The following is a 60,948-nucleotide window of genomic DNA, read 5'->3' as shown; positions in this document are numbered from 1 at the left end:
ATACTCATATAAATAATATTACACTAGGATCTGGGGGGGGGCAAGGAAAATTTGTAATGCCATATGTTTTAATTTCTGTGCCAGGTACAACGATTTTAATGAATAATCCACTGCGATTGTATGTGCTTTGCCTGGGAAAATTACACTCTTGATATCTTATTCTCTCTGCTGCATTTCTGAACCTCTCAGACAATGACAATGCTAATGTCTACTTGAATAAAATCTCATATATTATGTTCCTTGATTACATAGCATGCCACAAAACCAGCTCTTTTAGTATTTGGTCTTTTCCAACGTTTGTCAAAGAGGGTAATGCCAATTTAATAATTTTGGGTGAATTTTTGGTAGAATTTTTGGTGGAAGGCAATCACAGTTTTGTGTGCCTTTTCTGGAAGGAAAGGAAAAGAACAAGGCAGACAGATCAGCTGGCTGCAAACAGTAATGAGTTATGTTTTTTACGTAACAAAATGCAACCTGTAAAACATACCGAAAACAGGAGGCAAGGAAAATCAGTGGTGCAGTGCCCTTATTTTCATTTCGTATATATTTTTCCTGCTGTGGAGTGGGAACTGTGCAGTGGGTATGTCTGCCCACCAGCTGCTGGTGGAGTTGTCTCTCCTACAGGACTAGAGGTAGTTCCAAACTCTGACCAAGTCACACACATCGTAGCTGAGCAGGGGTGTGGGGAAACAGTGAGCTGCAAAGTTTGTTAGTCTCAGCTAGACACTTGCAGAGAGGCTTGTAGTAATAAGGCTCTCATGCTTGCATAGGGATCATCATCAAAGCTTACATCCAGAATTGTGGGACGTGTGAGTGTCAGGACTCATTTGGGACCATTGTTAGAAGGTGTGAAGAATATCCCACTCCCTCTCCATAGTCAACATGGCTCCCATTCTTTACATTCTTATCTCATTCTTTCTTAATTCAGTGGCATTCTCTGGCACCTTTCCACCTCTCATCTCAGTAACAGTTTCTGGACACACCGCTAGGTAAAATGGTTGGAATTGTGGATTGCAAAATACCTGTATAAACAAAGAAATGGTGGCAGTTCTTCCTCAGAAGACATTAAAAGGTACAAATATGAAAACCTAATGGGCATAGAAGTTTTATTTTGAAATTTCCAGTCAGTGTCTTGTACTTTCCTACATCTGTTTCTCAGGTATGAAATGCAAATGCAAGAGACATTAGTAGCTTTATCATCTATATTAGTGTGGCCATGCTGTACAGTTTATACAACAGAGACTCCATTTGTTTGTATAACAATGAATTGTGAAGGCACAAGCAAGAGACTGTGACAATTGTTTTGACTGAGCAAGATGGGCATGTTAGATGTAGGAGGACAACTTTTTTATTCCATGAAGTTCTCACTATAAGCCCCCTCCTGATATCTGAGCATACATGTACAGATATTTGGCTTTTAGGTTTGACGGGAAAAGAAACGCAGACTGACTATGCTGTACTCTACAGTATAGCATAATTTTCATAGAATCATGGAATTGTTTGGGTTGGAAGGAACCTTTAAAGGTCATCTAGTCCAACCTCGCTGTGATGAGCAGGGACATCTTCAACTAGATCAGGTTGCTCAGAGCCCCGTCCAACCTAACCTTGAATGTTTCCAGGGATGGGGCATCTACCACAGCTCTGGGCAACCTCCTCCAGTGTCTCACCATACTCCATGGTAAAAAATGTCTTCCTTATATCTAGTCTAAATCTACCCTCTTTCAGTTTAAAGCCATTACCCCTTGTCCTACTGCAACAGGCCCTGCTAAAAAGTTTGTTCCCATCTTTCTTATAAGCCCTCTTTAAGAACTGCCAGGCCACAATAGGGTCTCCCTGGAGCTTTCTCTTCTCCTGGCTGAACAACCCCAACTCTCTCAGCCTGTCTTCATAGGAGAGGTACTGATTATCCTCATGGCCTTCCTCTGGACCTGCTCCTACAGGTCCATGTCCTTCTTGTGCTGAGGGCTCCAGAGCTGGATGCAGTACTGCAGGTGGGGTGTCACGAGAGCGGAGTAGAGCAGCAGAATCACCTCCTTCGACATGCTGGCCACTCTTCTTTTGATGCAGCCCAAGACGCGGTTGGCCTTCTGGGCTGTGAGCTCACATTGTTGGCTCATGTCCTGCTTTTCATCCACCAGCACCCACAAGTCCTTCTTGGCAGGGCTGCTGTCAGTCTCTTCATCCCTCAGCCTGTATTGATACTGGGGGTTGCTCTGACCCACACGCAGGACCCTGCACTTGGCCTCATTGAACTTCATGAGGTTCACATGGGCCCACTTCTCAAGCTCGTCCAGGTCCCTTTGGACAGCAACCTGTCCCTCAGGCATGTCAACTGTACCACTCAGCTTGGTGTTATCTGTGAACTTGCTGAGGGTGCACTCAATCCAACTGTCTATGTCACTGATGAAGATACTAAATAGTACTAGTCCTAATACAGACGGACCCCTGAAAGATAACACTTGTCACCAATCACCATCTGGACATTGAGCCATTGACCACTGCCCTCTGGATGCAATCATCCAACCAATTCCTCATCCATTGAACATTCCACCCATCAAATCCATACCTCTCCACTTTAGAGTTAAGGATGTTGTGGGGAACCATGTCAAAGGCCTTACAGAAGTCCAGATAGACAATATCCGTAACTCTTCCCTTGCCCACTGATATAGTTACTCCATCATAGAAGGCCACTAGGTTGGTCAGGCAGGACGTGCCCTTGGTGAAGCCATGCTGGCTGTCTTCAATCGCCTCCCTGTCCTCCATGTGCCTTAGCGCAGCTTCTAGGAGGATCTGTTCCATGATCTTCCCAGACACAGAAGTGAGGCTGACAGGCTGGTAGTTCCTAGGGTCCTTTTTCCTACCCTTTTTAAAAATGGGTGCAATGTTTCCCTTTTTCCAGTCCTCGGAACTTCACCTGACTGACACAACTTTTCAAATATCACTGAGAATGGCTTGGCAACTACATCAGCCAATTCTCTCAGGACTCTGGGATGCATCTTGTCAGGTCCCATAAGCTTCTGTTTGTTTGTGTTCCTCAGGTGGTCACAAACCTGATCTTCTCTTGCAGAGGGAGGGAATTTGCTCCCCTAGTCCCTGCCTTGTAGTTCATCCACGTGAGAGGTGTGGGAAGAGAGGCTGACAGTGAAGATTGAGGTACTCAACAACTTTTTTGGCTCAGCCTTCTCCTCTTCCATTGTTACCAGTTTGCCAATCATGTTTTCTTTGACCTTCCTTTTCTGGCTGACATACCTATAGAAGCCCTTCTTATTATCCTTTGTGTCCCTTGCCAAGTTCAGCTCCAGCTGTGCCTTGGCCTTCCTGACCCCATCCCTACACAACTGGGCAGCATCCCTATACTCTTCCCAGGATACCTGTCCCTGCTTCTGCTGCCTGTGCATTTCTGTCTTGCCCTTTAGTTTGACCAGCAGGTCTCGACTCAGACATGCTGGTCTCTTGCTGTCTTTTCCTGATTTCTTTCACCTGGGGATCAAGAGCTCTTGCACTTTATGGAAAGCATCCTTAAAGATCTGCCAGCTCTGTTCTGCTCCCTTGTCCCTGAGGGCAGTTTCCCAGGGGTCCTATTGTCTAACTCCTTGAAGAGCTGTAATTTTGCTTTCCTAAAATCCAGGGTCCTGACTTTACTCTTCCTCTGACCTGTATCCCTTAGGACTGTGAACTACACCAGCGTGTGATCGCTGCAGCCCAGGCTGCCTCCAAGCTTGATGTCACTGATGAGCTCATTTGCATTGGTGACCAATAGGTCCAGTATCGCATCCCCTCTGGTGCAGCTGTCTATCACCTGGCTTAAGAAGTTATCCATGATGAACTTCAGGAGTCTCCTGGATTACCTACAGCTTGCTGTGCTGCTTCTCCAGCAGATTTTGGGGCAGTTAAAGTCCCCCAGCAGGACGAGAGCCTGCAAGTGCAGTGCCTCCTGTAGCTGGAGTAAGAAGGCTTCGTCAATAAGCTCCCCTTGAGTGGCTGAACACTATCAGTGTCCCTGTTAAAAATTCGAAAGTATTATTGAAGTCAAAGTGGGATTTGTGATTTACTTTGCCTCGAACAGACAGATGAAGAAGTCTTCACAAAGTCTATTTTGACAGTGAGTGTAAAACTATCTAAAGTGAAGGCTATCAAGGTGGCTGAGACCACCTGTAATTCATTGGTTTGAACACCTTTCTCTCCAGCTGGACACCTTCAGAAATTCCTCAGCTTGAAAGAATTATTTGACCAACATGCTGTTTCCAGACCTGATTTGGTTTTTAATGTAGTTGCAAATACAATAAACCCAAGTAGAGTGAAATGAACTGGCATTTGAGATTAATGTCAACGTCTGTGTGCAAATACTTACCATCACTGGATAGCACTATTAGCTATATCTAGTTTATTTAGATAGCAGTATTTAGTACTGCAGATTCCTCTACACTGCAGATGCAGGCTATTAATCTAGAACATGACCTCTTTTAGTTATTAGTTAATATAATATTAGTGATACACATTAGTTAATACAGTAGTAGTGATACAGGCTACAATGAAGATCCCTTGAGAAAAAGTACAGTAATTAAACTCTATGTCACTAGAATTTTTCACGTCCTATAATGAAGCCAATGAGTTAATGAAAAATAAATAAATAGAGGGAAATCATGTGGAAACAGCTAAAGGATTCTCATTTTTTGGATTGACTTTTCTACAAAGTATCAAAGATGAGATTAAAGGAGTGTGGTCGGGAGCAATAAGAGCAAGCTCATTGTAGAATGACTTAGGAAAGCAAGTCTAGTGCTTTAGGGCACAAGTAGATCACCCATATTTAACATAGTTTAATGTTTAACATATATTTTTACACAGATAGGCCTGACCCAGTGTGGAAATAAGCCATGTAAACTTTCTTTCGAAGATTATTAAAGAATGTTGCCAGAGCCATGACATTTCAACATTTAGACTCTTGATCTTTTCTGGTTTGTTGAAACCTATGTTCCTATGAATATTTGCAGTTACCTCAGGCTTCTGTTCATGTACTTGCCCTGGAATCCCTTAGAGATTTTTATGCTGCAGTTTCATGTTTATTCAGAATGCAATATCAAATCGATAAAAAGTCAATAATGACATTCAATTGGATAAAAATGTATGCACTATGTTTTTTGTTTGATATCAAAGTTACTAGTGAGTGTACATGGGCATCAGAAGACAAAATACATAAATAGGCAGAAAGATCAGTTAATTGTACTACTGAACTTTGTTCCCATGATCTACAGCTTTACAGTGCTAATTAAGGTTAGCTGGTAACTTCTTATATCTGTATCAGCTGTTGTAACTGACAATCATTGCAAATTGGGTATACATCCCACAGGAATATTTTTTTATTAAAGATGCTAAAGCTCATTTTCCCTGTGATTCAGGTGAACATGACCAAGACATAAAAAGGTAAAAATCACTGGGTATTATTATTTACTCTGGGCCAAATCATCCAATTTGCTCCGCTCTGAATGATTCATTGCAATATTATCAAGAGAGACCTAGGAATGCTTATTACAAATAAAGCAGGACAGACCAATTTCAAAAGAGGTGATGATGTCAGGAGGAGCACCTATGAGAAGAAAATAGATACAGAGCTGAAATTTAAGGTAACATATTCAAACATCTTTCTTCAGATTTTAATTAAACATCCAAACTTATCTTTCAAGTAGTGCTATGCTTCAAGCACTTGGCTAAAAAGAGACAGGAGGCTCTGGGACATGCAGAATTTGAAAAGCTCACAGCCAGTCATGTAAGCTTTATAAAGGCTGCCCTATCTCACATGAAGACAGACGTGGCTGCCCATGCATATTCATGCATTCTAATTCAATAAGGGAGAGCAATTAGTTTCTAGTATGCACAGCTCAAGAACACTTCCCTTTGTCTCTTGAGTGTATAAGGTTCTTCAGTTAAACAAAGGGCACGTGTCCTTCCTTATTGTAAATGATGTAAAAAACCCTTTTAGTTAATCCTAAGGCATCCTACAGATTGATTGCTTTGTAAGTACAGCGGGTAAAAAAATAAACAGCAATATATGGTATAATACTTCCATACTGCGTCATGCCTCCATAAATATATAGCGCAGCTAGAGCAGCCTATGGCTGCCTTTCAAACTAGCAAGAAAGGGTACTGATTTTTTTTTTTTGGTGTATGCTGGCCAAAAGCCACTTGCTTTCCTGCACTGGGAAAAGTTGGAAAAAGAACGCTTTTCTAGTTAGTTCTGCACCTTTCTCATCACAACATGAGTCGCTGCTTTCCAAACAGTTAGGATGGCTCCCTCAGAATAGCTGCCCTGCAGGGTCCTTTTACCCTTGGCAGCACAGCTCTTAAAGACGCTGTGCTGCTATTTGTGGCTTCCTACCACAGCTGCACATCAAATATACAAAGCAGAAGCCAGGCATGCTTTGGCAGCAGAAATGAAATTATAATATGAGGACTGGAAGAGAAGTGACTTGGTTTTTTTTATTGTTCTGGTAAGAAATTAGTAATCAAATGTAAAGAAAGAGGTAATTGCTTGCTGTTTCAAGCAATTGTTCCAGAACGAAGTGTTTGTAACCAGGAGAACAAGGGTCGAGTTCACTAATTGGAGATTCATGATTAGCAATAGGCTCAATCTAGGAACATTTTAAAGTTGTATCCAGGATCTGTTCATCCAGTTTAGCATTGCCCACATACCTCTTTCTCTACCATCGCCACCGCAAATGACAGAGAGAAAAGGAACTGTGCCAAAACAGAGGTGGGAGTGGTGATGCTTTTGTTCTCAAGAAGTCCAGAGAAACAGTGAGAGGTTGAGATGCACTTAAGTGCAGTCTGAATTTGCCCCGCTCCCATTTCTCTAGAAAAGATTGATTCACTTTTTAATGAGCTGCATGCACACAGGTATTTGGTGCCATTTTGAATGCCCTTAAGTGTTCTGCTTGATCTCCAGATGCTGCCCCAGGAGAGCACAGGTTTCTTATAGGTCCTATGGTGTATCTGCAAGCTCTGTGTGAACGTCTCAGAGGAATGCAATGACAGCTTGTATCCAAAGGGCACTGATTTCAGACAAGCACACTTAAAATTTTCACTGAAGTGTCTGGCAGTGTCTGAAGCCACCCCTGTCCCAGTGCCTCCACAATGTCCAGTATCACACTGGCATGTTTCATTTTGCAATTTTAGCAGGCAGTTTTAGCATACCAGTTCAAACTGGTTGACTTACCTGCAGTCTATCCTCTTCCTGCAGCTGTGCTTCAAAAGGGTCACGTACGTAGTTAACACATGCTTTGATCTCTGCAGGAGATTTCATTCAGTTCAGTGTTCAGATTCAGGTTGGACAATACACAGCTCACCAGGGAGGGGCAGTTAACGAGCCACCAGTTCTGCAGCTCTTTAGCATATTTTGTCCAATTTCTCTTTGCAGTAACCTCACAGACTCTCAGTGTGAAGCTACATCTGCTAGCGAGAACACTTGTCCCTAGCATGCCTTCCTGTAGTGAAAACGAAGTGTGTGGTGAAGGAAGCAGGTATCCAACAGATTTGTGCTCTGCCCTTTGTGTACTTTGTGCGTTGGGAGTACACGCGTGAAAGAAGTTCGATGAAAGAGAGTAAGTCTTGCCACACGTCAGCTCTGGGTGTTATTGCACTGTAGGCATGTCCATGGTTCCCTTTTCTGTCCTTGCCCTGTCCTACCTTGCTTGCAAAGTATCACAGTGCCATAAATAAAGAATCCTTCCTAAAAACCTCTCCTTCCCTTCTCTGCATAAACCTCTATTCAACACTCACCTCCAGAAGTGATCACTAAAGGAAATCCTACATTTCCTTTACTATAGATTTCAGGCCACAGACCTTGATTAAACACTCGTGAGCTTCCACCAAAACCAACCATTTCCTTTTCCTTTCCCACACCAGATGATATGCTCCTGCATTACCTCACGTTTTCTGCAAATATCTGCAGAGAAAGAAAATGACGACAAAAAAGCTAAAATAACAGATTTAGCTAACATCTCAGTTCGACAAGGTAGTCATGTGGCAGGACTGTGGGATCAGTGAGAATGGAGTATTTACTGTTTCCCCTTTAAGAAGTATAAAAGATGTCACTTCTGGTTTATGTAACTGTCTTTCTGCAACAAGATTATTTGACTGGCAAATACAGTGGATTTTGTAAGAACTAGAAGACCTTCTTCAGTGATGTAACACCTTCCTAATCTAATCCAGCACGGCCCGTGGTGACTATTATATATTTTTCTTACAAATTTATCACAAGAAGCAGAATTTTGGCTCCCAATACACATGGGAAATCTCATGAGATAGTATTTTCTTTTTTTCTTTTTTTTTTCTTTTTGAGACAGCTGGTGGGTAGCAAGATAAAGAGAACAAGAGATTATTTCACAGAAAAGCACACTCAAGCTGCAACCTTGAAATTATAAATTCTATCTCCAGCTTTTCTATCGATTCACATTAATGTTTTGAAACCCCTTAGGAAGCAAAGTTTCATATCTGCAGGAGCTGGTCTCTTTTTTAGCAGCTGTATAACAGATAACTGATAACTTCCACAGGTCACTTCTGGTAGAGCTGCAAAACTCTCAGTCCAACCAGAGGCAAACCTGGCAGTTTGCGTTTTTGGCAGTTTCTCAGAAAACACTTACTAGATTAGGTAATCCTGTAAGTTAACACTGAGTCATCATAGCTGTGACACCTTCTGTGGCTTAGACCACACAGAGAGGTTTACAACTGTTGCTGCATCAAGGGTGGAAGATCTGGTCTTTAGTTCAAATAACAGGGGCTCACATTTTTATTTCCAGAATGAGATTGAGCCCCCGGAGACAAAACAGTCAAGAACTGCCTATGGTGTGAGAAACAACCAGACCAATGCTTGCTAAGCCAGGAATGAACATCTCAGGTCTAGACACATGCTCTTTTCCTTTCACCACATAAATAGCAATAAAATACTTCAGCAAAATACATACTTCGTTGTTGCCCTTTGTGGTTTGGTTTATCAAGAAAAACATCCATTCTCATTTATCGGGTATCTGATGTGAGTTTTGATACCATGATGTAAGTCTCATGACCTCCAGTTCCCACCACCACAAACTCACTGTAGTGGTTCCTTCTTGCTTGCAACTGCTTAGGGGAAGTTCTCTTTCCTGCCTTGTGTGTACTGAAGTGCTGACCACACCAGGCTTCAGATCGTGGTGGTATCCCCAGAAGGCGTTTCAGTAGTAGAAGCCACATTTCACTTTCCTTGCTACCAATGTTGGACAGTTTGCAATTTTTTAAGTTGTTAGACACATACTGGAGGCATATGGAATGGACCAAAAGCCAGGGGTGGGGATTTGGGAAGCTGTTACGTTATTTTTGATGCCTCACCACTACCTTTTGAGGTTTGAGATCGCCTGTACTGCATATTGCAGACATTTCTTATAGACATTCCTTATAGATCAGGAAATCCAAGGAAAATGCTTATTAAAAAAAATAAAAGGTTTATTTTTCTTTTCTTTGTAAACAGATAAAAAGGGATCTGTACAGCTGATACTAAAATAAATTCACTTTGGCCTTGCACAGTAGCTTTTGTTCATACCACATGTAATGGAAAAGCTAATTGACATTCTGTCATTTCAGTTTCAATAAGCTGAACTCAGTGATGCCGCCCTCTAGAATCTGTGACAGCTGATCTGTTTCCAAAATAAACCAAGGAACTAAATTTATTTGCAAACAAAGATTACCTCATTCTGGAAGCCATGTTAAGCCTTTTTTTCCCCCTCAACAACTGGTACAAGGAAAAATGTAAAAAAAATACTTAAAGATCGAAAGGGAGACTGAATTTCACAGAAAGCTATGTTTCACGGTGGAGAAGAATTAATCATAGGTAGTTTCAAATTTTTTAAAACTAAATTAGCAGCTCTGAATTAAAGCAGCCTGCTGGCAAATAAGACAGGAATTCAGTAAGTAAAACATAGTAATTATGAATGGCATGATAATATTCCAAGAAGAAAAATTGTATTAAAACAAAAATTTGAAACTTTTATATCATCATCCATGAAAGCATCTGAAAGCACATTAAAATAATGGATGCAATGCATGTTTTCATAACTCTCCTGTAAAAGGAAAAGGATGCCAATCGCCATTTCTTGGACAACACAGGAGAAAAGGCGCTACAGAGAACTCTTTGGGCACCGTGGGCTCCTGTGCCAGGAATGCCGGGTGGTCTCTGGGTGGGTGATGGCAGGGCCTGGCAGCCGGGGGCACCGGGGCAGCCCCAGCCCCATGCATCGGGCACCTCCCTGGGGACGGGGATGAGGCCAGGATGGGATGTGGTCTCATGGGTGGGCCCGTATTGGTGTGGCCATGGCCTACAACACAGTAGGAGCTGTAGCTCAAGCTGGGGCCAAAAGGCAGAGGCTCAGGTTAAGAGCAGCTCCCACGGGTAGGGGCTGTCTCTGGCTGTGGCTCCCCTGCCACCCCCAGTCATGGAAGGAGGGACAGGGACAGCCTGCAGCTGCCCTGTCCCTGAGCTAGCCCTGAACCCCGGGAGCCAGCCCTCTGGGAGGGGGGATGCAGTCAGGGCCCCAACACGGACGGGAAATGCCTGTGAAGGTTTGAGGACAAAACGCCAGTAGCTGCTAAGACTGGTGCTTTTGCTACGTACAGATGCATCAGAGTCGAGCAGTACTGGGTTGGATAGGAACCTAGGTACACATTTCCAAAAAAGCAAGAGAACAATGTGAAAACAAAGATTGTTCATTAGACAATCGGTTTCTGTCTGCATGAGATTTTAACTGGTTGACATAACTGTAAAAGCTTTGACTGCAGGACGACTGTGTGTTCATAACAAAAATCGGGCACGTTCAGTGAACCAGCAAATAACACACAGTCACTAGCACGGCTATTAACCATCTGCACAGATCTTTTAGTGTAATAAAGTTGAACATGGAAATTTAACAGATGGGGATATTACTCAGAAGCACATTTTATGTTGCATTAAACATGTAAAGCGCATTTCAAATTAAACAGAAGCATTTGCTTACAGCCAAAATGCCTTATTTTTGTTTACAGGTGATCTCCATCAGTTTTATTCTGAAAGGGACATATACATGCTATTCAGTAAATAGGAAAATAATGCACCTGTATTATTATTTAAGAAGATTTCACTTTCTACTCTCTCATTAGTATTTTGTTTTGAATGTAATACACTGGCAATTACTCTCTTTACTCCTTTATTAATATTTTAAAACTATATCATCTTGTTTTCCTCAGAGATACAGGAAGCAGCAGAATGGAACAAACCCATCACTGTGCTGTTCTGTTACTGTATTTATGGTACAGGCTGATGCATTATGGAAACTTTTTGAAAAAAGAAAGAGCAAGAGTTGGTTTCTAAATGTGCAGTAACACAGTGCTTCCGTTCTTATAATATCCCCCGAGTAGGTTGTTACCTGCATACATTATTCCTGTGCAAACTCTTCCGTACGTAAAATTTCACATATAGTGTTTATCCTTATAAATAATAATTTTAAAAAAACCCAACCTTTTCTGTCCATTCCCTGAACATTTCCCTTACGTTCACGTGCCCTCCTCTGTTTTTTCTTCCTGGCATGTTCCACCTACAGCTGATCATCCTCAGGTAAAAAACTGTGCTTGAGTTTCCATTAGTTTATTTGGAGGAAAGAATTGCGCAGTGCTGAGCTGGCGTAGTGGGAAAAAGGATGTACCTGGAGCAGAAATGAGAGGAAAATAGAGGAGAGACAACTTCCATTCCCTCAGGAGCTGTACTTCTCCTGCCTTTTCCATTGCCTGCTGAAAATGCAATTCCTTTCACTGTCCCACAGTCTTATTACCTCGGTGTTATTTTTATCAGTATCACTGTTCCTTATTATTTGTCTTGTTATAATGCCTGGATACCTTAGCCAAGATCAAGACTGTACAAATATGGCCTCAATCTGCCAGTAAAATATTGCAAATTCTAATGCAAAAGGGAGGAACAAGAACAGAGAAAGCGAATATTATTGTTTCAGTTTTATGTAGAAAACAAGACAGAGACAGACTAAGGGAGATGTGCCTGCATCTGGGGGTCTCGTGCCAGTTTGGGTGTCCCACTGTTCCCAAAAGAGATGGCAGAAGTGACAGCCACAAGTCCTCCAGAGGCTGTTGGACACCCGGCTGGGAGTATGGCTACCTGCCTGTGTGTAGGTAACCAGGTGCCTGGGTTCAGCTCGCTTGAGATCCCTTGGTTAAGGTTGTTCAAGGAGCGCGAAGCAAGGCTGTGCTTGAACATAAATCCCTGAGCTCCAGTTCACTGTCTTAATCACAAATTAATTCTTCCTGTTTTCGGCTTCTCCTTTTTCCTTCTCCCAACCACCTACACTACTGCTGCTACAAAGCAGAATATCCTTTCCTGCTTTAAATTTTTCTTCTTTCTGTATCGATCTTTGGTTTTGGCTCCTGTCCCCCTCTCCCTCGGCAGACGGCTGAACGCTACCTCAGCTGGGGGCTGTGTCATATAATGCTCTCCACCCCTTCTGCTCTTTTGTCGCCATCTCCTCCCACCCCCAGCGTGCCGAACAAGGCTAATGCACTCGGAAACGCAGGGATCGATAGCCTTTGCAATTTCATTTTAGCTAGCATGCCAGTAGCTGTTGGTAGACATGCAAACAGGTGATGTATTAAAAAACTCATGTCTATGAAATATCCACTCGCAATCAGCGCTCCAAATTACGTATGTGTGAAAAAAGCTTCCAATTTGCATTAGACATGTTCCCTTTTAAGAGTCACGTTACCCGTTTATTTTGGGCAAGATTAAGTCAAAAAGAATGACCTTCTTAACACACTCTATTATTCTCTATAGTCACATCTTTCATTCTTTTCCTGACATTAAGAAGTTGTTCCATTTCTGTGTTGACATTTTTACCTTCTCTTTATTTCCTTTCCAAAAGCTATGTTATTTATTGAATTTTTGCTGACAAACAAAAGGATGAGTAAGAAAAATGGCATAAAACCCTGCATACAGCAAATGGCAAGGGCATGCTGTATTCCTCTGATGCAGATGAGTAACTTTTTAGCATTCATTTCTCACTCCACTGCTTTAGTTCCACTGTCTTTTCCTTCTGGTTCTGCATTAGTTCTCTTTTACCCAGTATTTTGGACTCATCTGTTTGTTCTGACATTTCCTGTTTTTTCATTGTCTGCGATTGCCCCTTCTTTCCTTATAATTAGTCTACTTGATTAACTCTGTCTCTATTTCTGTTTAGTCTCTCTGGCAACCCCTTCAGGTATTACTTTGCTGTGAAAAAATTATATGTAGAAGAATTTAGTAACTCCACAGCATCTGTAGTTCATCAAAATGTCACTGTCAATGTGACATTTTTTGTTTTACATTACTAAACCTAGACAAATCCATGTTAGTTACCTACTTAACAACCACCCCGTGAACAAAACTAATTTTAGGGTTGGAGCATCTAACACCAAGCTAAATGGCCAGCACTGGCTTAGCTAATACAGAGCTCTCAGAACGAAGATTTTCATGAGAATGGGCACTAGTGGACCATGAGAAAAGGTATAATGATACATATGTCTTACTCCACTACAGGAAGACAACCTCGGAATATGCACTTTTCTTAGAGCAATGCTGTAAACTGCAGTGTTGTTCTTTGTCCTTAATGTACCTACCGCATGGCCTCCATAATAGATGCAGGCTGTAGGAGGACCAAAAGGGCTTTAACTGTGCCTTGCCCCCAATTAGCTGGAATGTAACTCTCCTGCAATATGGGGCTGCGGCGTTTCTGCAGATAGCGTGGTGCCTGAGCTGGTCTCCAGCCAGGCCGAAAGGTCAGACGAGGTGTTTGGTGTATACTCAGCAAGCCTCTCCAGAGAGCTCGATCGTGGACCGAGGAGCGGTGCTTTGGTTCTCTGTACTTCTTCCGTCTTCTAATAAAATATCCACACCAAGAAAGCCACTGCTATCAAAACACGGCTGGTGAAGGCAGTGGCTGAGCTCATCCAGGTACACCCTCACCTTGAGACTATGTATGAACCAGCCAGCGAAGATGACGGGTGATTTCATCACACTTTGACTATAAATGTGGTTGTGGAAGAGCATATGGCTTCACAATTGTTTTTTGAGGGTGGTTGTTTTTTTTTTTTCCTTTCTCTTTCCCCGCACAGGCAGTTGCTGTCATTTTCACGAGATGAAATGTGCACTGGTGTTATACTTGATGCTGAATTTCACACATACTTTCCTTTGGCAGCCCCAGCCAAACTTTAAAGAATTTCTAACCACTGTGGGGTTTGTTTTTAGAAGATATTTGATCATGATGCTTTTAGCAGGTTTAATTTTGAAAATGAGGTGATGTAATGGATTTGGAAAAAGAAAAAAAAAAGCTAGCCACGGAAGACTGGGAGGACTAATGTTTCACACTCAAAGAACAACTGTTGAATGTTGGTTCTGTTGAGCTTTTACAGGTGCGATCTTTTGCAACGAATAACCCAATAAAGTGAAAAGAACTGTAAGGGGGCTGGGTCCTCCGCTGGGGTTCCAGGGCTGAGGAGCCCTCTCAGCCCCGGGGGGCCGTGACGCGGCAGCGGGAATGTGGGGTTTCTGCCCGGCCGAGGAGAGGAAAACACCCTGCCGCTGCGCACGGCCGGGGCCAGACCCCGGATCAAGGGGGTGGCCATGAAGGGACGGACGGCGCCCACCGCCAGGCCCTACCCGTGAGGGCAGGGGGTGGTGGCGGCGGGCTGGGGGCCACAGCCGTTGGGGCTGGGGGGGGGCTGAGGGGGGGGAGCGGCGGGAGGGCAGGGGCGACCCTGCCGCCCAGGGGAGGGGAAGGATTTTCATCCCGCCCGGGGTGCAGGCAGGGGCGGCCGCTTCCCCGCCGCCCGGGGGGGAAAGGAAGTGGAGGGAGGCGGGGCGGGCGCCTGGGCGGCTGCGGGAGGCCCGCGGCGGTTGCGGTAACGGACTCTCGTCCCCCCCGCTGCCAACTGCCGCCGAGTAACGGTCCACCGGCTCGCGCTCTCCCGGGGGCGGCCGTTGGCGGCTGGAGCCCACCCGGCGTGTGCCGGCCCTGCCCCGCCCCGCCCCGCCAGACCCACGCCCAGGCGCTTCCCCCACGCACAGCCTCCCGCCGCCTCACGGGCACACGCCGCCGGGGCGGCTGGCGGAGCGCGGCGGAGGGAGGCGGCGGCCGCGCCGGGTCACCTTCCCCCCGGCCGCCGGCAGCGAGAAGGGGTGCCCTCCCCGCTCTCTCCCAACGCCCCGCCGCCATCCTTCCCTTCGGGCCGTCCCCGCCCCGGGTGAGCGGGTGCCCCGGGCCGGCGCGGGCATGAGCTGCTCCGCGGGGAGCGTCGTCGTCGTCCCCGCCGGGGAGCCGCAGCGGGACCCCGCCGCCCCGCTGGAGCTGCCGACTGCAGCGGGGGAGGCGAGCGGGGACGCCCCGGAGGAGGGAGAGAGCGGCGGCCGCAGCGCCGGCGAGGGCCAGAGGGGCGGCTCGGAGGCGGGGGCCGCCGGCGGCGACAAGACGGAGACCCGCTCGGTGTGCAGCAGCGAGAGCGGCAGCGGCAGCCACCCCGGCGGGGCCGGCCCCATCTGCAAGATCTGCTTCCAGGGGCCCGAGCAGGTGAGGAGAGAGGAGCGGCCGGGCGGGCAGGCGGATTGACCCCACACACACACACACCCCCCCAACCACCCGGCTCCCGGAGGCGGCGGGGGCCGGGCGCGCCGGCGGCGGGGAGCGATCAGCACCAGGGACAGGGCTCGGCACCGCCTGCCCGGCCCCCGCCGCCGCCGCCGCCCCGGCTGCCCGGCGGAGAAGGGGGCCGAGCGCTGCTGCCCGCTCTCCCGGGGAGGCCCGGCGTCCCCTCGCAGACCTGCCCGCCGGCGGGAACAGCCCTCCTCTGTTTGTCGGCGGCCAGAGGGGTGTTAGCGAGCCTCGGCTGCTGTGCCAGGTCGTTGTGACAAACGCTTGGGGCAATTCTGAGTGGGCGTGGAGCTTTAGGGCAAATCAGAGATTTGCCATGGGTGGCTTGCACACTGTATGTACATCTTCTTGCCATCAAACTCGATGGCTCTCCCCTCAGGGACTTTAAACGATACGAATTTCTCGGGTCTCTATTAGACTTCAAAATGAGAGTGTTAGCTTACAGGTAATGTTGAGAAGACCTCCAAGGATCTTCTCTGTCATTACATTACTGGGCACAGTATTAGTAATGGATCCATAACTAGCATTTTATAGCTTGTCTTGTAGTTTAGCTAAAAGAAATCTTTTCAAAGAAAGAAGAGAATGCCGATGTATAATACAGAAATATGTGAGCTACCGGGAGAAGTTTTCAGACGGTATTTGAGGTCCTGCCTGACAGCTGGCAAGCTGAACAGCGCAGAACCCTGCTCCAAGAGCACGGTTTTCTGTGACGTCACCCATTTCTTTCCTAGAGATGACTGCAAATAACTGTTGGAGAAATGCATCGAACCACTTTAGGTACCATTTGAGATATTTGAAAGGGTTAATACTACTGTTGTTTGATGCATGGTGATCTTTCACTTGTTTCACATACGTGCATATACATGCATAGACAGTTGTCTGTCTTTGTCTCTCATTAGAAGCACCTAGATGTTTTTAAGACAGTTTAATTTTTGAGTATTCTTATAGCCTTTTTAAGCCAATCTTTCACATATTGAAATTGAGACCAGTTCATTGTTACAAACCTGTAAATATTTTGGTACTGAGCATACATGTACATAAAAGGTACCTTTAAAATTAACGTTCCCGTATTGCCTTTTCAGGGGGAATTGTTAAATCCTTGCCGCTGTGATGGGTCAGTACGATACACGCATCAGCTTTGCCTGTTAAAGTGGATAAGTGAAAGAGGGTCATGGACCTGTGAACTCTGCTGTTACAGATACCATGTTATAGCAATTAAAATGAAGACGCCATGCCAGGTAATTTGTTTGTTTGTTTGTTTAAAAAAATATGTCTTTCCAGTAATTTTTAAAAACAAAATGGTACTTAAGTTTATTTCAAGGTTTTGGGAAAATACAGTGGAAGAGCCTATATGCTTTACCAGTAGCACTTGCACCCACTTGAAGTTTGTTTTTAAGAACAGTTACAGATTAAAACGTGCAGTCATTTGATTCTGTTATGTTCTTCTAGCTTTTGGCTTGCCATAGAAATGGTCTTCAGAGACTGTTAAATTGTGTAATTAGATAAGTCATACTGAGACATGACAGAACTTGGATCTTCCTGATTCACTTGCTAAACTTTAAACATGTCTTTATATTTTGTTAAAGCCTCAGTCAAAGGTTGATCTCATTCATTTTTCAAGCATGGGGCCCAGAGAAGAGGGACAAAGAAAACTTCTGTTGCCTGTGTATTCACCTATTGTAAAAATGTAAAAGGAGGTGACTTTTCAGTCTCGGTACAATCCAGAGTAGCAGAACACTCTTTAAGTTTTGTCCACCAAGAGCTGTTTCAGAAGCGGAAATGTGCAGTAACATTTTTCCCAGCTCCCTTTTAACAGCATCACAACATGCAGCTGGAAGTTAGAATATTATAGTGGTAGCATGTTTAGGGAGAGGGGAGGGGAAACGCAGAGCTTTATCAGATCTGTTAAGGAAGCCTTAATACCACTTTGCATATCAGAATTCTTTAGAGGCTTAAAATTCCATCCTAGAAATTGTATTTCATACATCTGAAGAACACATTTAGTAAGATAATTGTATCTTTTTTTTAGTTTTGATCATATGAGCTCAGAGATGATGGAGCTCTCAAAGGCCAAAGCACTCGGGTCATTTTTCTGTGCCTGAGTTTGACGGAAGTTTTATAGAAAAGACGTGCTTGGATGGTAACAGCAGTCGTGTGAATGTGATAAGCATTCCTTGGATGTAGGACATCTGGAGTATTTGCTTACAGCTGTTCAGATTAGGTGCAAGTACTTTCAGAGCCAATTGCGACTTCAAGTTTTTTCTTTATGAATCCACAAAGGAATTTTTCTTATAAGCTTTCCTGGATAGAACCTTTATGATGTAAAAAAGTAATGGATTTGTAAAACGCTCCAAAAAATGAAGGTGGTAGATTCTGTTTCTACATAGACTTTACCTGGCAGTTTGGCATGGGATTCTGTTTGATCCTTTTTGCTTTTTTGAACCTTTTAAAAATCTTTATTTCCTGTATGTCCACAGCAATCTCATCCTTTTCCTAGCAAAGGTTATATCATTATCAACAGTCTACAATGATAGTCTCTGAAATAGTCATTTGACAGCAAGGGCATGACACAGTGGCCTGCAAAGAGGCATCTAGTACTATTTGAGATGTCCCAAGGTAGCCAAAAATATCTACACAGGATAGCAGATATGACACAACTTACGAGAGACTTTGGAACTGCAGCTGGAGGCCAAGTGGGATATTAAAGGACATTGGAAATGTGATTAGACACCTATATGTGGACAACAGAATCAAGCCCCAGTTTGAAGAACAACTATTCAATTTCTGTGGAAAACAGAAGCAAAGAAGAAAGAAAGTGTCAGTAGGTGACAGTAGAAAATGTTTGGTCAAGCTACAAGTCAAGTAGAAAAAACCTGAAGACCCTAAAGTTAAATGCCATTCTCTTCATGACTTATGGCACATTTTGGGGGGGAGGGCAGAACTAGATTCATGTTTCTTAAAAAAACCCTTGTTTTATTCTTAACTCCATCTTTCATTTTTTACGTAAATTATTTAAGTCTGTCCTTTTTTATTCTTGACAAAATAGGATACAAAAAGATTTCATGGAGATGCATGCTCAAGTAATAAGTTAGCCATACGTTCCTAGGGTCACACTCTCGACACTCAAAGGGTCATGCATCTCTTTGGAGGGACTCAGTGGTACCTTTCTCATTCTCCTACACTGAATATTCCTCTTGTAGTTACAGAATCTAAAAGGAACTCTCAAAACTGCACTTGTCTGTGTATTTTTGTAAGGATGATAAGTCTTAAAATGCCCTCACTCCTCTCCCATATTCTTGACTATAATAGTATTGTCCATTTTTAACAGCCGTCTTGGTTTAAGCTTTTGGATAGGTTCTGAATCGTTTGTTTGACTACACAAAAGCCTTTTTTAAGGTAGCTTTTTGGTCAGGTTTGATAAAAAGCTAAGAGTTAGACCATTTCAGTATGGAAGTAGTTTACAACACATTCGTTGAGGTAGCTGATGTACTTAAAAGTTCCCAAGCAAGCAAGACTTTTTGCATTACGTTAGATAGAATATTTGGACAGAAGTAGTTCGCTCTCTCTACAACTAGTAGTCTGCCTCAGTCCATGTTCTCAGAATTGTCTCTACCAGTCTTTTACTTATTAGATCTGTGTAGGCAGTGTCATAAGAGAGAAAAAGGATACTATTTACCGAAATAACTTTTTCTCCAGTGATTTGTCTACGCAGATGTACAGCAGCTCCTCAGGTTTACTTTTACTTCAGGTATTTATGGAATGTAACAATGGTTAGGGAGTTAAGAAGTAGATTTTTCTGCGTTTTCTTCCAGAACATTGGAATAGATGTGAATATTCCATTTAATATCTAACATATTCTATGGTTTCTGTTGCTTCATGGCAGGGAAAGTAATCCCAAAGGGGGGCCTCTTTGGAGGCAATGCATTCAAGGAACAAAATTTGCTATGGTAAGTGACTATTCCAATAGCAATTTTTCCAGTGTCACTTTGTATATTTCAGCAACTACTACTTAATTCACAATTCTGGAAACATGTAGACTTTTAATATAAGAATAGATTTTAAAGCATAAAAAATAACAAATTAACCGATGCACTAACAGTAGAAGATGAGCACACAAACACCTTGATGATCTTTGATAGGATGTTTCACAGAGAAATGCAAATTTGGGTTTTTTTTCAGTATCTTTCTCAGCAACAAATCACAAAGACATTTAACCTTTCACTAGTCCATTAATGAAAGTACATACTCACGTTGCTGGACTTGCTCCTTATAGTGGGGTGAAATTAGATCCAATAATAGGCAAGGTTTTGTTAATAACTAGAAAAAACCCCAAGCTATAATGAGAGGAGATGGAACAAATACTGGCTTGGGCAGGGAGTTTTGGAAGGCTTTTGAAACAAATTAAAAAGGAGGGAGAAACTTGAAATGTCTGACCTGGAAATTGAACCCTTTAGAATTATATTTCAGATTAACAAAGAGAAAAAAACCACAAACAGATTTTTTTTTTATATTGGTTTGTTAAGCTTTATAATTTGTACAGATTTCCTTCCTGAAGGAAATATAAACAGAGTGCTTTATTTTTTGTTGGTGCTATTTAACTACTAAGCTGTTAGCAAATTAGCTTGCTAGACTTGCAGTTAAATATGAATATATATTGGAGAAGGTCAATTCTCTTGTAAGATTCGGAAATTATGTTAAAAAGTGGAATATAGTCATGCAAGGGATGAGAAAATAGATTTTGGTGCTAAAACCCATAATTTCTGTAAAAGTGAGCAATAAATATAATTAGAGAATAGCCTTTTCTAGACTGTTACTATACTCTCTCATAAACTAGTATTATGTTAGATGTTTAATATACCCTGTGCTTCTGTTCATTAAAACATTATATTCTGGTACTTTAGGTGAACTGGACCTATTCCAAAAGTGATACAGTAGATTGGTGTGCTAATTTAAAAGCTTATTGCATGGCAATTCAACGTGTTTTCTGACATCAGGAAAATCACAAAACAGTTATTTAAAAAAGTGAATTCTTAGTTGTTAGGTCTGATTTCTTAATATAGAAGAAAAAAATCAGGTTGTACTTAGTATTATTTAAGCAAGTATGTAGTTACTGGAGGTGAAGTGTGGTTCATGAGTTCAGTGGTTTTCAGTGGCCCAAACTGTGATTCTAAACATTTGAAATATTCATCATAAAAATTACTATATGTTCAACAGTTTTCATGAATTACAGGTTGAATTTGTTGAATACAGGTTGAAGTCTTGTTAATGTGAGTGCTCCTCACTCATTTGAGTAATCTCACTGGCATCAGTAAGATAAGTATGAGCAAGACTTTATAGCAGACTGCATGTATGTATGTGCATGTTATATTAAAAAGTGCAAAAGTCAAGTTCTTCAGATACTTCAGTATGGAGGCCAGTGTCCAGAAAAAATGTGTAGTAAATGTTTAGTGAAAGTTATTGCTAATTACTACGCTCAGCTGGATGAAAGCATTTACTTTTTGTAGGCATAACTAAGAAGGGGAAAGGGAGAAGGCTCAAATCTCTAATTGCTCTTTTAAAACTATACTATGTACTAACAACAGTCAACTGACCTTGCTGCCGTTACACTGCCTGTAATGAAGATCCAGGAGGATGCATTGTGCTATTCACTATGTTAACACACAAACAACAGAAAGGATTGTCCCAATCTTGGACAACCAGTGGTCTCTGTACAGTAACCATTTGTAACTATCACTGAGGTTTTGGCATCTCAAATGAGTTTAAGATGCCTCTTGAAAATAATGAAGCTTTGCAGGCACCCTTTGAATGTGAAGGAAGTATGTAAGGGCTGTTAGAAAATAAAATACTTGGCTGAGATAGGTATCATGAACTGAACAGAGATGAGATTCAATGTCTGAGTAGTCATTAAAGGGTAATTAATGTGTCAGTAAAAGCCTGGAAGGACTTTAAAAATCAAGTCAAGTCTTTATTATTTGATGTGCTGGGGAAGAGAGGAACCAGGATAGTGGAGAAAGAAGGGCAGTAACATGGCTGAAGTAGTGGACTAAAAAAAAATTGCATTTGAAGCAGTCTTGTGGTCACTGAGAAAATTACTTTTGTCATGAACTTAAAAGCTGTGTTACAGTAATGGAGACATAAGATGAAAGTGATGAGATATTATATTTTTATATATGAATAGTCTTAGATATGCTACATAGAAAACACCCCCAAGTTTTAGAAATATTGTGAACAGGAAGATCCAAACAAATATTTAAATTTAAGATAATTCCTGGGTTACAGAACAGATTCGTGGATTAGAGGGTGAATCCATACTGCTTGAGGAAGGCTGGGACATGAAAATCCCAGAGATTTTAATGAACTTAGATATATGGTAAGATCCATACAAAAAGTGGTAGAAACAGATTAATGTTTTAGTTTTGACAGGAGAGAGAAGTCTGAAACAGAAAAGTAGATCTATCAGTCATTAGCATAGGTTTTTCATTTCCTAAGCATCTACTTTTCGCCTCTTCTAGGGACAAGTTACTAGACTAGATAGACCTTTTGATTTGGTACACTCTGAGTCATTTCAGTGACATGCCTGGGTGGAAGCTGGTGATTACGATCAGAGTTCTATGTAGCGTGCCTAATGAGTTTAGAAAGAGAAGGATAGCGGCGCTGTTGGAGAGGCCAGTGGTGTCAAAGCTGTAGTTCTTTTCTGTGTTGGAAAAGGCAAAATACATTTCCTGTGTACTTTCTGGGAAAGATCTGAAGAGGGAAGTCTCTGAATGAGAGACTGAAAAAGAGAACTGGGGTGAGTGGATCAGGAGGAAGGGCAAAATGAAGTCACTGATGCAAAGTAGAGAGGTTATAGAAGAAGAGAGGACAGTAAACATTTTACCACTGATGGAAAGGACGGAATTGCAAATATAGAAAGCAACAGAGAAAAAATGCTAATGGGATAATGAATTTCATGTTGTGTTATCTTTTGTCTGTTTTTTTGCAATTAATACAGAGGGACTTGTAGAAAAAAGGAGTAGAGAGTTGGAAAATAAAGGCAGCATTTGGTTAGCCATTCAAATGAGAGAACAAATTTGTTATGGAACAAGGGAGCAGGCCACTGGTGCAGTACTAGTATCCTAGGAGCAAAATATGTGGCTGTTAGCATACAGAGCTGAAGGAGTGCCAGGTGGATATTACAGTGGAAAGGAGGAAAAAACCTGTAGAAACTGTAGAATGGTGTAGAGAATTGGTAGCTAATGACAGGTAAGAGGCAACAGGGGACAGAAGAATCATCAGTAACAATGATCTGAAAGTCACGAAATAATGAAGAATAATATGTGAACAAATGAACTGATCCTATCACAGTGTTATCACAGTGATAGTTCGGTAGGGATAAAGAAGAACTAGTAATGAAAGACTAGATATAGACCTAGGTAAAAAGCTAATCAAAGCAATGAATGGCTGTTTTGTTGACTATGAACACTGAACCATATTTCTAAGTCCAATGAGGAGAGATGATATTCATCTAAGAGATCAGAGTGGTCATCAACATGGGAGCTGAATCCATCAGGAAGGAACATGGGAGATTATAAAGAGAGTTAAGAATTGAAATTGGGCGGATCAAGTATAAAGGGGTTAAATGCACAGAACATAGACGCTGGAAAGAGGGGAAGGAGACTGATTTTGTTTTAGAGAGTCCTGTGAAAGAACTGAGAGTGAGGAAGGGGGGGAGATTTACGTCAGAACTGACAAAAATTGGAAACCAAATGTTTCAAACTTATGATTCAGTTCAGAAACTTGGATATTCCTAGTCTAGTGAGGATTTAAACATTGTATGGCAAAAATTAAGCTTTCTCACTGGTTGGAATGGATGAAGAGTGAAGAGGTGATCTAGAAGGTGTACATAGTATTTGTGATTTTGCTACAGCGGTTGGAGTGTCACCGGCAAACACCTGAGATCTCCTTTCCTGATTCTCTATGTGTTCATGCTTTGCTAGATGGAACATTTGGTCAAAGTTGGCATGTCAGCTGATAGAACTCAGGAAATCTGTTATTCTCGTCAGAGCATCAGCTACAGCATGCAGGGAGCTAGACAAGCCACTCTGGTGCTCACATCTGTCTATTTAAGATAGGGGATTTTCAGTAAAAAATAGATTAGGCAAAGAAATGGTGATTATAGCGTGGAGAACAATTTTGTACTAGCATATGGATAGGTACTAACATATGGATTTTAAACTAGTTTGCTTGTGTTCACTTAGGCAGTTCTGTTGGACTTCCAAAGTGTATACTAAGTAATCAAGTATCTACATACAATGAATAAAACAGAGCCTGTTTTTAAAAAAAGGATCAAAAGTATGTAGGTGTGTGCCCCGCATACATTACTCTTTTATTTCCTGTAGCTTATTAAAAAAGCAATTGTTTCTTTGTTTCATTTGTGAAATGTGCAAATTGTGCTCAGGGCAGTTTGATTGCTTGAATGGTGTGAAACAACAGTTAGCACAACTGTGAACTGTACTTGGAAATAAAGTTTTAATTACAGGTGTTGTCCTGATCTAGTGGTAAAAAATATAGATATGGATAGAAAGATTTAAAGAGTGTCATTATCTTGGTGTATTAAATAGTGGGTTAAATACTTCAGAAAAAAAAAAGGATTCCTTTGAGCCAAAGATTTGGCTAGCATGAGACACTGCACCAGGTTGTTTTTCAGATGAAATATCTTGAATAAAAGTTATTACTAGGATTATAAGCATAAATTACATACTTGCAACAGATTCCATAAGAAAAATAAATCCAAAAGTTAAGAGAAATGTGAATGGGAATCAAAGTTGCTACATGTACGTAGTTACTACGATTTTAAATGCTTAGGATATCTAAGTAAACAATGCAAGGCTGAAAATATAGTGTGGAGCCCACATTCAAGAACCTTTGAGCTACTAATTTTGTCATTTTTTTTTTCCTGTTTGATTGGATATTTTCCCAGTGTCTTGACCTTCTAGCTTAAAATTGATGAAATTTATTTAGCGATGAAAGATTTGTGAGTTTTTCAAACACAAATTTTTGTCTTTTTGTCTTATGTCAAAAATCCTGATGATTTAGATTTTAATTCCTATCAACACAGATTAGTGAAAAACATTGCAACCAAGTACTGATTGTTTCAGCAGGCTTCTTCTATTTCTCAATATGAAAACTTGTTAATAAATGATAGTGTACTCCTTTTATACCTCTTGTCTATAATTCCTTAGCTCATGCTTATTTGGCAATGTAAGTAGCCTGCCCTGGGTACCAAATACCGTCCTAATCTCCTGGCTTCTCTACCAGTTATGCTGTGTCAACTGTGAAGTGCCACTGTAGTTTTTTCCACAACTGAAATTTGTCAAAGAAAGTTGGCTTTATTGAATTGATTTTGAAACTTGGCTTTAATGCTCCTTGGTTTTGAATGTTGTTCAGTTTGCACTGCAGTCTTCAGTGCTTCATGCACATGACTGGCAGTCATGCTGACTTCTTTCCTAAGTTGTTCAACTGGGGAGACAGCTTTTCAATGTATTGCGCTTACATTTTTTTCATTTTTGTCCCATACGTATGTATGGGACGTACGTATGTATCCCAAAATGTATGCTTTGTATTCAGACTGAAGACTCTTTCCTATTGCTTCAGCAATGTGCAAAGGACGGCCTCTGCCTCCTTTCATGCCAGTAGTGCAACAGCGAAAGAACAATTTGGCCTCACTTCTTTTGAAGTACTTGTCTGAGTCAGAACAGTCTCTTTGCATCGTGAGTTTTGCCTGCACGACTCTTTTCCCATAGGGTTCTTTGTTTTTTGTTTTAATTTATTTCATCTTTCCTTTTTATTTTCTTTATTTCTGCATTCCTTTTTCCTGCTACTTTTGTTTACATTTCAGTGAAGCCGATGGAGAATGAGTATTCCAGTTTTAGCCACATGCTGTTGCCTTTCCCTTTATTATTTTTTCCTCCTATATTTTTGCATATTTTTCTGGCAGTGTCTTCCCTCCATGGCAGCATTAAACTTTGCCATTTCTGTCACAAGCATATTCCCAGTACAGGAATACACTGTATCGATATCCACACAAACTATATTATCAGATGAGGCCATTTCCTGAGCTAAGACTCATTTTTGTGGGTTGTTTATGCCCAAACAACAGATATAATTGGAAAAAAAAATTCCTTAGTAGTTTCAGAAAGTCATGAACCAAACCACCAAGATGAAATACTTGCCAGCTTCATGTGTATTCAGCTACTCTGCTGACACTGGAAGAAAATTATTCCAAGCACTACAAGGGTCTCGAAAAAGGCAAATTCCATAAAATTGGCATCCAGGAAACTGTATCTGGAGAAAATGAGAGTAAACTTCTGTATGCCTTCTCTGCTTTCGTGCTAAGGAAGCTCTCTCTGCAGATCGGGCAAGAACAGATAGAGTCCTCTTCTTTATGTATCTTTCATTGCTATTATCTGAGCAATCTGGAATTTACAATCTACTATAACCTGTGGTTACTCCCAGCACATTGTGTTCCTCCCTGGGTGACTAAATTCTGCATCTCAATTTCAGGGCTGCTGTTTCATAGGAGGCAAGCAATGTGACATATTTTACTTGAAGGAATCAGCGTAACAGCTGATGTGAGCTCACTGGCTCACATTAGAATAACACAAATAGAATACAAGAGTCTTACACTCGCAGACTTTCCCTGCATTTGCAACACCATCCTCCACATAACCTCCTTCTTTAGCGACCACAAGAATCATTCAATGTCATCTTCCAAAAAGGACACTTTGCCTGCGTTTAGATGTACAATGATGACTTAAAAACCTCCTGAGGCTTAGTAAAGAGGGTCGCTTCCTCCTCAGGCAGCATTTACAGAGTATTGCCTATCATCTCATTGCTTTCTGGATGCTTGCACCAAATAGTAATTCAATTAATTACTGATGCCTTCTAATATCTGTCAAATTTAAGGGAAAGATCTTCATATCATCCACTACTTCGTATAAGGAGAGGGACCATGAAATGCATGTTGGGGATTTCAAAATCCTCTACTTAAGCCTGTCCTTTCCTTCCTATACCCTTGGGTAAAAGATCTAGAAAATATGTGGCATTGCTGGTTATTCTAGGGAAATGTGTCTACTTTAGAGTTTCTGCACTGATAGTTGATATGGTTACTATGTACTTGAGTGTGTTTAGAAATTTGTGTAAAATCTGCTGTGCATTCGCTGGGAAGAGTTTATGGTTGTGGGGATTTTAGAATCTTGTCTTTCCTCTGGGCCTTTCCCTCATGCTTTTGTAGATCTCGCTGATATAATTGCTGTGAACCTAGCCCCAGCAATTAGGATCTACAAGATCTAAGGACTTCGGTCTTCTAGTCTAGGCTGTTTCAGAAGGGAGGGTAGTTTCAGTAATTCAAAGAGACTCTCAGATGTGTTGGTGTTTATCACATGACACAAGTGAATCTTTGTCTTCATTGTACAACTCTCATGCATCAAGTCCTCATGATAACCTCCAAAAGGTTCTTTTCTTCCTTGTTTGGGTTCAGAGGTACAGGCTTCAAGTCTGTTTACTTAAAAATCACTTAGCATTTCCACAGTGCTATGTCCTCTGACCCCGAATTAGCATATCTGAAGTGTGAATAAGAAGCCATGTCTTTGCCCCAGTGTCACTCTCTCCTTTTTAATCTTTCCCTAACTTAGCTGATGAATTGGCTGGGTTATCTAAGTACTGAACCATTGTTGTCTCTGACATATGTATCCCTAAGGATGTGACTCTTGGTTATGACATTAAATTTGTGACTATTTCTCTACTCCCCTCAGTAACTATGCTGTCTAATCCTTTCCCAGTATTGTGACAGAAGTCAGGAAGATTCTTGGGATGAAGACCTGCTTCAGCAGGAGTTACACTCTCTTTTTTTTTTGCCTTCTGGTAATCAAGGCCTAATTCCATTCACTTTAGGGGAATCATAGGATCACAGAATCATAGAATGGTTCGGGTTGGAAGGGACCTTAAAGATCACCTAGTTCCAACCCCCCTGCCACGGGCAGGGACACCTCCCACTAGACCAGGATGCTCAAGACCCTCTCCAGCCTGGTCTTGAACAATTTCTGAAAAGCACTTTCTGAAAATTTCTGTATGTGTTGGAAGGCCGCAATCCTACTGCTCAGTCTATCTGTGGCACTCAGCATCTCTGCAGGGTGTTCTGGGTGCAAAGTAGCAGCTTTTTAGCTGTCTGCTGGAGATTCCACCACTGGACTTGGTTAATGTGTTGGCTGAGAGCCTGAGCTGCTTCACTTTGGTGGACCATGAGCAGGCATTCAAAAGTGACATTCTAAAAGCTGTTCTTCTATTGGAAAGTTGCCGAGGCTTGTTTTCATAGTCACAAAAAAATACCAACCTTTCTCCTTCAGCACTGAGGCTGCCCACTCATTCCCAGTTACCAGACTGGAGAAATGATGCATTCCTTTCTTCAATCTCTCTTCTCCCTTAGAATTCTCTATTATCCTCTATATAGAATCCCCTAGGCCAATATGGCAGAAATGGTTCTCTTCACTGCAGCATAGCAAAAGCTGTCTGGTGTCAGTGTCAGAATACTGGCGATTTTCCTGATTATTTTTTTTTTCATACAGTTTTTTAGGGTATTGAGCCACAGTTGATATTCTGTACTTCAGAGTTGGATGCTGGGTGAGTTACTGACAGTCAGTCAGGTCTACTGGGCAAACCTACCCAAAAAAGAGTATTAGGTCCTCCCCTTACCACATGTCTGAGCCAGTTATTTCTCTGTGTGCTTTGAGCCATGAGATCTTATACTAGCTATTTCCGTTATCTCTGTTTGCAGTCACCTGTCTTAGATGCTCTGTTTTCTCAGCTTATGGTCTTGATATTTCTCAGAGTCTAGTGAGTGAGAGAGAATTCAATCTAAGATGGAGAAACCTTCCCTGCTTTCTTCATTAGGCATCGTCCTCATAAGGATAATTTGCTCACAAACTTTGGATATCAAGAAATTTTTGTCTTGTAGTAAGGCAGAAGTCAGACAGTGGCAGAACCAGGACCAGTTGAAGATCTACTTTTCTGTTTCTATCCATCCCAGAGAAGTCAAAAGAGCAGCATTCTATGTGCAAAAAAATTTCCAAGTGGGTAATGAGTTGTTTCGGGACTTCTATCCTATAGTATCACTAGGGTGTTTTTCCAAGTGTGCCCTAAACAAGTTTCATCGGCGCCCAAGTGTTATTGTTAATATTGTTAAGGAATCCAGAAATAGTGCTGACTGTAGGGCAGAGCAATCTGAGAGCTGCTCCTCTGAAAGGAAGACCAATACCTCTGTCATACATAATTAGAAAATGTAAAGAGGGGACTAATACCTCTGTCATACATAATTAGAAAATGTAAAGAGGGGACTATTTTGTAGACGGAACAAAATGTGACTATGTTTATAGACGTGAACTTGAAAAGCGACAATTTGCAGAAGAGTAAGTGGTTCTTTGATAGGTGTGCGCTTACCTTTCATTCTCTTAGGTACTTCTTCTATTTGAGAGAAACTGAGGCTATTTTTATTTTTATGTCTGTATTTATACTGCAAGAGATGGTACATGGGTTATGTGTAAGTCATATAAGCACCATTAAGCCAAGAACAATTTATAGTTTAGGGACTTTCAAACACAATGATATGAATGGATATTACAGTTTTGGATATTACAGCCATTGCTTCTTGCAGTACTATGAATTGCGATGCACAATATAACAAGTCAGAAAGCCAGGTACTTTCAGTGTTCAAAAGCATCATTTATATTGTGCAATATAATGTAATTAAGGGATTTCAGACATATTCATGATATGGTTAGAGAGAAATATAGAGTTTCTGGTGTAGTGTATACTATAAAGGCAACTATTTTATTTTTTTACAGATAGACCTATCATATTTGATGATACTTAGTATCTAAATTGCCATTTTCTGTAATTAAGCACTACATCTTATATGTTTTCAGATCTTAAAAATGATTCTTATAAGCAACTGGGTGATCAAAACCATAGCTACCCCAAACTATTAGTAAAAATTTGATTAATGATTCAAACATAGTTTGCGGTTGTGATTATGCAGCAGTACCTGAAAAAACTATGGCAATTGACTTTTAAAATTTTGCTGTTTATTAGGTTTTTTTAATTAATAACTTAATAATTAAAATAATAGTTACTAATAATTTCAGTAAGCATAGGTTATATTAATTCTTCTACATGTATTGTGCATCTTTTTCTATCAAGTTTTAATTATATATATTATACATAATATGTAATATATAAAACAATTATAATAAATAAATAAGTTAATTCTTCCATTAAGCCAAATTTTCAAGCAATATGTGATTTACCGTATTCATTTGTACAGTCTAAAATTTTATAATTATGACTAAATTGTCTTCAAGTGAAGATTTATTGCTCATTTAATTGATTACAGAATCAATCTAATTGATTTGCTAATCTAATAAATTGCATTCTAATTGACTTTTAGAGCAGGCTCTGCCAGATTTTGTACAAGCCAGAACCCAGGATTGTCTTCTTCATGATTGCATGCTAGTAGTGCTAGTAGACAATACCTTGGTATTATCCTGCCTTTTAACCTTTGCCCAAGATACCCATAATCTTTCTTAGGGATTAGATAAAGCAACAACCTTACCTCTGAACTCAGGATATGTTTCTTTAGTCTTTTTATTGCCCTCAAAATCTGAAGTTTCCTTTGTTTTATAACTTACGAAGAAGCATGTGAAATCAGGGTTGTCTCTTCCCCCATGTTGTGCATCTTCCAGATTTTCACGTGGAAATTCTCATCCCATTCTGTGAATTAGCTTTTGTTCAGGGCCAAAAAGGCCAGAGGCCAATATTGGTACTCAGTTGTTTTCTGGTGAGGTTGTGACTTAACTGCTGAAACACATCATTGCCACATAGCAATAGGAAGAAGACAAGACAGTGAAGGTGCGTCTTCAGATCCTGTGCCTAACCAAGGGTACAGAGTTGTTTTGTGCCAGAACTATGGTGAAGTCCCTGATTCTCAGCTGTGAATAATGTTGCTGCAGGATGCAGGTGAATCTAGTGACAGTAGACGGTGAGGCACTACTTGATTTCATGTCTTTGGATTCATAGACTGCCTAGAAGCAGATAGTGGAAAGCGGTAAATACTGCGTACTTTAAACAAAATGTTGGTAATTGATGCTTTAGAACTTCTTAACTGTGCTTATCTAGTTGAATTTGTTTGTACATCTACATTCTTTGGCTCCATGACCTAACCATCATTTTGTATTGTGCCTGGAATGGAAAAACACATCAAAACTTAGCATTTTCTACCCCTTTTACAGTACTTAAATGCTTTACAGGACTCCTCTTTCAGTGAACTGGGAACTTTGAACTGTAAAATTCCAATTATATGGCATTTCTTCCACCTTCGCATCATTTATATGGTTCTTTTCCAGGAAAGGCCTTTCCATGGCCTCTGTTTCAGCATCCAGAACCCACTGAAATAGGCCAGTGTCAGAAATAGTTCCTGATGCTTTGTACCGTACTAAAATCATCTCCCTATTCTTCCCTATGGAGGTGATGTGAATAGAGGAATCAATTTCATTTGCTTTCTCTTTGGTTCAGTGAACATCTATGTATTGTATGGGAACTGGAAGTGTTCCAATAAATTACTTGGAAGGAGTTCTACTATTGAATATCCTGAATATTATGTAAATGTCAATTATTAAAATAGTATTTTAGAGATGGAAGTTTAAAACTTTGCTTTAACTCAGGTGAACAATAGGTTTGAGTCAAGGTCTCTCACAAGGGAATGCATCAACCGTTAGGCTGTAGAATATTCTCAGATAAACCCCCTGTGTTTCCTCTTGTATGTGTTGTAAAAAATTATTTAATTATTCACAGAGTCAAGAAGACAGAGAAAGAGTAGCCAGCACTTTCGCAAAGTCCAGCTAGCAGATGAAGTGTGAGTTTCAGTAAATGAGCTGGAATTAATACTTGAATACTTTCAATAAGATAGACCAGAAGACATCAACAAAAACAGTCAAGAACAGATGATGCCTCTATATACTGACTGGTGGCCAGGGCATTTTCGTGGAAAAAGCTTGTTCTGTCCCTCCATGCTGAGCAATTTTTTGCACATCTTTGGTGAGTGCATTAATATCATAATGAGCTGCACAATCTTAGCGTCATGCTCAGCATTTTTTTCATGTAATGAAAAAAATTTTCTTTTTTTTTTTCAACAGTTTTAGCTAGAATTTACAAACAGTTCCTTTCCCAGAAGAGAAAGAAAAAGCAACTCCAGAACCCTTTTTGATACCTTCTGTTTGTGTCCCAAGAGAAGTGCAGAGTTGTATAGGCAAAACATGGTTAAGTGACTACACAGCATGAAAACTGTTAATACCTCCTTCCCGCAGCTGGTTTCTAATCTTGCTGAGACTTACTTCCTCTGAGTAATCAGAATAACTATCTTTTTCTCAGTGTTATTCCAGGAATGTGGATCTATCCATAACATGACAGTCTATGCTTGAGCTAAGTTTTCAGTTTAATTTTGCAGATCATCCTTAAGTTGCAGAGAATGCAACAACCATGGCAGGCTTTCATTTCCTCCATGCATTCATATTTAAATTTCAGGTAATGCTATTTAGAGCACAGCTAGGTTGCAATGAAACTCAGTATTTCCAATAAAGCTGCAACAGAAATTGAACAGTTCGTACTTTACAGTAGGAATAGTATTTGTTCACTTAGAGTGGTAATTTTCATTCACTGGCTTTCACCAAATTTACACATGTCCATGGAATGTTCAAAATACTGATGAAACAAGCCACTAAGCTAAACTTAATTGGTTGGAGTCTTATATGAGTTAAAAGCTGCCTTGAGGAAAGCTCACTTTCACCTTACATATTTCTCACAGATACATCTCTACAAGACACCGTGACTTTTAAGTATTCTGTGGTATCTGTTTTGGGCAGAATTTCATCCTGGTAGATTGACAGGCAATTCTAAATTAAAAGCGGAAATCAGGAATTAGAAAAAAAAATACTACTTGGTACAAATAGGACATTTAGCAGGTTTCATATTTTTGTTTCCTATGCTTTTGGGTGTTGAGAATACTATATTAGTTAGTGTGGAGTGATTCCTGGTTCAGGTATGCTCATTAGTGAAGGGCCAGCCTTTCTTTTGAGACTGGATAAAATTACAATCCTTACTTTAATAACAGGAGGATTAACACACAGGATTAATAACCTTATTTTAATCAATAGGAATTGATGTTTCCAGAAACTCTGAATGCCTCATCAAGTGGAGACGTAGTTCACCTCCATATGCTGTTAAAGCTAAATATTCCCTTTCTGTCTCTAAGAGAGTGAAAACAGTCACACAGTCCTGCAGTCCTGCCTCATTCCTTTTATTTTTTTGGGCAGCAGCATAAGATAACTACTAATAATTTCTCAGATTAAAAAATAATGTGAGACTAATACAGTTTTCATCACAGCTCTGCTTGTGTTCTCAGATCTTGATTCTAACATCATTTAAAAAATCATAAGATAGAACGTTGAACTATTCTGCTTAATAAATAGTAAGATTTTGAAAGGTGAATGTAATAGAATGTGGATTTTGTACATTGATCAGGATGTTCAGGCTTCTGGGCACTCAGAAGTCTGAGATGCATCCACTGTAGGTGTAGATGTTCTGCTCAGTCCCAACTAAATAGCTTGTGTGGTGCACAGATGGACAGTATCTCCACAGTAAATGTTATCCTTTCAGAATGTCGCAAGGAAAATATTGGTACAGCCTTCCAAGCAGACTGATAAGTTACATACAAGCCAAACTATCTGTATTCATGAGCTCTCTAATAAATGAAAAGATAATGGGCATTATGACTACAGGCACTCTATGTGTTAATAATTTATCAAAATAGGTAAGCATTAATGGTGAGCTGCAATTTTTGTGGTATTGATTCTTTTTTAAAAAAAGGCATAGTAATAGAAGCCTATAGCCAAAAATGACATCTCAAATATGTGTGTGTGTGTGTGCGCTCAAAACTTTACATTTTCTATCCAGGTTGGTCAATAAGTTAACAATATCACTCCATATTAAATCATGCAGTCAATGTGTGCTTACGGCAAAACTTGTTAGAAAACTTAATTATCTAATCATCTCAACTACTAACAAGATAAAGTAAGGAACAGACATCTCAAAAATGTTGTTGGACCTAAATCATGGTGTTCTTTTGCTTCTGTAGGAGCTTTGTTCATATGTACGTGGATTGCAAATCCTACTATGCATAATGAATGACAGTGGGAAAGAACTTCTTCTTGTCCGAGCTGTCTGATTCGAGCAATTAGAGCAATCTAACAAAAACTTTTTGAAGTCATATAATTGATATGTCTTCAGGTTAATTATGTTACGTTGTAATAGGTCACTGCCAGCTATTTTTAGTTACTTTTATATAAAATATGCGTTCCAGAATGACTAGAGGGAGTGAGAGGCTTCAGTCAGCAGTGTCCATAAGAAGCTGTGTTTCTGAGAGAAAAGAGAGGGGTAATGCCCAGCAGCTCTTTGGTTTAAGGAATTTTGGTGGATTACAAACTGTGATAGTTGAAACAGGTACACATTTGGGGAGCCATAAGGAAATTTCCTATGTTCTTTATTAAGGATGTAGGAAAAACCAAAAACCTGTAGTTTCATTGCAGACTTTTTTGATGTAATGTATTCTAAGTACAAGCACAGTCTCAGTCAGTACTTTTTAGATCATTTTTCTGCCACGTATTTTACAATAATCAGTGGGGTTTTGCAAGGCACCATTAAAAAAAAGCCAAGTTAATAATGATGTATCTCAAAGATGACAGATCTTTGAATATTATATTCATCCTTATGTTAGTAAGAACATGCATATAACTGTATTAACTTTATTCTTTAACAGTCCATCAAAGCAGTATGTTTCTTTCAAATTCTGAAAGTCTCAACCTTAAAAAAAAAGGAAATTACGTGGTATTTATGCTTGACAGAGCCCTTAGAAGAAAAGAGGAACAATATTTCTGGGGTCAACATTAGAACTATAAAGTACCATTAATGTATTAGACTCCCAAAGGATTCATGAAAGGAAGACCAGTGGTAAATAAAAGATTAAAAGAGCCAAACATAATGAAGTGTCAGTAGAAGTAAAAGTGTAGGAAGTTATCAAGGGACAGACAGTATTACATTAAAATCAGAAACATGAATTATGTTTTGTTTATGAAGGCACCATTTTCAAAGGAAGATTTCATCATCATTGTATATTAAAGTAAAATGTGTTCTTTTCATGGGCAACAGGGACGGCATGGTACATCATAACACTACAGATATGATGGGAAGGGATATGAAATAGAGTCCTGTTTCATAGAAATGTAAATGAAAATTTTTTAATGAATCTGTGAAAAATTGCTCAGAGTATTATTATAGTTATCTAGATACACAATATTTAAAATTTTATTTCAATTTCTAGTTTTTAAGCAAAAATGGTAGTCTTTCTCATAATATTTATTTTTTAAGGTCATGTACTTTACAGAAGCTGACACTAAAAGGCTGAATAGATCTTTTCTAACTTGGCAAAATACTTAGCTGAAAGAGCTGTTACTGCTGATGGAATGTATAGCCAACAAATGACAAAAACAAATTAGGAAGTCAATTTATAATCAGGAGCAATTACAAGTTGTGAGACAAGTAATATGAAGAAAATGAGAAACTTTTTTTGAAATAAAGGATTTAAATTATGACACACTAATAATGAGATCATTCATTTTGGAATGTTAAATAATTCAGTCTGTTAAATTCTAAATGCAACTTCTCAACATTAACGATCACTGAATTATTTTACTACATTATTTTTGTGACTCTTTATTTTAAGCCATTAATTTGACATTAAAAGGTGAAGCAATTATAACAACACGCGACAGGGCATGCTATAAGGTAAATGGTTGTGAGAAAACAAGTAAAGTTTAACTGGCCTTTGGTACTATAAAAAGAATCTTACTCTTAGATTATTCTCTTCTTGGGTGTCTGTCATAGTGTGTACTCACATATTAGCTACGCTGTGAGTAAGACTTCAGGTAGAAGAAAATAGTGTGACCACAAGTCCAGTTCGTCTTCGCAAGCCTTGTTGTGAAATGCGATGCCACCAAACGATACTGTCCTATGTAGTTCCTCTTGTTGCCTAATGGCTAATAGTGTCCATGGCTAAGTAGAGGACTGAATCTTCCAAACTTATTTACATGCAAATAATGTCATAACTACCTTCTTCATTATGTGAAAAATATGCCTGTCTCAGTAAGATCTGTTCGCCTTTTATGATTTGTACCCAGACTCAGTAAAATTTATGGGTAAAAAATCAAGACAGTCATTTCCCAAGAGGTGATCTGAAACTGTTCTGAATCTAAACTGATTGGAGGAGGACAAGGAGGAGGAAATGTCAGTTGAGGTAAGTTAGCCATCAGGAATATCCACGGTCTTCCTACCATTAGCTCTAAGAAGAGACATACACAGAAACCAAGGTCCCAAAACTGATCACATGTTAATGCTAATCCCAATCCATCCCACCCTGTCACTCTTATGGTGTTGGATTCTTCCTGCAGACTGACTAGCACTGGGAGGCAAGTTAACAGTTTTGCGTAAAACCTTCCAGGCCTCTTGAATGCCTTCCATTTTACGCATGCAGTTCTTCCTCTTCTATCTACTGTGGGATCTCATCAATTAGTTTAATTTACAGATTACGCTAATAGGGAGGTAACTTTCCTAACATGTTTAAATTGCTTGGTTATTGCTGACCTTTATCTTGAGGAAGGCAGAGGACTACAGCTTCATTTGTAGAAGTTAGTGAATAACACAAAGGCCAAAGTAGATGAGCAATAGAAGAAAACATTCAACCCCCTTTTGGGGTTCTTGGTTGTTTTGTTTTGTTTTATGTGTTCTTTGATTTTTAAAGGCAAAGGAGTTAGGAACTACAACCTGTGGAATGCTTAAGTATTTTCTCAGTAGCTGGCGTACCTCTTCTTCCTGGTTGGTAGCATGCTGATATGCTGAATCTTTGGAATTACTGAATTGATTGAGATTGAGAGATTAAATTGCTTGCATTCTTGACAGACAATTCATCTGATCAGGAGAACAGCAAAATAACTAGAACACATTCTTGAGAAGATGTGAGGAAGAGGTGAGGATCATATCTCTGTTTCTTAGGACTTTTCAAGGTCAAGTTTTTCTAGAAAGAAGTAGTTTGGGTATGCCAATGAAAGCCCTTATGAGATGGAAAAAGATGGTAGGAGTGGTTATTCTGGTTGGGATTGGGAGATAGGAATAGAAATTGGTTGTCAGACAACACCAGAATATAGGATAGGCTTTCTATCTAGGCTGCATGCTACATTACTTAGCCCAAATGTTTGGACTACTTTTCCTTCTGTTCAGTGCTATCTTGCAGAATACTTATGAGTAATCTAAGGGTTTTTTTAAAAAAAGAAAATCAAAATAAACTGAAGTGAGTTTAGGAACTTCTGAATTGTTGAAATTGCACTGTGAAAGATCTGCTGTTTATTTCAGTGATATAACAGGTTTTTTTCGGTTTATTGCCAGCTTCTTCCATGAATTTGACAGTTTAATATTTTGTGACAGTTAAAGCTTTACTTCATGCAAATGTACTTTGATTTCAGGCATTCCAAACAAATTTATTACAGGTCTGTCTCACACTGATAATGAAAGAAGATAGCAAGAGATACATAACCAATAGCATTTTTGACAGTTTTCTGCCAAGTAGCACTATGTGGCTTCAGCTGCGAAATGAAAAATAATCTTGTTGAACATATCCCTATAGAGTCCAATGAGAGTTCTATGAATTTCAGTCCTGACATTTAAATCCTGTATACAAGTAATAGCTGAGTCATGAGATGCTCACACCATTCTGTCATACATCACTTGTTAATGACCTTCCTTGACTCTATAAAAAAAATTGTAACAAAGGAAATGAATAACCATAGTTTCTTTACCATAAAAAAGGTATTATTTAATATGAATAGCCCTATTCCAAACTCTGAAGTTCAATGGAATAGCTAGCGTGAGTTTTGTAAGTTCATTGTAAAGGGATAATATTTCAAGGTAGACATTTTACAAATTGTTACCCAGCTATCTTTTTGTACTATTATATTCAGAAGGCTGCAACAAGAAGGCATGCAGCACCAGATGTGCAAATTAGGCAGGCAACAGTAGAAAAGTTAATGGAAAAAACTGTAAAGAGAAGAAAGGGCCAGAGGACCTCGTTGCTCACTCAGGCTCTTCACAGTGGCACTTGATGGAGGAAAAGAACATAAATTGGAACAAAAGAGGACCAGCCCAGATATAAGAAAAACATTTTTCAAGGAAAACATTTTTCAACCTGAGGACAGTCAAAAGTGGAAAAGGATGCCCAGAGAGGCTGACCAGTCACCGTGCTTGGAGGTTTTCAAGGTGTTACTGAATAAAGCCCTGAGCAGCCTGGTCTGATGTCATCGCTGATCCTGTTTTGAGCACGAAGTTGAACTAGAGACCTCCCACAGCCCCTTACCACCTGAATTATTCTAGCATCCTATGATCATACAGTACTGGGTAAAAAGAGAAAGCTTTCATAAAGTAACAGCAAAAAGGAAAAATTATTGCCAGATGGGAAAAGAGGTAATAGAGCCTCTACTTCAGTAGCTCTTTCTCCACTTTTTCTCTATTGCAACCATATAAAGGGGCAGGTATGTTCAAAGTTAGGAACAGGAAAGATGGTAGTCTACGAAGTCTGCATTCTAGCTCTGGAATAGGTGATGGGGCTAGACTGGGGAGTCTGCCAAGCTAATTTAGACAATTATGGCCAAGAAAAACTGTATACCATATATGTAAAGAGTAATCTAGAATGGTTTTTTCCTTATGCTGTGTTTTGCTTTTGCGACTATTTGTTTTGACAAAATTTTATTTCTATCCTTATCTTGACAGAATTCAGTAAGCGTGCTCTTCTATATTTAAATCTTGTCATACCATAAATAAGAATCACCTCACATACAGAGAATACAGCCTTCCTTGGAAAGGCGGACCTAGTTCAGGTGCACTGAAAAGAAATATTCATGGTACCTATATTCAGGGCTCCTCCTGAGTCTTCAGGTTGCTTCTATCCTAGCTGCAGGTGTCTCATGGTAATTTTATCACTGGTTAACCCAACTCCTTTGGTATGTCTGGAGATAGCCTGGAACTTCTTTGATGAGCAGCAGGAAAGTGGAAAATGGCTTCAGACTTGAGGGGGCCAGGATGGAAAGGAAAGTTGTCACTTTCAACTTGTCACACCTACTGAAGTTTGTCCTCCCAACATTTTTTTATTCTCTTAATTAGCCTACAAATATGAAAGGTTGAGTTCCATTCCTATGACTAAATCTTTTTTTGCCTATGTATTCAAACCAGAAATAAAACTATTAACTCTTCTGAAGTTCACAGCTAGATGGTGGTGATAGTGATGCTGGAGGGGCGGGGGAAGCAACTATAAGTTTCACTTTAACTAAAAGTGAAATAGGTAAAAAAGTTTATATAAAATGCCAGTATCAAGGATATTAGTAAAGATTTATGAAGATATGTACAAATATTAAAATAATTTTGATTTCAGGAAAAAAGTGGAGTTGAATGTACAATCACAGAAAATAACATTTTTATCTTATACAACTCTGTTTCTCTTTTAGTGGCAAAGCATTACTATAACACTGGTTGAGAAAGTGCAGATGGTTGCTGTAATCCTAGGATCTCTGTTCTTAGTAGCAAGTGTGACTTGGCTTCTATGGTCAGCCTTCAGCCCTTATGCAGTATGGCAAAGAAAGGACATCCTTTTTCAAATCTGCTATGGAATGTATGGTTTTATGGATCTAGTATGCATAGGTAAGCTCAAAATCTTTAAACAGCACAGACTGTGGTTTAAGACTGTGACTATATCTATTTTTCTAATTGGTCACTCTAATTGATCACTCCAGTTCTTTGCAGATTTATTCTCAGGTGGTACCTTCGGCAAATATTGCTTTTTACAGTGTTAAAAATACTGCAAAGAGAAAAGAACCAAAGAAACTTTGCTCTCAGATTCATCAAGTGTCTCCCCAAGATCTTGGTGGTGAGAATAAAATCAGTTTCGATTTCTTGAAAAAATAGATGGCTGGCAAAGTTCAGGAAGTTAAATTGATGAAAATAACAAAGACATTAAAATAATTAGTAAAATTACACGCTGTCAAGTTTTCTACTGATGCCACTTTGCATTAGATTGTACAATCATGAAGCGCAGAAGAAGCCCTTGAGGATGTCATTGAACTACATGTCCAAAATTAAGTTGCACAGGCTTAATATATGTTACTGTGCTAGTAACAGAAAAGAACACAGAAGATAGGCGTGAGTTCCTTGTACATCATAAACTGTTATGAAACACTCTAGTAGTGCTAACTATAATAACTTACATTAATATTAAAAAGTTTCAAGTCATTTAACTCTAGATGAAATCTTATAAAAGAAAATGCAATTTACTGCAAAGCTATTTCGGACAGTTTTGGAATTTCTGAAAATATACTGGACCCAGAAATATTAATTAGAAATCCCTTTAGTATTTGATAAAGCTACCTTGAATGGATTGTTAGCATAGCTACGATTATTTGCAGAGAAAATTTAGTAATTGCAGTAAACATTACACCACATTCTTATAATTGCAATTCCAAGAAAATGCAGAAGTCAAATGCTCTCTGATGTTTTCTTTGAGACTGCTGAGTGATAAATGTTGATGTTATCCCCATCTCATATATGGGAATTCAGGACAGTGCTGAATTCTGTTCAATAAGGTGCAAAAAAAGAGAGTGATTCCTAATATCTAGGCTCTTGCTCCAACCATAAAGCCATGTCATCTTTTATTGAAACCATCCCATTACTGCAAGAGCATTTCTATTTCTGCTGGATCAGCAGTTCTGTTTATTCTGTGATTTTTTCTGAGAAGCCCACTCTGGAATATTTTAGAACACAGGCTTTCTTCTGTGAACCCAGATCTTCTCAGACAGAAAAATGAGCAAAGCCTAGGTCTCTAGTACTCTGGACAAGTGTTCAGCTTCTAAATGAAAAAAAGGCTCATCTACATATCCTCTTACATGCTGATTCCTGAGTACCACTTTTTCAAGCTTAACACTCAATATTGAGGTCTTTGCTTTTGTTTAAAAAAACACTAAGTGAAGACAAAATGTACTTCAGGTATTCTAAACTTTTCATTTATATGGAATTCTGTTTTTTCACAAAGATTACAATTGTAAAAACTTTACTTTGGTATGCATCAGCTGGTTGGAATCACCACTTATTTCGAATTATTTCCATTTCTTTCCATTTGTTCGACTGTTAAAATACCTAATCACCACATTAATGTCCAAATCAATTGAGAACATCTGTGGGTAATCAGAAATATTAGTGTATTTATCTGTAGAAGTAAACTATTCAATGGATTGGCACATGCAGTTATGTAGCTGCCTTTTAAGCCAGCCAGGCTCAAGCCACCTCTGGACTAGAAGCTACGGAACATGTACCTCATGTGGCTGTGGAGCTTCTAGCCTAACTGGCACCATGTAGGAGCAAAGTGGACGTGCAGCTGTCTTCACCCACCAGATAAACTGACTTGCCCGTAATTACATAAATGCATATTTTATAGTCCCATTACAAGTAGTATGTGGAAATCTTTATGTAAAACTGACTATAATTAAACATTCGGATACTGTTTTGTAATTACAAAGTTCAGTACAGATATGACTTAGCAGTTTACTAAACTGTATCTGGAGATGCAGATGCTGTATTAAGGAGGTTTGGTAATTGTAGAATCCCAGCGATCCAGATTCATTCAGCCCACTTATTCTGTATATAACTTCAAGTAATCTGAATTCTGTACGCTTGTAAGACTGGGAGTTCTTGTAACACTTGAAAATCTTTATTAATACATTCAACTTTATTCAATTTTATCTTTTTTCTTTCATGATAAAGTGAGGGATTTTAGATTGATAGTCTTAATTTAAAATGTTGCAATGAATTTCTCTAATAGATAGATGTAATTATTACTCATGAATGATTTAAAAAAAACCCCAACACTCTCCATTATGCTGATGACTTCCCAAAGGTATTAACATATGATTTTACCATAGCATATTATATATAATCTCTTATATCATAAAGCTTGTAATGCTTACAGCCAGCCACAGTTCTTACTTAGTATCCCCTTTCCTCTTACTTGTGTTTAGTCATCCATGGCATTCTCATAGTTTTCAGATGGATTTACAGTGAGTGAATACCTGTACTCCCACTGGAATCTGTCTTTATTTCGGTGAAAAATCTATGCAGACATACGGGTTTTCATGTGCAGCACATATTTCAAGACAAGTGCTTGAGTTACTGGTGATATGACCAAGACTTACTCCAACTGCCTTTGGTTATGCCTCCCTATAGCTTTGCATAAACAATATGAATATTTTTGGTCATTTGTGGAGTGTAAATATCTGTATTTTTTTAAAAGCAAAGCAGTTTGCCTAAAGGTACTGTCAAATTTATATGACATCCTTGAAAACTTGCGCATATTAATTTGTTTTCCCAATGATTGATTTATATACCATACGTAGCATACCACCCACCTTCTTCTCGATTAAAATACATGTAACTTGTATTTTAATTCTTGGTCTTTTGCTTTTCACCAAAAAAAAGATCCCAAAGATTACAGATCACCAATATAATAAGTTCTGTTCATTCCAGTGTACATATTTTATTGATACCCATTTTTCTTCTTGTTCTACTCTAAATTTTTCCAGAATTCTTCCTAACAGGATCATTTTAATTATCAGTGTTAGTTTCAACTGTACAAGTCAGTAGTTTGTACATTTCTGCATCTAAACTGGTCATAAAGCTGTTCTTTTGTTTCTCGCTGATGGTAGAAGTTTCCCTAAGGCAAACCTTGAACATTTTAATCAAGTAGACCTACTGCCTGTGAAACCCAGAGCTACGGCAGTGGTAGTGCTAGGATCAGACCATCCATGCAGGGATTACCAAAGGAAGTAAATTCATGAGCTAATATGAAAGGAATAAATAATATAAATCCCTTATTTAACTACTGAAGGAGGGTACACCAAGCCTCTGCCATTCTACTTTGTAGACCTAGCAATCGTTTCTCATAACAGTGAAGTCATATAATCTTATATATTTTCACTGGAACATAATCATAACTACTAGTCATAGATGGTTCTAACATGAACAACATTTCTCACAAATGATAGCAGCTCACTTGCAATCCCAGAACAACAGTGCAGCTCCTTTAGAGTGTGAAAAGCGATTGTAACATTGCACTAGAAACATGAGTGGTGCCATCAGCACTGCAGCAAGGGAGTAAGAGATGGGAGCCAATGTGAGGTGTGAATAGCCCTCTGAAAGCCTTTCTTCCCTGCTGAGGAACTTGATGCCTAACGACATTCATATAACTCCTTAGTTTTAGAAATGTACAGGCTGAAGCTACTTATAATGAGCGCATCTAGCTGCACTTAATACTCCTCTACTCAGAAAGTAGGTTTTTTCCACATTAATCTAATTCTAAATAGTTTAGAAAGAGTTATATAGAGAGAGCTATTTTTAGAGTGGACATGTTTCACTTTAGTGCTTTGAGCAATTTACTGCATTTTTTTATATCTGTGGTCCCTAGAATAGAACTAAGAGATGACATTTTGTCCAGTGGTAAAGTCTGTTTCTGAAAAGGGTTTTTTATTCCCTGGTAAAAGTTTGTGATGTTTCTGGGAGGACCATTCCTAAATGAGTAAGATTGGTGTGATAAATAAGACAACTTTGGAACCTAATACCACCGAATCCTAATGAACTAAGATGAGTTGCCTGCCTGTAAAGACATTCAGTATGAAAAATTTCAAGTGGTCTTGTGAGTCGGAGTAAGAAATCCTTTGGATAGAGTGAAAGAATCTCATAGTACTTGGTGATAAAAGAAAAGAAAATTATGATCTCTCTATAATCCTATTGTCTGGATCCCATGACAATCCCTACATCTCAGAAATAAATCCTGAAGGTAAAGTCTTCTTAGAGCCTTAGGACATTTTGCCAGGTCTGTCACCCCAAAACTTTGTTCCTTGTAGCTATTAATTGGACAGAATATCAGAACAGACAACAGTGGAGAATTCTAACACTTCCTCTTGGGATCATCTGGGTAAACAAGTAATTTTTTTCCTGAGGACTGTGTACCTATGTCCTCTGTGGTATTTGGAACAAGTCAGTATTATTCATGGATTTATCCTTGTTTTCGCTCTCATACCCTCATTCATTGCTGTGAAACTTTTAAGAAAAAGGAGATTCTTTACCACTTTCTTACAGCTTTACTTTAGTGACTAACTACTTATATTTTCAGCATCAAAGGCCCTCTGGAACTAGAAAATATCCAGCGTTTAAACCTTACCCAGATTTCCCCTTGTTTGTGGTCTTGGAACTGTTAATGCTGGGAGCCTTTTTTTCCCCCACTCTGTGGAAAATATCTTTCAAAGAGACAAAAGATCTATTGGAATTCTTTTGCCTCTTCTACATAGGTCTTTTTCAATCTGTAGTTTTGTCAGATGGGAAATAAAGCTTTTTATGGGAGGAACTACGGAAGTGCTCCTTTTCTCCAAGTCTGACAATTTTATTTCAAGCCTTGCAATATTTGATGCTTTGTTTGTTAACTCTTTTGGAGCATCTGTGAATAACAGCTTCCATTTTAAAGAAAAGATCTCTTCCTTGCTATTGTTGAAAAAACTTTGAAAACATAATTTCAGTAAATCCTGAAAGCTCAGAAAAAGCAAAAAAGAGCTTCCTAAAAGAAGAAGTTGTATGACTTTTTCTGTCATAATTTTGAGAGGATACTTTTGACTGTTTAAATGTACTTCGTGTACCTAAATGATCCCTTCTCAACTGCTTCCTTATGCTGTTCAGGTTCCAATGGAGCGCAGGCAGGTATCGAAAATCTTTACATTGGGGTAAGCAGGTTCTCTCAATTTTGCTTCATCACCGTCTTGAGGGAAATTGAGCCAAAGAATATTACAATCCAGTGACAAGCAGAGGGAAAATTACGCTCATCTCCCTTATCATTCTATAGGAAATCCAACAGAACAAAAAAAGGCGCAATCTTTGTCACAGCAATAAAACCATGGCTTATTTGGTTTGTGGATTTTGTATGTGATCAAACACATTTATTCTTTTTAAGACAATACAGCCAGTCTTGAAGGTGCATTTATGTATTAACATGGCTGCTAAATTTTTAGGACATATCTGAGAAGATGAAGGTATACATCTTGCAATCATGAAAATTTTTCACTAAAATGCTATGCTGATACGAAATACATTTAGAGTATTTAGCATTTAATTAAGTTTATTTTGTATTAGTTTTGCTGTATCAGATGCTTCAATGAATTCTAGGCAACTTGAAAGCCTTACAGAGGTGCTGCATTTACTATCATGTCCTTCTGAAAGCAATCTTGTTGTTTCTCCATCTTTCAGTATAATGATCTTTAAAAATGTGTTAGAGTAGGCATTGCTATCTGCAAATCATTGCACTTGAAGCTGAGGTTTGCCGTTCATATAAATGTTTTTATCATCCTTTCTGCTTGTGTCATCTTTCTTTGAATGTCTCCTTTCTGGTATCAGTTAACCACACTAAGAGACCTCAGACACTTAAATAACAATTTCATTGTGTAAGAACAATAAAGCACTGTAGCCTGTGACTCCACAGGTCGCATTGTACATGTGGCCATGTATAGGAAAATTTTAGTCAAGAGACACACTGGACAAAAAATTTATAAATGTTTTTGGCTAGGCAGATTGCTCTCCTCCCAAAGCAGGGAGTCAGACTGAAAATGTGACATTGCTCAGAATCATATGTTACCAGGCTGGTTGGGAAACAGAGGAAAAACCTAATAAGAAGGCTCAAGTCCCATGTCTCTCCCCAGTAAACCCATATATGAAATACTTATACATAAAGAGCATGTGTATAAATACATATACATATATACATATGAAAAATGAAGAGTTTAATTTAAGTAAAAAAATTGCATGCATACAATAAGCATAAATGTTAACTACATGGAAGCTCATCAGCAGATTGGTCTGTTGAGGACTCCAAATACTTCTATATTTTCTTTGAAGTACCTTTTAAAAGATTTCCTGGGTCTCAACAAAAAAGATGTTTCTCAACTTTTGTCTACTGAACTTTGAAGAGAATGAGCATGGCCTATCACCCTTTCCATGCTCATCATAGTTAATATTAACATTTAGTTTCTTCTTGCTCTGCTGAAGCAAGACAGGAAAGTCATTATGCTTACAGCTGTTTCAAGTTTTCATAAATCTTCTGTGCTCCCAAGTTGAACTAAGAATGTGAAATAGTTGGATTTGCTTGTATCTGTACTGAATTCTACAAAACGCTCTTAAAAAAATTTAAGAACATCCTGTTCAAAGGTCTAACTTACTTAAAGATCTACTTACACCAGTACAAATTTCAGTAAATAGTTCTTACCATGAACAAGGATAATACTAGCATAAACTGTCAATTTACAAATCTGCCAGTAAGGTTCTTTTTTATCGGTTTACTTAAACCTAAATACTTTATTTAGTTAGGCATGCTTAGATTATTACAGTATTGCTTATGTTGCGCTTTCATTCAGAACAATTTTATTTCCTCAACATGTTCCTGCCTCACAATCTTAAACACATGAATAAACAGTTATATTGCATATGTACAATTTATTTGAATTACCAGAGTTACAAGTAATTTAATAGGCACTGGCAATTGCCCGATTCATCACAATGTGTTACATCTGTATTTGCTGTCAAAGTGGTATCCAGTGACATTTTGTACAAACTAATTTTTTTTTTCCTTAATTTCAGGACTGATAGTACATGAAGGTGCGTCTGTTTATCGAGTGTTTAAGCGCTGGAGGGCTGTGAATCTACACTGGGATGTGTTAAATTACGATAAAGCCACAGACATAGAAGAGAGCAATCGAGGAGAACCCTCAGCAGGAAGGACATTGTGGTTACCACTGACTGCGTTTAGAAACAGAAGTTTAGTTCATCCAACACAGTTAACCTCACCACGATTCCAGTGTGGCTATGTGTTGTTACATCTGTTCAACCGCATGAGACCTCAGGAAGATTCCTCAGAAGATAATGGCTCTGGGGAAGTAGTGATGAGAGTCACCTCAGTGTAAAGATTATGCTCACTGTGCTACACAGATAAGGATAATGTGCCCTGATGTTACAGGACTTTGGAATGTAGTTACAATGAATGGTGAAACCATTAACACTTGAAAAATATATACAAATTTTTTAAAAATTTAATGCTTTTTATATGATCAGCTAAAACACAAATACATTTTTCTGGAAAAAAAAAGTCTCTTGCTTTTTATATAGTCTGGTTTATTAGATCTTTTGTCAATTTGTACCTGAGGTGTATACAGTATAGTTTAACTCTTAGGTCTTTGAATGATGAGGAATCTCATTTTTAAGTACAAAAATATATTTAAATGTATTTTCTTAAACTCTGGCTTTAATCCACTACTGTTATTTTTCCCACTTTCATGAGGATTAAACTGAACAACCTTCTTCCAAAAAGAAAAACAATGTTGACACAAGTGAAGTATTCTTCCTTTTCTGTCTTTATTTTGTTGTTGTTGTTTGTAGCTCAGTTCAGGTGTATGAAAGTAAGTAAAGGACATATTGTCCTTTGCCTTTAAGCAGAAGTCCCTTTGGTGTTCTACAGAACACGAGGGAAGATGCCAGCTCTTCTTTTAGCTCTCCCACATGGACATGCAAGATGTCAGACACAAGTATGACAGAGGCAGGGGAAGAGTCTTGCACTTTCTCTCGAGTCTCTTAAGATCTGCGGGGTGCTGGGGCTGTGCCTGTGCACAGAAAGGACTTTACCTTCCACGCAGTGGTGCTCAATTTAGCAGCCTTTGAATTTCTCGTACCATTCTAACTATAGCACATTGACATTCCATTTTTTTAAAAAAAAAAAGAAGAAATGTATATTACAAGTTCTCTAATAATAATAAATCCTAATGGAAACTGAAATAGAAATAATGCAGAGCCTTAATTTTGCCAGGTAACGAATCATCATATTAAAAATGAGCCAATATTCATCTTTATCATGATAGCTAATCAATGCTGTGAAGTTTGCTTCTCTGTTTTTGTCTCATGGCAAAAATTCTAACATCATGTAATCAAATGGAAAAGGAAATAATTTCCAAGTTAATAATTAAGGCCATTGAAGATCAAGATGAAAAAGTAGGGCTGAATTGACTCTGAGCGTTCTAGATTACTTAAACCAGTTTGTGATGGGTTGAAGGTGTCTGGCTGTCAGATCCCCACCCAGCTGCTCTCTCCCCCTCCTCAACAGGACAAAGGGAGAAAATAAGATGAAAAAGCTTGTGGGTTGAGACAAAGACAAGGGCATCGCTTATCAATTACCATCATGAGCAAAAAAGAGACAACATGGGGAAAACTAATTAAATTTATCACCAATTAAAATGGAGTTGCATGGTGAGAAACAAAGACAAAACCTAAACCATCTTAATTCCACCCTTCGCCCCAGGCTCACCTTCACCCCTTCACCCCCAACTCCTGTACCTCCCCCCACCCCGAGCAGCGCAGGGAATGGGGAATGGGGGTCTGCGGTCAGCCCACAGCAGCTCCCCTCTGCCGCTCCTGCCTCCTCACACTTTTCCCTGCTCCAGCCTGGGCCCTTCCCAGGGGCTGCAGTCCTTCAGGACAAATCTGCTCCAGCATGGGCTTTCCGCTGGCCACAGTTCCTTCAGGGCATGTCCACCTGCTGGGGTGTGGAGTCCTCAGGGGCTGCAGTGGGAATATCATCTGCTCCAGCGTGGTCCTCTCCATGGGCTGCAGGAGATACCTGCTCCACCGTGGTCTCTCCAGGGGCTACAGGGGAATCTCTGCTTGGGACCAGCTGTGTCCTGCACGGGGCAGCCCCAGCCTCTCCTCACAGAGGCCGCTTCTACAGCTCACACCCCTGCCTGGGCACCTGCACCCAGTACACAGTTAAACATTTTTCTGTTTCAAAGTAAGTTTGTAAGCAATGGCTGAGACATTTTAGAGTTGTTCTGTGGAGTAGCTGTAATGCTGCGGCTGGAAAATTCCCTCTCGGGGATCAACAGGATGGTGCTGGAATCAGCGCGTGCCTTCCCTTTATGAAAACCTCTTGTGCCACGACCAGACACCAGAGGCTTCTGCGTCTGCACTTGGAAGGGAGATAGATAGAAATAATTTAAGCATTGGAGCTAAGAGCTCTTTACATATTCATAAGCATTTAGCCAATGAACTCTACACAGGGCCCAGCATTCTGCATTACTGTTTCACAAGCTGAAATTTACACTTACTAAATCTACAGATCACTTACTGCTCTTGAAACAATTAATGTGAAAAAGCAGTACGTAAGCCATGAACAACAAAATGCTATCTCAAAAAAAGCCAATTTATTTCTTGTGTGGCAAATTACCAACATATGACTGGCAATCTCATTGAGAAACTATGAGAATTCACTTCCAGATTAGCTTTAAACAATTTCCCAAAGGAGGAATTTGTGGAGAAACAGAAGATAAGAGAAATTATGACTGGAGAAATGTGCTATATCACTGGGAATTTCTTGATGTTAATTACTACTTAAATAAAGCCCACTTTCCCAGAAGGGCCACAATTCCACATGACCAAATTGGAATCAGAGTTAGTATCTCAAAAGCACTTGTAATACAAGGAGAATAAGGCATTCTGTGATCAATACACTTAAAAGGTTCTGTCTCACACCTTTTAGGTACTTGGGATCTCTGAGATGTGAAGAATATTTCAGGGATCTTTTTACAGCATCCTAAAAACGAAATTGAGAACTATATGAAAGCATTTTTTTGTAAAGAAATCTTTTTTCATTCACATACAAATAATTAGGGTAATGGAAAAAAATGACTCGCCAGAAAAGATCAACAGATCTAATTTAAAAGAGGACAAGATTTCTGTGTGCAAATATTTGAAAGACACCTGGGTCTAGAACACTTAACAGCTTCTGAGGGAAAAATAATCAGTAGTGAAAGAATTGTTCAGGGCAAATATCAGAAAAACCTTTTTATAAGCAGGATTTGTCATCATTAATCATTTCTATGGCATAATCATTTTGCATATGTCTGCATTTATGTATTTCTATATATATAAAGCAAGATTAGGAAATGATGAACAGTGACAGGATTAGTATGGGCAGGGTGCAGTTGTGAAAAAAAATATTAATTTAGATCTATGGCTGCATTGTGCTGTGGAATGTTTTCAGCGGCTAGTGCAGGATATGAATATTTCTCTGTTGACCTTGTATTTGGATTTGTGCGGTACTGCAGTGCTGTGATCACCTACATGCAAGATGGATGAATTCCAATCAGAACAGGTGCAGAGAGGGGATATTAGGATGAAAAAGGAGTAAGGACTCGGTTTCACATGAGGAAATTAAAAGAGCATGGCTTGTTCTGCTTAACAAAAGTTGAGAGCAAATGCTATTGTTCTCACTTAACACCTTGCAGAATAAAATTTATTTTAGGCAAAGAACAAGCCTAAGAAGCAAAAGAACTCAAGGACACAAATAGATCACAAATAGATTTAGCTGGAAGTTCAAGGTAGTTTTAAAATATTTATATAATGAATCACAGATGACAATTCAAGTTGGAAGGGCCCGTGGAAGGACATCAGGGTCCGCTGCAAGGGCAGAACAAGTTGCTCAGGGCTTTAAGCAGTCAGGTCTTAAAATTCTCCAAGGATGGAAATCGTATAACCTCTCTGGGCAACCAGCTCCGGTTCTTGACTGTCCCCAGGGTGAAAAAGTATTTCCTTCTATCCTCCCTCTTCTCTTGTTCCCACTTATGCCTGTTGGCATATAAGGTTTTAAAATTTTTTAAGTAAAAAGATCCAGCTTTATAATACAAATACAGGTTGGGCCGAGAATGGCTTGAGAGCAGCCCTGAGGAGAAGGATTTGGGAGTGTTGGTGGACAAGAAGCTCAACATGAGCCAGCAATGTGTGCTTGCAGCCCAGAAAGCCAACCATATCCTGGGCTGCATCAAAAGAAGTGTGGCCAGCAAGTCAAGGGAGGTGATTCTGCCCCTCTGCTCCGCTCTGGTGAGACCCCACCTGGAGTACTGCGTCCAGCTCTGGAGTCCTCAGCACAGGAAGGACATGGACCTGTTGGAACGGGTCCAGCGGAGGGCCACGAAGATGATCAGAGGGTTGGAGCACCTGAGGACAGGCTGAGAGAGTTGGGGCTGTTCAGCCTGGAGAAGAGAAGGCTCCAGGGAGACCTTACAGCAGCCTGCCAGTGCCTAAAGGGGGCCTACAGGAAGGATGGGGAGGGGCTCTTTGTCACAGAGTGTAATGATAGGACACGGCGTAACGGTTTCAAGCTGAAAGAGGGGAGATTTAGATGAGATATCAGGAAGAAATTCTTTACTGGGAGGGTGGTGAGGCACTGGAACAGGTTGCCCAGGGAAGTTGTGGATGCCCCATCCCTGTAAGTGTTCAAGGCCAGGCTGGATGGGGCTTTTGAATATCAATATGAACCCTTTTTAATATCAATAAGAAAACCAATAGAAACCCATTTTTACTTTAAAAATATAGAAATAATTATGTAAGATAAAGCTGCTTCATAATTTCTTGACCACAGAAGGCTAATCTGATGAGAGCTCTACAGAATAGCTCCCTGGATTCTCATTTCTTTCTTTTGGAATTATTTTTAAAATTCAACTTATTGTTAAAACAAGTCATGCAATAGTTAAAGCAACCCTTTTCACATACTCTACTCTTGAAATTGCATATCATCAATATTAGCCTGCTCTGGCGTGTAAATCAAATTTAGCATTTTAAACAGCCTGGCGATGAAATAGGCAGCACGCTAACTGAGCTCTGCCAGTCTGATTGCACGCTAGACCAACCACAACAGTTTCACAGGATTTTTTTGACTCTATAAGGTACCACTGAACCCATCATGACTGCAAAGCGAACTGGTGTGAGCTACTCAGGAGCTACTCAGACTTTGAGGAAAGGATGTATGTGATTTGGTTGGTGACATTTCATACTTGTTGCTTGATAATGCTTTGGGTTTTTTTAACTACAGAATATCTCAGTTTATTGCATCATTATTGTGTAAACGACATATCCAAGGAATGATTACCAATATTGAAGTCTACCTCAAATCTACCTATGGCAGCACAGGACAGCAGAAGCAGGGCCCACTATACTGAGCAGCATACTTCTACCTCTGAAGCCTTAACAGGTGTTTTAAAGAGAACTGAAGATTTCTAGTGGACTAAATTTGAAAATAGTTTCTTACTATCTGTCAGAACTGTGACTCCAATAATTATCTACTAAGAAACATGAACATTTTCTAGTGCTTGAAAAATAGGAACTTTTCACAGGTTTGCTGAAGAGAAATGAAGATGCTCTTTAAAATATTTCATCTTTCTGGTTTGCCTTACGTGACAGAATTCATTTTCATAAACCTCATAACAATTTCAAAAAAACCCCTAGTGAGTTACCAGTTCCCAGAATCAGCTCTTAGCTGTTGCATGAGAGGAGATAAAGCAGCGTTCAGGACTGAGAGAGGACACCGGAGAAATCTTTAAAAACTACTAATACTTGTATTTCATTTTATTAAAACCAGAAATGGGGTTTCAGATCTTTCTAAATTCAGAAGTCTGTCAGGTGGATACTGACATTTCTCCTGCATTTAAGGAGAGATATTTATAATGCATCGCAGAGTTGCAACCACAGCCTGAATTAAAGGTGACGCGTACATTAAAACCAGTCGCATGGAAAAAAATAAAAGGGAAGCACTAGGAGGTGGGCTCCTGAGAAGCATAAACACTTTTCAAAGATCACCCGCAGATAATAGAAAAATAGCAATCAGTAGCATAATTTTCTCCTGCTGTGGCTGGTCAACTATCCTGCAGGCATGTGGAAACCCATGATCATCCTCCTGCTTAATGAGTTCTCGCCTGACAGCCCGAAACAATTCTTTCCCCTGGAGTCTCCACATGTACTAACTCCAGCTGAATTTGACCCTGACTCGTCACACTTTGCTCCCTTAGTTTAGGAGACCTTAGCAGCAGGCTTGAGGGCTGTCTTCTAAAGGATAAAAGACATATCAGCTGGTAGAAAATTTGTAAAAGCCTCATGAAATGACTTTTTCAGCATGAAGCAGCTGGCTGGAGCCAACCACAGAACTTGTTTTAACACCAGTCCGAGCAAATCGTGTTCAACCAGGTCCATGATGGCGAGTCTGTCCGAGTGCCAGAATTCAGGATCAGCCACGGGCAGAGACCAGAAATGCTGCTGAGTTCACCCCAAGTACAAGAGTTAAGATGAATGAAAGAGGCTTGGCCAGCGGTGGCTTGGTGACCTGGAGAACTTCCTCCAGCTCCCACAGTTCCTTCCTGGCCCCAAACCTCACTATGTCCCACAGACGAGGCTGAAAGAGGAACAGTCAAACTTGTGAAAGGAAAAATTATGTTGACTAATGAGTCCACAGGTCCTGTTTTCTAGGCCTAACCACCACTAAGTCTCAAGGAAAGAGTACTTCTCCCGTCCCTTGTTTGCAACTTTTGCCCTGCCAGTTTTGAAAAAAATCTGATCTAGGGATGGAAATTCAGTGGCAGCTGCATTTCTCCTATCAGAGAGCATCCCTGAATATAACTCTTTCATCTCTCTTATAAAGAAAGCAATTAAATCCATGAAAGGCCCAAACGATTTTAATAGAACATGTTCTGTCCCCTTGGCTTCTCAAACCATGCAGTGGGTCCCTGATCTACTGGTCTAACAAGACAAGGAAATCTATAATCCAGGCACAAATTGGCTCCATCCGGGTGGTGTTTCTTGTTAGACTTTACTGTGTCTTGTTCCATGCAGGTTCAGCTTGTAGGAATGAACTTCAGAAAAGAATCTATATATGCGTTCGCAATTTGAAATGGAAACTTTTCTGTACACGGGCAGATATTGGCAATACATTTCAATGTATTGCTACGTGCCTCACATTCAGCACACACTGGTGGGGTGGGGCGTTTGTTCGTTCCCACTAAACACATCTGGGCTATCACTCACACCCGGACATTACGGTAATTTATCCGCATCCCACTTCGCCGCTAATGACAATTTGGCATTTGTCCACGAAACAAGGGTTTCTAAGAGACCTGTTCAACATTTACCCTCACATCGAGTGTTTATCATGTTCATAAGACATTAATTTGGGTTTTACATATTTAATAAAACACCCATTTACTGCAGTGGAGAAAAGTGTGCTTCGTGTCGTTTATTAATTAAAACACTTTTTAAAAAATTCAAACACAATCTCATGGTAAGTAACAACCCCTAATGACCAATCCACTATTTCCAGTCATTCATAAAGATAAATTGATTTTCCTGTCCTCTTCCCAAATTCTCATGGGTTTTTGTGTCAGTTTCTAACCCATTACTCAAGAAAAGCCCCAGACACACCATGCCTCGCACACTGAAAGGTGTTTGCTCCGCATGGTAGGACAGCTTTAAACTCATCACTGAGGTCAAACTAGCATTCAGCTCTTGCGCCTTCCCCCTGTTGGTGGAAGGGGGAGAGGTCAGTCAGCCTCTTCCCAAACATCACCCAGATGGGATAAATGCTGTCGTCAAGGAGCTGCATGTCAGCATTTGCCCCTGTTTTCCCAGCTGACACGGGCTCTGCTCATGCCACAGCGACCTCAAGAGCCGAGACACACTGTGCCCTGTGAAAACCACCGGAGGCCAGCAGCTCTCCCGTTACGTTCACGGAAAACATGACCAGCCGCTGCACAACTCAGCTGAACAGGCCTCTGGTCTTTTGCTAAGTCTCCCTGTTCTGCCTTTCTCTTCTCATCGATACACCTTGTTCGTCTTGCCCCACGGGTGGAAAAATGCAGTAGGCTCGCTAGAAGGAAAAAGGGAAGTTACTTGTAACCAGATTTTCTGGAGGTTGAGGTTGTTCCCTCCCCTGTCCTGGCTCTTCATGAGATACTGCGCTTTAGCATCCTTTTACTGCTGCACTCAGAAAACCCGCCTGTGAGGATGATGCTCCTCAGGAAAGGGGCTGCATCTAAAGCCCAGCCCTTGGCACATTGCTGGATCTGATTGCACCACCACCACCAGCTGGAGCCAGGCATGTCCTGCCAGGAAGGACAAACTGAGCTCCCTGGCAGCGGACAGACTGCTTCTTAACCTTGTTACAGACTCCAAACCTGAGGATGCCCAAATATTCCCTTGGTCCCTCCCCACACAGGCCAGCTCCTCTGCTGCTGGCCTTCCCCCTGGTGCCAGGGACCCCCTCACATCTTGCTGCCCTGCTCTGGGGCACGGCGACCGGCTGAGCCCGGTGGCTTTCTCCAACAGGACGGGAAAGAGCTTCACCCTCTTCTTCTAGTGCAGCTTTCCAGGAAACACAGGTGTCACTTCCCAAACTCCTACCTGGAAATGAGTCCGTGTGCAGAGAAGGAGAGGCCACGTCTGGGCAGGCAGAGGCAGGAGGACAGCAGGGGGGACATGAAGTAATCCCAGCAGAAGCCGCTTCAGACAAGGCTGCATGCAGTAGATTGGGATTAGTCCCGAGTGGAAACAGGCGGTGAAACGGCATTGATCAGCTATTCTCTTCAAAGCTGTTTGCAAAGCGTCACAACCATCTCCCCAGCGCCTTCGCTGGTGGGTCTCGGGTGCTGCCTGCCCTTTCCTTCACTTCTGGGTGGGGAAAGCACCGTGCAGCATCCAGCATAGGATGAACCGTGTGTTCAGTGTAACATGGGAACATAGGCCTGGCATCACCTCTAAGCTACAGCTCACTGCGCAGACACTGTCTGTCCCCAACGCTGTCCTGCTAACCCCTGTTATATTTTCTTTCTCCCTCCCAATGCCAGCTCTGAGGGCTCAAAAATGCTGAAGGACGCGGAGCTGCCAGTCATCAGACGGAGACCTTTGGGTACTCAGCATAGCCATAGCACTAGGATCTTTTGCTCTTCACTGACCATTTCCCTCCTCAAGTTCAAGGGAAATTTTATCCCATGGAGATAATCCTGGCAAGAGCAAAAGGCATTGCTGCGTGCAAGGTGTTCTCAAATACAGGATTGCTTCCTGGAAAAGACATCCTCCAGCTGTCCAAACTGGAAAACTTGATTTATCTTCCATTCCTTTATTGAAAGGAAAATGTGTAAGGAAGCGGGAACAAGCCTCTGCCAGCGACCCATGGGACGACATGAATTCTCCCATTGTTTGAAGCCTCCTGATTGCCAGGAAAAGGGCTGAATGAGGTGGGCCCTGATGAACCTAGCAGACAGTCCTACTTGACACCCAACCTCCTAACCTTGGGCTCAACCCCCTCCCTACCTGCAGTGAGACGGCAGAGGCTCTCCTGAGGAGCTCCACGCCGCTACCCTTATGGCGCACGGGTTTATGGTGCTCCCACCCTTCTCCTCTGGCATCAGAGGGCAAGAAATTAATTCTCCTGACATTCATAGTAGCTCTTCCCTTAAGCAAGGGAAAGCTTCAGCAGCTCCCTCCACCCCCAGTGGTAATGCTTGCAAGGACATATGACATTTTGGCACTACCAGCCGCATTCTTATGTCTAAGCTCTGACACTGTTTTATATTGACAGTGCAAACCTCCTAGAATGTAAAAACTCTTAACTGATACAGTTCAAATCAAATTTAAAACTATTTTTATTGAGATAAAACTATGATATAAAAAAGAGAAAAGTCTCTTCCCAGGCAGATGTGGGAGGTGTGGAGACGCAAGATGGGAGCAGGGCACAAGGAGACCACCTACGTGAGAGGTCACTGGATGAAGATGGACACAAATGATGGTGGCAGGCAGTTGGTGCTCCGTGCTGCAAAAGATGGTGGAAAAAGTCTGCCTTGTCCCAGCCACTGTGACTTGGGGAAATTTCCTTCCTGACCCTACAGGTAGCGATTGCCTTTACACCAAGGACAAGAGCAGAGGCGTCGAGTCTATGGGGCCTCCCAGGGGTGGCCCATGCACGTGGTCATCACAGTGGCCTCCCGATGTCCTGGATCATCTGAATCATCACCATGAGGAGAACTGGGAGAATCAGGATCAAGCCAGACCATTCCTGACCATTCATTGTCCTCTGTATACAGAGCAGCCAACACTTTAACAGGGTCTGTTTGGGTGGGCCATAGTAAATGAACCCTACACAGGTGGGAAATGGACGTGGTCTGAGACAGCGGTTTTGATCCTAAGAACCTATTTTGGCTTTCTAGCTGTGTACATTGCATTTGCTACGTCATGTTATCTTTTATAACGGTTTCTTTTTCTCTACCTAGTATATTGTTCTTATGTATCATCTCCTCTTCTGTTTTCTCCACTACTGCTCACATGCAACTTCCTAACAGCCAGCACAAGCCTACTTTCCTCATGTCTCTCTTCCACTTACAAGAACCTTTCAATTTTTCAGATTCATCCCAGATTTGGTGGCTGCCTGGCCCGAGGGACAGTGCACCCCCACAGCAAAGAGTTTGCCTGTTGTGGTGTTCGGGTTTGTAGGAGTGTCCCTGGTCTTAGTGCTAAATCTTGAGCCTCATCCACGGTGAAGGTAACCTAATTTGCTCATAATGAGCTTTGAGAGAATCTACTAATTATCTCAGGTGCCTAAATACTGTCGCAGTGGGTAGGTAAGTCCTTACTGTTGTTTTAATACAAGTCTAAAATGTCTCTGTTCAGCCACCATAGGAGGGTCATGAGCCACCTTGGTCAGTTCCAGGGAGGTCCCTTTACACACTGCGAGCTGCCCAAATCGCATCACATAACAGCAGCAAGACAGCAAAAGCTTATCCATAATTCCCACCACAGACTGCAGGTCGCTGTTCTTCTCCCTCCCTCACATGCAGGGCCGAGTGAAGTAAATACTCTCAAAGTCTCTCTGCCAGATTGAGCATGATGGAAAACCCAGGAAAGGGTGAGATAGCCAGCAGCTCCGTCGTTAGCTGACAATTCCGCGCCACAGGAGGCTGGGATTCAATTCCTTCTTTCGCTGAGAAGTCTTGAACATAGAACTGCCTGTGTTGGAAGGGACCTTTCAGATCATCGAGTCCAACCATCAACCTAACTCTGACAAAAACCATCACTAAAGCATATCTCTAGGCACTGTGTCTACCCGTCTTTTAATTACCTCCAGGGACGGTGCCTCAACCGCTTCCCTGGGCAACCTGGCGGGCAGCTGGGGATGAGCTTTTCCCCTCCCACCTCCGCAAACACCCTTTTATGTCCTTTTGCATCACCTCTCGGAGACAGCAGCTCCATGACAACATGCCGCAAAGCTGTCCTTCTTTGCCCCGGAGGTGCTAAGGCCATGAAAAGGATGCGTGCAACTCGTGCACCCATCCCAGTATTCAGCCACAAGAAACCCCCAATGTCGTGACAGATCTTTTGAACAACTATTTATTGTGAAACTAATCCAGATATGTAACGAATTTTTTTCTATGGATTCTCCAATTCATTGCTACCTTAACACTGTAAGAAACAATTCCTTGTGTAGTTTTGAGTATGCTCTCAGCAAGGAAATGAAGCTTTGTTAGGTATTCCATTATAAAAAGATTTTTCCATGGGAAACAGATGCAAGCTACCAAATCACACCCAGGAAAATTTATTTTGAAATAGGGTTTTCCATGAACTAGCAGGCTACAAACCTGATTTATTGTGTGGCCCTAGCCCTCCAATGTGTAGTATGTATACAGAGCTACCTGAAAGACGCAGAGTTTTTCATATCCACAGAACGCCCTTTTTTTTGAGTGGGGTATAAGGCAGGCCAAAGTTGTGAGATTCTTAGTCCTTTTATATTTACTTTTTATATTTCTGTATTGCTGTTTTTTTTTCCCTTTCCCATTTTCTTTGTTTCCTCTTCATGTATGATAAAATTAATCCTTTGGAAGACAGGGTGATCCATCTTCAGGTCCAGTTGTAACTTAGTTTTTGTTGCTGATGATCTCTTTACCCCGATTGTGTTTGCAGCTGAGAAACACGTACTAACTGCATGGTGAGTAATACTCCCTACACATCTTTCTAGGTAAGAACATTACCCAGAAGAACGACATTATCGATTTCATGTATTTATAGGTATTGTTATAAAGGTTCGCAGATCTCAACACCACAGAGCTGGAAACCACTTCCAAAAGTAGAACCTGAGTGAAAAATACATTGACAGTACACAATTTAAAATAGACACCTGGGATGAGGAGCACACAGTTTTAGAAAATGTATTTATGGTGAAGTGAAATATTAATATTTAAGCCTACTATGGTGTATCTTCTTGAATACTTCAGTACATATAAAACCGGGGCAGTTTTTAGAGGCAATATCCCTGTGTCATTGTTGCATTCATTTATAACCAACAACTTCATGTTGCCACGTGCACAGTTTTCACCATGTTCCATAATAGAGCTTATCCAATACCTTGTGGATATGATGCAAGAAAGCATGTGAAAACTCTTAAGTCCCAAGTGTACAGGATGCTATGTTCTACCCATGCAAAAATCTCCCCCACTTACAAGAGGGACGATAAGGTCTATCTTCTTGGTTATCCTCACCAGAACTCAGAAACTTCCTTCACCCTAAATCTGAATCAGATGAAAGAAAACAGAAAATTGCTGGGTGATGGATTTTTATCAGTGCCAGTCTTTCCTTGAAAAAATACAAGAATGCCTTTTCTGGGTTTCATTCTTTTTGGCTGCAGTTCCTTTAGGATGTACTTCCATTTGTATCTGAAAGTAATTTGATGCTCATCATCTGATTACTCTTAAAAAAAAAAATAAAATCATTCCATCGTTAACTTTCCAGTAAGGTTGGTATTTGTGTATTTACCAAAAGAACTCAAGCACGTTGATGGTGTGAATCATTAACTCGTTGAAAAAAATCACAAATAAAGCCCAAAGACTCTTCTGTTGGTAAGTGGCCAAGGTAGTACGGGACAAGCAAAGTTACTGATGGAAAGGGACACTGGCAAACAGGGTCCTAGGTTTTCAACCCAGTTCTGCTGATGGATTTTTACTTGCTTTACTTCTCCGTGCCTGGATCCCCCTCACCCTTTATGTAGATAGATTAGATTTTAGTTTCTTAGATTTTTTTATTTTAATATACAGCTTCCTTGCTGTATATCATGCACAGCAGATCACAAGGAGCCTCTGCTCTCCACAGGGCCTTTTATAATATAACAGTATCCTCACTCTAAATTTCCAGGATAATATTAAATCTGTACTAAATATGAATCCAGTATTTGATGCTGGCTTGAATTCAATTGATTTGATAAGTAAAGACAGAGTGTAGAAAAACATATGCAGATTCAGGAACACAGACTTACTGTTTCTAGGAAAACATTTACAGAAACACATGGGAGTACCAAAACTCTGGTTCTACTGCATGCATTCAAACACCATCACTGTGATGGAGGGGGAAAATCGTAGGGGTGTGTGTGCGTGTACCAAAGCTGCCAGCCAGGCAGCCCACCACCAGTGCGGTCCCAGTGCCCACCAGAGCTTGGCCAGGCACGGTGCAAGAGCTCAGACCTGCGTGACAGCCCACGACCTCTCTCCTATGTCTCTTGGGAACGAAGGCGGAGAAAAATGGCAGGGCAAAACCAAACAAGTCAGGTGCTTGAGCAGAGTAGGATGAGGTGAGGATGGAGCTTTGGCTAGAATCACAAGTTTACAGACCACTAGAGTCCACCCAAAACCTTAACTCATCTTAGTATGGTTTTAGGTTTGAATATATTTCCCTGCTATATAAACCCTGGCTCTATACAAAGTTTTAAAAAGAAAATAATAAAGCCAGTGAGTAAGATTTCGAGGCCAGATTAGGTAAGCAGAAAGCCCTCAACATTTTTATAGAGCCTTCCTTTACAAAAGAAAAGGCATATTTCTGAAAAAATGGTCATCCAGACTGCACAAAGAAACTTAAGACCCTGTCACGTTTTAGCTTTTGCCAGCCTGGGCCTCTCTGCTTCCATGAAGTCTCTTTCAAACTGAGCTGCCATTTGCTCTTTCAGATTTCTGTTTTTTCCTTTTGTCCTGTTCAACTGAAATTCTCAAGTGGTTTCACAGTGACGAAACAGTTCTACTCAGCCAAAATGGAGGAAAGCCAAAATACCCAGATAAAGAGATTTTCAGATGAGCTGGGGGAAATTCGTTATGCTGAAGGTACACCGTTATTT

The 60,948-nt window shown here is 40.5% G+C and overlaps 1 protein-coding gene across 1 annotated transcript; it reads left to right on the top strand.

Moving 5' to 3' along the window:
- Window positions 1–15,305: 15,305 nt before the first annotated feature.
- MARCHF11 (membrane associated ring-CH-type finger 11) lies at window positions 15,306–46,991 on the top strand. The gene is made up of 4 exons (XM_054190808.1): window positions 15,306–15,599; window positions 16,763–16,918; window positions 39,368–39,560; window positions 46,581–46,991. The coding sequence occupies exons 1-4, from the start codon at window positions 15,306–15,308 to the stop codon at window positions 46,901–46,903; spliced, it is 966 nt and encodes a 321-aa protein (XP_054046783.1). The 3' UTR covers window positions 46,904–46,991.
- The last annotated feature ends 13,957 nt before the right edge of the window (window positions 46,992–60,948 follow it).

Source organism: Rissa tridactyla, chromosome 2, assembly GCF_028500815.1.
Source record: "Rissa tridactyla isolate bRisTri1 chromosome 2, bRisTri1.patW.cur.20221130, whole genome shotgun sequence".
In the NCBI taxonomy this organism is placed as follows: Eukaryota; Metazoa; Chordata; class Aves; order Charadriiformes; family Laridae; genus Rissa; species Rissa tridactyla.
This window is presented reverse-complemented; position numbering and strand designations above follow the sequence as displayed.

What these genes read in the sequence shown, in the direction of transcription:
- MARCHF11 (XM_054190808.1), top strand. Translation starts at nt 15,306, where the DNA reads ATGAGCTGCTCCGCGGGGAGCGTCGTCGTCGTCCCCGCCGGGGAGCCG. An exon ending in AAATGAAGACGCCATGCCAG is followed by an intron (nt 16,919 to 39,367) that starts GTAATTTGTTTG and finishes TTTCTCTTTTAG; the next exon opens with TGGCAAAGCATTACTATAAC. An exon ending in TATGGATCTAGTATGCATAG is followed by an intron (nt 39,561 to 46,580) that starts GTAAGCTCAAAA and finishes CCTTAATTTCAG; the next exon opens with GACTGATAGTACATGAAGGT.